Genomic DNA, 72,089 nt, shown 5'->3' with positions numbered 1-72,089 from the left:
TAAATGTTAATATTTGAGGCAGACAAAAGCAGTGATTAGCTGGCACACTCATGAACACAGTAGTCATTACTTAGAGTAAACAGCCAGCAGCATGTTAGATAGCTAGGGAAAAACACTTAAATTATGTAGATGCCAAAAACCTGTCAAAAAAAGCCTGTGAAAACCTTACCCCTCTTGTCAGCCACCAGCCCCAATAAGCCTTTGGTGAGACTGCCAACAAGACGGAAACCATCTTTGTGCCATGCAGACGGACACCAAGAGAAAAGAAATCAAAACGCCTGATAGTTTCACACAGAATTTACAAACAGCCAGTAGATGGTAGCAACTGTCGGTCACTACTAACCGGAGCTGTATTCCTAGCTGATAGGCTAGATGTAAAAAAACCTCTGTTTCATTACCAACTACCTGAGCTACTCAGTCTCCCATGGGAAAAATATATTAGCCTTTGCGATAGCTAATCTCAATTGACAGATGAAAATGTTATCAGAAATAACACTGACCTACATATGCATTTCTTGAGCTTCACTGTCCATTTAAGTAAATTTTGAGTGGAAAAGTAACACTAGGGTGGAATTGCATCTGTGGGGTATGTGCAAATGGTGTGAACAGATGGAGAGATATGGAGAGAAATACTGTCTGTCAATAATAATACAGTGTTGGAAAAAGGAAAGCTCATRTAGTAGAATAAAAAAGAACAAAATTCTTGTTACGTGTGTGCAAAACTTCCAAAGCCAGAATTTGTAACACCTTATTTTCAAAAATCTGACAATGTCCTAAATGTTGAATATTTTAATATGGAAGAAATAAAAAATGTATTCATCACACTATGAAAGAAGAAAATATCTAACTCTCAGAAGAAATAATACAAAATTTTATTTTATTTTATTTTATTTTATTTTATTTTATTTTATTTTATTTTATTTTATTTTATTAGAGGAAAACTTTCTGGCCCATGATAACCATTGCTGGCAGAAAATTATTAACATGAAATGAAAGGATATGTCTTTAAAAAAAGAATTTGTAAATTTAATAAGATAATTTCTGCATAAATTAAAATATTTTAATAGAACGTACTTGCAAAATAGTTGGGAAAAAAATGCTAATTGAGGGAAACATCTGCTCCGAACAAGAGCATTTACCACAGGCAAAGTGCTTGTCTGTGGTGGCAGTTTGCATGAGGAAAAACAGGATGCCAAGCCTCAAACTATTTCTACTCTGACAGAGAGTGTAAGGATATGCGATGTTGAATTTGACATTCRTTGTCTCCCTGATTTCCATACCATATTTGCTTATTTTTCATGGAAAAAAAATGGAAGGCAGTGGGAGGAGGTGGGAAGGAGATATTGCAAATRGTGACATTGAAAGCCTAAACCAGGATATTTAAATAAAGCTATACACTTCTGGGGCTCTGTTTTCCTTTTTCCTCAGCACTAGTAAAGGATCTCAAGCACACCCATGCATCTCAGTTTCCCTTGGAAGTACCTATGCCATGCTCACCTACAGACCGTAAAAGAAGCTCAATCTTTCTAGTGCTCCTGCAAAAAGATTTCCATCAAAAACCTGTCACTTGGTGCAAATGCAGTAGAAAGAGCCCCCTCTGCCTTCCCAGGCTGTACTGGTCCTACAGACCTGCCAAGTGATTTTAGTTCGGTATTTTTCTTTTTCTTTTTCTTTTTTTTTTTTTTCTCTTTGCCTTTATAGAAAAGCAGCATCTCTCTCACTGAATAGATGGGCAAGCAGAGCTGCTGAGTAAGAGGGCTGAGAGCTTGTGGAGATAATAGCAAAGCTCTGCCTACCATTTTCACATCCCTGCTAAGCTGTCTTTAATAAGCATTACAATTAGCTCCTGATAGCTGCTCAGAGGCCTATGTGAAATGAGCCAGTTGTCTGAGTATGGGCCTTATTAGAGCGTTGTCTCATCACAAAACTCCCTTCACAAGTGACACTCTCTTAGCGGTCCCTGCGGAAGCCAAGGGTTGAACCCATTCAGGCACTGAACAGCTCAGAAAGCCCATTCCCTAAARGACACAATAACAAGAAAATAATATAAAGGAGACTTGAAGGAGCAAGGACAGGACAGCATATGAGAACCTACACAGATGCTAAAAGGAACATATTTGTCATAGTGTTTTTCAGCCTCTGAGCTATCAACCTGATCATTTTCTCCAGAGCTAAATATACTTAGAGCGAGTTTTGGTGACAAGCAATTCTTGTGCCAACATCTGCAGCTTTTAGATACAAAAAAGAACCTCTTTGTAAAACTTTGATTTATTCTCTGCAATAAAATAAAATTATGGTGTAGCTCAAAATAACAGCAGCCTACAGTTTTCAAATATCCAATAGAAATAATCTGACTGGCTGACCCCTCGCCTGCGTTTCATGATTATAGTGTCACCAAAATCTAGTTATAATGATATTTTCTTTATTAAATTACATGCTCCTGGCAGGTACGCTGTCTTTAGTAAAGGACAAAGAGTATAATACACGATCTGGATGCAGTTAAACATCTAAGTTGCCTTTAAAATACAGTTTGTGTAAAACAGAACAACAGAGCAGAAAAACGTACATGCATGGAATCAACTACATTTTAATCAGAGTTTGKTTTTTTTTGCTTTCTTTTTTCATTATTATGTTATGCTTTATATTATGTTATTGCAGACATCATCAAGGACTTTTCCTCAAAAAATCTGTATTTATGCTATCATTTTTTCTACCCTCCAGCTGAGAAAATATYTTTTCCTCTGGTTTAAATCTGATTATTATTTTCCCTCCCATTCTGCRGTTTTACTCCCTGACACAAAGTCAGGGAAGTGTATAGGAAATTGCAGAGTTTTGTTGTAAAYTTATGGTAAAAAAATCAAGTTTTAATTCTGTTAAAAGTCGTAACTGACCGTTTTCTGTACTTTATCTAAGAAATCAAACTTATTCTCAGTGTATATTTGCTATCATAAAAGCACCAAACTGAATATAAGACAGATTTTTTTTTTCCCTAGGAACATCATGTATTTAATAAAAATTWTATGCATAAATTTAGATATATAGATATATTAGTGTATCCAGATCTTTATCTATGGCAAATGTTTATCACAGCAACACTGTTTTCAGCAAAGTTATGTTGCATCATCTGAGATCCTGACCTGTGTAATACAAATTCAATATTCTGATATTGTAGTGATGTAGGCACTTCTAATAGGAAATAATTACGTCGGCAAGCCCTCTCTGAATAGTAATGTAATAACGGCCTCATTGCAAGCTCTGGTGTAAAGTAAGAACAGTCCTCAGGGGAAGATCAAGGATTCACAGCAGCATAGACAAAATCAAATTTTACTGTCCCAAGAACAAGAGTAAATTCTTTCATAGGCAAGGTGGGAGAAGGACAGGCATTTTTGCAGTAGCTCTCTGACACTCCACTCTGAGGGTGCCTAGACCCTTCAAAGCTGCAGTGATGGGCAGCACATGCACACGCAGCTTCTGCTCAGGGACAGGCTCTAGGTCATGGCACCAGCAGGGAAGCTGATGCAAGAGGAGCGGAGCTGCCTCCCAAACCCCTTCCCCAGAGCTCTCCCCAGCATTTCTGCCTCTGGTTCCTGGCAGCACTTGCCTGCCTCTCCTCCCAGCAGTAAAGGGAGCTGGCATGGTGCTGGGCTTAAAGGAATCATTGAATCTTKATGGTTGGAAAAGGCATTTTAGATTCATCAACTCCAGGGATGGTCATGGAGACCACGGCTGGTGACTGGTGAGAACACAGGGGTCAGATAGTCATTGCAATCCCAGCTGCTCAAGAATGAATGCAACTACAGGAGCATTTTTCCTGCCTTAGTTAAGCCAGCATGAGCCAAATTCAGAAGCATGGTAACAACTGGAGCACCAGGAACATCCCTCTCACTTCCTTTCCAATGTTTCYCTGGAGTGATTTTGCTACTGCCATGCCTGTTCTGGACATGGCTGGTTATGCTGAAGCATTCCCCAGAGCAGATCTGTGGACCTGCTCTCTAGCAAGCTGAAGCATCAAGATTGAAATAAGCATGCTCCAATTCAAACGAGCACAAAATGGATAAGCATGGAGCTTTAACACCCAAATAGGACAATATCATCTGACAGAAGTGCCCAAAACCAGAGTACACACTAACCCTGGCGATATTTGCTTCTGCAGTGAATCATCTCACTTTCCCATCTCCAACAATGACAAAAGACAAAACTGCAAAAACAAACATTCTCGAACCTTCTGAAATGCTTGGTTTTGAGGATTTCAGTTCTAATGGACCCTCAGTGAAATMTTGACATCTGCAAATCCAGGCTTTTCATATGCAAAGAGAGGGGCATAGACAGGAGCACAAGTGTTTTGGAAAAGCTGTCATTAAGCCCTCAGACCGGTTCTTAATTTGATCACTTTTTTTCTCTTTAGTTAAGAAATGTTGAGATATAAGGGAACTTCCCTTTGCTACCTGTGCCCTAAAGATTTAGATAAAAATGTATTGAAAATATTCCTTTACAGACTTTGCAAACTTAAAAATTTTGAAGTCAGTGTCAAAGAATGCTGTGATGGCACTGGTACTCGGTTCAGGTCTTTTCACAACACAAGTCATCTAAGCAGTGAGTCTGTGAAAAAAACAATGAGCAGTGAAATGTGGACATCCCTGATGTCATCTTAAGGCATCAGCACTTGCATCATATGCTGGRAAAGGAGGTTTAAGCTTTCCAGTGGGGATAAAGAGATTTGCTGTGCATGCAGCACATTCAAAGACTGTGTATCTGCAATGAAAACTTCCCTTCTTGCCCAGTTAGTGCAGATTTCYAGTGCCAAAAATTCTCTGCCAGGGTGAAAGCTGGGCTGATCATACCGCACTCCCTCTCAAGATGATAACCTGAGCTATTGCATATCTGCAGGGTCTATATATGTTACCCTTTGCCACTGTAAAACCAAAATTCTCGGGGAACAGGTTCCTGACACTTTCTGATGCATTTCTAAAWTCTTTTTCACAATTGCGGTTAGTCCAAATCACCTAGGTCTGATTTCAAAGGCTTCTCTTTGGACCATTGATTTTAATTCATCACACCTTCATTTGACCTCCTGAGTGAATATACAGATCCTGTTCTTCAGTAACACCATGCGATTAACTGAATATTATTGAAATGATTTTTTTTTTTTAGCACAGAAATAACATGGAATCTGATTTCTAACTTCCTATTTTATGGAACTCATAGGAAGTACTATTTTCAACAGCTGAAGATCCTTGGGCAGGTCAGTTTATTTTTGTGCTTTTGGTATTATCAGATTTATAGTCAGGTCAGTAAGGACTTAAATGACTACAAGGTCTTCTCTGGGGAAAATTTATCAGTAAGAAAGATATTCTTGGAAGATTTTTAACCTTTCCTAACCACAAAAGCATTGTAACATTCCATCTTAAGGCAATATGGGGCTGACAATTTTTCCATTTTACTGCAATAATCTTGCAATCCTGCTTTACTATACATCTTAATCTTCCACTTTCCTCTGTASTATTGGATTGAGATCACCAGCATCAATAAAGAAGCAACAACAGCATCTACTTACATTTATCAAGAGAAAAGAATTTAAGTTGACAGCAATGAAGAAAGATTAAGCTCTTGTTCACACTCAGCCTAGTTCCTAGGGATTTTCTGGTGTATTTTAATCCTATGGATTTTCTAGGACTTATAAGCAAACTAAATAAAAAAAAAACWAGAAAACAAAAAGTCAAAAACAAACAAAAAAGGTAAACAAACAGAAACAATTTAGCAAAGTTTTTCCTTCAATTCACTGTGTAATCTTCCTCGTATGTTTTCCYCTAGTTTCTCTTATTTCTAGCTTAAAAAAGAAACAGTGCTTGCATTCTAGAATCCACTGTGTTTAAGCAGTATCGTAAARTATGGAAGTGCCTTGGACACTTATTTCATACAGGTAGCAATAAGTGATCTAATCTTTTWTTACTGCTTAAGTTGGCAGAGAAAGTTGTAACATATCCATGGCTTTGATTTATCAAGGGAAGAAGGAATTTTTACAGTCATGCTTGTAATTCTGTGWAAATAGTAAATAGTTAAAACCTAGTTTATTCTCACCAGGCAAACAGGTCATGGATCTGAAGAAGTACCAGGCCATGACAGTCAGAGTTCTTTACGAACAAGCCATGTATATGTTTCAGCAAATATGTGCAACAATTTGGCATGTCCTGGCCCTCTCTTCCTCCTGCCAACAATACTGTGACTTTGTACAGCTGGTCAAAACACAGGCAGATTTTGATAACATCCATGTTGCACAGATTTCATGAAGAATTCTGGCAAACATTTTGATTGCTTGTTTTCCTTTCTTTCTCCATTTGTCCTCCTTAATGTTTTCAATGAAAAGTTTATTTTTTTCATTACATTTTTCTTTTCTTTTCTTTTTTTTTTTCTCTTCTTTATTTACAAAGATAATCAGCTATCCTGACAAACTTGGGACATATTCTCAGAGGTACACTAGTTCTCTGGTACACATAACTGGTCCCAAAAGGGTGGACTAGTGTGCTGATTTTATTTTCTTATGTTTCAGAGTCTTTACCATTCAGGAGAGAGGACAAAGTATGAGAGAAGTGAAATTTTGCTMTTCTAATTTTACAAAATGGAATTTAGGCAACTATTAAAGGCTATCTAGAACACTGTACTCTCAAATAGCCTGGAGATAWATGTAATATCTGGTTTCATAGCCAAGCCCTAACAGATAACAGTACTTTTGTTTCTTTCACTGGTGCATTAAGAAATAACCTGACTGAAATCAGTGGACAGAGACAGGGAAAGCACAGTCTGGAGTCTCATTGAAAAACAGGAGCTTGGCTCATCATCATTTTCTATATCATGTAATCATTTTCATTTCCCAGAGATGTTGTTTAAATATGAACATACCGGAGTAGAATAGTCTGATATGGAAACAATCTGCACTCACATTATTTAAGTRCCAAACAGAAAATGCRGTTCCCTCACAGGCCAAGCTTGTATCTGGGGCTAAGGAGCTCTCTGCACAAGCACTGTGGATCGCAAAATGTATTCTTTGGACTTTAGTAATTAGTACAAAAGAGCTGGCAATCACTCTAAACATATTTCCCAGTAAGTGGAGAAGAGCACACTACTAAAAGACTTTCAGTATCAGAGCCTTCAACTACACCCTTCCAGAAAGGCTTAGGTTCTCACTGGGTTAAATAGACATTTTGTGGTTCATTTGCAGAAGGACGGTGTCTGACATACCTGACATATGCCAATGGTATGTTATGCTAATGTTAGTCCATAATGGCTGTCAAACATACAACTCCCTGAGTGATATTAATTGCACGTTATTGTACATGCATTCATTTGTCTAACTCCATCTTGTGTTGCACTTGACTCAGAACCCAAGGTTCTCTCAATTATCTCCACTTCCTCCCCCTGTATTTATTGTTTCAGCCCCCAGCATAATTAGATTCCTTGTTGGGAATAGCTGTTTTGGTCAGAGATTGCTCAAAGCAACATGACCCAGCAGTGGCCGTTTCTTCAGGAAAAAATATTTTGGGGTAAGCTTGGCTCTGCACTAGCCAGTTTGTTTGTTTGTTTTCCAGTTTGGATAACCTCATAGCAGTGAGAAGAAAAGCATCTGTTCCACAGAATATTTCCAGGTTATTGTACTATATGTCATTTGCTGTTGTTCTAACTTAGTAACCAATATACACAGCCAAGAGTCATTAGGGTTGTATTAATCATTTCCAATGAAATCTGACAATGTCCACAGTTCTAGCTATTTTTTTTTCCTGCAACTTGATAAACAGTAGCTTTTTCATGAAACTCTCCCGTTCTTTTTTTTTTTAATATTTCTTTGTTCTATACACAGGGTGATTTCTATAGTAATATAAAGATGCAGCTCAAACAGAAAAAAATGGCTTGGAAAGTTCTGAGCATCTGAAATCAGAGGATTAGAAGAGAAACCATTCTGCAGACTTAATTAAAGCTTTTGCTAGCAGCAAAAGCTATAATGCAACATGACACAGTTATTTGAATGATTTTTCTTAAGATGACTATTGCTTTTCATTATCTAATTTGACATTAAGGTTGGTGCTGTGTGTCTAGCCTGCAAAACAAAAATAAAAGTTAATAAAACACATGCTAGAAATAGAATATAAGTTTAGAGGGAATGCTGTGGGGGATAGGCCTTTCTCACGCTTTAGGGAGAAATATACTACCATACCCTTGTCCTAATTTTTTCACTGTAGTTTAGAAAAGGCCTTATGGCTAATATGTCACATCCAATATAATTTGCTATTTCTGCCTTGCATCTTATTGAACCTTAGTTTTTCATATTATAACAACTCCACTAAAATACTGTAGATAAATTTGTGTCAGCATTCCATTATTAACCCTGTTTTTGCAGTGTTTTTCAAGTTAGACTTTAAAACAATACTCATCCCTCATTTTATATTGGTACATATTTTCRCTTTGTGAGTGAATCATTTGGTGTATCTTTTAAAGAAATGACTTGAGACATCTTTTTATCTGAAGATCAGATTTTACTCCAGGGCAGGGAAAAGAAGTAGGAGTTTAACTGAGAACTCAGGCTTAACCCGAAGCTCAAGCAGTCTCTCCTGGTGCTTGAAYCTTTTCCTTGTAGACATACTTCTCCAAGCCTTCCCTAAAACATACCAGAAGACTAATGAATGAGAAATTCAGACCTTTGTTAACTGATTCCACCAAGACAACTTGAAAATCCCTGGTGAATCCTTAACACCACATTGTATTTGGATAGGGAACTTGGTTTGTAAGGTCAAAATATCGGCACAAGTGCCAAGACAGCCCAAAAACTTTCAGGCCCAAAATCAGAGATTAATTTTTATGGTGCCTTTGTGGCAGTATTTTTAAGACTTGCACTTGCTCTTGAAATCGTGACAAGAAAAAACTCATATTTAACTCATCATAGGTTTTGGCTGCATAGGAAACCATGACCAGATCTCCTATGGCTTTACTTGCAAAGCAGCAAAAAATAAATAAATAAACACAGTAATTCTCCCTTGAATTATTGAACAACTGAATTGGTTAATACCCTCAATACCAGCTACAGAAAGAAAATAAATAAGGAAGAATGTTTAATGAAAAAAAAAATCTCATGTGTCGACTACATGTCCTTCTCTGGAGCAATGTAGATGCTGAATTGGAATATAGATTGATAGGTAATTAACAAAACATATCTAATTTATCTGATGATTAAACACGTAAATATATCTTTCAAGTGGATTAAAAGGAATTCAAATATAAGTATTTCACTTGTGGTACAACATTGCTTAAGTAATTCTGTATTAATTACTTGCAAATGAGWTATTTTTGTTTCATATATCTTAAACCTCAACAAATACCCTTAATGAATTAACTGATAATGAGTGTCTTTATAAAGCAGATCAGATACTAATTTAAAGTAGTTTAATAGGTTTTTACTGCTGATACTGTCATTACATATTGCAAGGATCAACAAAATAAAAGGTTTTCAGTTTTTCTTTCTTTTACTCTGTTCTTTCTTTTAATATGTTTTATCAATGCAGTAATATTAACCCTATGTAACAGAAGAAGAATTCTTTAGACCATGTCTTCCATATGAAATTTTATAACATAGTGATAGAAAAGCTTGTTATGCTCAACAGCAATTAAAAGAAATGGTGTCATTTGCTTGATATCCAAACTGAAGACAGATACAGGGTTTCCTGTATCTGAAGACAGATACAGGGTTTTTAAAATTTGGAAAAATTCAAAAAATTGCAGAACAGCTGAGGTTGGAAAACCTCTCTGGAGACATCTCATTCAGCATCCTGCTCAAAGTAGAGCCAGCCTAGTTTGATTTGCACTGATTCTTATCCAGTTGGGGTCTGAATATATCCAAGAATGGGCAGTCCTCATGATAACAGGTCAGACTTTCAGGAAACATCAAAAGGAACATCTCCCTCTCCATCTTTCTCTATTTAACCTCTCTGTCTTCCTTCCATAGTGTTCACTAGTCATTCTGAAGCAGATGCAAACAGTTTGCCCAACCAGACAGAAAAATGGAGCTACCAGTTCTAGTTAAGGCAATTGCAGTTATTGTATTTACCCATACAGAAAGTAAGATACAGTGAATTTAGGTGGGAGAATACAGAAGACTGTGATGAGAGAAAGGTGAGACTGAAGAGGATGAGCAGAAGTGTTGATGAAAGGGACATTTGAGGAATTTGGACACTGAGTACACAGGGGCAATTGTAATTAGAAATTGACATGAAATGCCTGAAATGCTATGAAGAAAATTTCAACTTTTTGGCCAAAAATTGAAATTTGAAAAATACTATCCAAAAGCCTAAATATTTTGATTAAACATGAGGACTCTGGCACACAATAGCTGAAAATTAGATACTCATATTCCAGTTTCTGATCTTAATCCACTTCCCATAAGCGAAATGTCCATTATAAGACAGTCATTAAGGTAATTTTGATAGTTATTAGACAGAGAGAATTGCTTCAGGGAGTAATTCAAGTGTCTTATGACACATGTCTCAAAATAGGATGAAAAACCTTTTGCAAGTGCTTCTCTGTCTCCAAGGTACAGGAATATCCATCCTTAAAACCAGATTGTCTCCTTCTACTGCTTGAGTATTTATAGTCATTAATATCCAAAGGCATTTAGGTATTTCTGAAATATCTTGCATCAGTAAATCTCCAGGAGCATACTGTTGGCTTTTGTTCATGGACACAGTGAATGCAATCTTTGAATCAGGCTTGGCAGAGCAAATGCCTTTGACTAACAACTGGAAACTTGTTTCGCACAGTCAGTGCAACACAGAGAAGACAGCAGCAAGGCCAAGACAGAAAAGAGAATGGTGAAAAGGCTTTAGGAGAAAAAGGAGGAAAGGTGATTCAGAGAAAAAGAATAGACTGAGCACAGGAGAAGTTGAGAGCAGACAGGTCTGAGGCATGTAAAATGACTAGACATATAGAAAGAATAAAACAAGAGTCATATGTTAATGGTTGACAAATCACAACTGGGCATGGAGGTAAAGACATGTAGTCAGCAATCTGAAGCAAATAAGCTGAATTGTTCTATACATATATTAATCATTGCTTATTATTATGTCACTCTTAAGGGTGTATTTTCTGCATATCCCAATATCTASCAATACACTCAGCTAGAAATTGCTCCCAGAGCAGATCAGCTCTGAGTGCAGTGACTCAGGAACGGAGGAATTGCTGTGAGGTCCAAAATGGGGCCATATGCTGTAGAAAACTTCCYGATGCTATGTGCCTTCACCTGTAACTGTGCTGTAATCCCCTCCCCATCCGGCTCAGTTGTGTCTCTCCGTACAGGCAGATGCCGATTTCTTTAAGCCACATCTTGGGTGATAGAGAAATTATCCAGCCAAAGGTAAATATGGATTCAACACAGTCTGAAGACATGAACCTTCTTCCACTCAACTTCAAAGGTTTAAACATAAGGTTCAAGTACTGTTTTTCAATTTACAGAATCCTAGGTGGATACCTTCCTTCCACATTAAAATGGATGTAAATCTGCTGATATTAGTCACCTTTTATAAATTTCTTTATGAGCAGGGTACAGATTTTTAGGGAACTTTAGACTCAAAACTACTGATTAGAGAGGACACCTTTATGAGGTGTTCAAAGGGCACCCTTCATSCTTCTGTAGAGAGCACCATATAGTTATGTAGTGCAAGGAGAAGAAGATAAAACACATAACTGATAATTTTTGGAGTCTCTCTTTACTCCTATATTAAACTCAGTGTGATTAGCAAGGGCATCTCCTTACTTCCATAGGTTCCATAGGGTTCATATCCCGAAATCTAGAGCTGAAAGCTGTGTCCTTATATGACTTACTGAAAACCGGGTTATATTGAAAGAATAGGAGAAAAAAACAAAGAGAGCATTTAGTTTCCCTCTCATTTAATAAAATTAGTTTAATGCGAATGTTCTCTTTGTTAAGTGTTTACTAACTGTGACTTGCATGGGAGAAGAAGATTCCTTCAAGCTTCAAATAATCTTTCCAGAAAACTATCAAGCTAAAAAATGTGATGCTTTCAAAGGGAGATTTTAACAGCACTTCTGATAAGAGCATGTATAGGAACCCCTTTGAGACTGATTGTCCTATGATTTCATTGATGTCTAGAGTATTTCAACTGAAATGCTAGACATTCCTTAAACATAACTATGAGGTTTGTTTTTTTTAGAGAGACAATCTAGGTTTTATGTTTTTAATCACCATCTGTTGTTCAATAAATGTCAAATTGTTYCTAATGCTATCTCCTAGAATAGGGGACTTAATTTGATTGTGTTTTCATTACTGGCAATTGAGGACTTGTCATAGAAGATTTCCATTTCTCATAGTGTTTTGATTCCAGTTGGAAATAAACATGCATATGTATATATACACATACACACACACAAAAAAAATAGATGTGCAAATTTTTAAAGCTGTTGAGGAAAACAGAAAACATATTAAACTGTTGCCTCAGTAGTAACAATGATTGTAGTGACCACAAAGAAAACAAAGATAATAGATCTTATAAAAATCACTAAAAGTCATTAGTATTGCCAGACTATGCATTTCAATCAGAAAGATCAGAAGATGTTTTAAGGGAAAATACCCTAAGCATATTTTCAGATCCAGGGTGACTGCCCAGGATGTCTGTCTCTGARCCACTACAGGAAATAAAACCCCTGTTGACTCAGAAGGTGGCTTGGATGGGACAGGAGATAATGGGTAATCCCCAAACCACCAAACAAATCCAGACTGCTTGGACTGAGGGAGTGCAAGTGAGAAGTTTGACATCTAAGCAGAGCAGAGAAAGCAGATGAGAAGAACCACGTGCTCTGTAAATGTGCTTCTGTAAATGTCAGCAGAGGAAGTAGAAATCCCAACCTGCTCCATGATGCTGGATGACAGATCACCCACCAGCACTACATTAAATAACAGGAACATACTATTTTCCTGAAGAGTTTGATACTTTAGGACTCCTTTTCTTTGCAGTCAGCAAGGAGAGAAGAAATATCATTCTACTGTCAGTGCACTGACAACGCAATCTAAGCTCCAAGTGATACACTTTTGATAGCTTGGTTGAATTTTGAAATATTCTCCAAAACCTTAGAAAATCATATGGTAAAGCTAATTGGGATAGATTAAATATATAAAGTGAGACATATGGAATACCAAGGTAGGCCATTGTAAAAAAACATCACAACTATTAAGGCTACTGCAGCTTAGACCTTTGAGAGAAGTAAATTGATGAAAATACAAAGGAAGATGCCTCATGCATGCATGAAAGGACACAACACAGCTAAAAATAAAATTCAGGAATATAGGTGGAGATGGATATTGTCTAATTCCAGAATTTAAAGTTACAGTTGTAAGTTAGAGTAGGTGAAACTCATTCCTCAGCCACCAAAACATGACTACAAGTAAGGTCTGAATAGGGCTAATCTTGCAATCAAACATCCAGGGTAACCCCAGCACCAGGGCATAATAAACCAAGCTTATGTCATTCTTCACAAATATTCATGCAGCCTTAAAGACCATGTTCATTTTTATCTCCCCTTAGCCTTCCCTTCCTAGCACCATATACAACTTTAACAGAAAAACACTGATAGAATTGCAGGTTATTCAATTATGCAAGTTCAGACAGGACTAGCAGGGTCACATTGAAATCAGTCAGATGGACCATTGTAAGAAAAGCTTGTTCACAGAGAATAAGGAATAAGTATGAAGAACAGAGCCAAGTTGAAACAGTGAATTAGCGAATTATAAAAATAGTGGTGCAATTTCTTAGGGAAGGCTGGAAATTCCAGCTGTCTATTTCTGGCTATACATTCAAGATGCCATCAAATCAAAAGAAAGGACAAATGACATGCCAAAAATACAGCTAACAATAATAGCCTTTGTGCATTAAAAATGTCATCAATCAGATCACAAGTACCTTGTACACACAGGGCACCCCAGAAACTACCAAGTTCTTATTCCCTTCCTATGAGAGCCCCCTTCTCTATCTTTTTAGCTGCAGCAACAAATCAGACTGGGCTCCATTTGAGTTACTGCAAGAGCCTGCCCTGAGGGCTGGTGCAGTCAGGACATTGCATTTTCCCTGCTGGTTTTGTATTTCCCTGATCTCCCTGGTTTTGTATCTCTGTACTATCAACACCCTGCAGCCACCAGCTATGGCTGACCAGTAAAGCTCAGTTGGCAGGAAGAAGTCAAGTCTTATAACATATCAGTAATACAGATATTTGAGCCTACACAGCCGTAGACAGGAAGACTGGGTAAGGCTGTGTTGAAAATTTGGCCTCAGATTCCAGCCTAACACCAATTTTACACKCAATTTACAGAAATGTTCCTGAGGTGACTAAACACAGTGATAGTTTGTGAAATGAGAGGTGATAAGAGCCCAGGTGGGTAATAACAGTTGGTAGTAATAGGGAAAAAAAAAAAAAAAAGCCTCAATTCTGGTTATACTGCACAAGAGGAAACAGAAAGATTTAAATATGACCTGCATATTGAGATTTGCAGAATGATTCAGGTGGTAAAAAGTGACTGTATGGTACCCAGTGATGGAGGAAAGGAAAACAGCTTCAGGGGGACTACTAAGAGCTCCATTTTGTCTGCATTAAACTTATGCCAATGGTTTGAAAAGTGTAATTGCTTCTAAAATGGTCAAATTATGCATTATGAATACATTATCTCAGGCATTTAGCCTTTTATATTCTGCTGACAAATAATTCTCAAAACAATCCTGATTTCTGCAAATGTATCCACTCRAAGATTAGAAATAGGCCTAAAAACAGTTCTCTACAGCACTGAGAGAAGCACCTCTGCTAAATCAGCTGCATTAGGTGGTCAGATATATCTTCCATTAGACAGTCTCTCTCTCACACACACACACATGTCTACACACACAAGTCAGTGCATACTATGCAGTCTCTATATCATGGCAGCTTCCTGAATGTTTCTCAGTTCTCAAGAGCAATTGCCATGGAAATGTTGTGACAATCCCCTTGAGGCAAATGAGTGGTCTACACAACAGCATTTCTGAGCTCAAGAGGTCCCTTTTCAGGGCTATATTGAATTGAGTAAGTCACACCATTACGGAGGCACTCTCAAGACTGGCAGTGCAAAACTATACAGTGATTTGCCAGCCTTAATTGCTTTTCAGCTCTATGCAGCAGTCCTCTGGAAGTCCTGAGACATGCTTTTCCAACACTCATACCGTATAACTGAAGTGTCCATTGTTAAGAGCCTGTTTTCAATTTTTCTTAGCAGTCCCTTTTGTAAGAGGGGCAGCTTTCTAAGGAGGGTTAACATTCCTTCTGTATCAAAAGGACCCCAGTTTCCAAGAAAAGGTCCCATAAAGTATAAAGAATCAAGCAGGTTATTTAAATAATATAATACTGTATTATCGCAGCTCACATTATTTCTGTCCTCCTCCGTCAGTAGAGCTAATCTCTTCTCCCACTTCACATAGCTTTCAGGTCTGAATCTTTTAGTGTTTCCTTTCTTGCTAATTTTTTTTTCCATTCTCTTCCCACCTTTTTTCCTCACAGGTTCACTTGCTCTTTCTCACTTATCATTTGTCCAATACATAGATTAATAAAAAAATATTGTATTTCATGACCTGCTCTATACCATCATCCTACCACTGCACTCAAACTGATATAAACTACCAGTTCCAAATATTGTCCCATATGTATATGTTTTTAATAGGAGGGACTTAAACTCTCAGGTATAGATATTAATATTCTTAGCAGACCAAGGTCCTCTTGGTTACTCAAATTGAGGTAGCAGACTTGGTGGTCAAGCCACAAGTTATAACTTCATGTTTGTTATGTTTCTACCCACCTCCCAGAATGGAGATGAGTCTGCATCGATGATTTGGTTCAGTACCATCTCTCACTATAAGGGAAATACTTATAAGAAGTGTCATAATGACACCCTGGGAATTCTGTCCTTAGGTAGAAATATGGTAGGACTTCAGTTCATGCTATGTCTTGGTGCTGCATTTGAGGGGTCATGCCTACCAGTTGTAAACATTCATTCTGCCCTGGCATCTTTGCTGATATGACCAAGAGTGCCGAGTATTATGGCAAGATGTGGGATAACTGTTCTCCTGAAAAAAAACAGGTTAAAAATAAATTCATTTTCTATAAGCTGCTTTCTTAGTGATGCCCGTTCATCTCCTTTTGCCCTGAGTCATCATAGGCCTGGTCCTGCTAAGGGCAGACCCATGAGGACAGCTTGGGTCCATTTTAAAGCAGTGATTCTGCTCAGCTGTCCCTCTTCAGAGAGCTCTAGAGCTCCACTTATGCCTTATCTAAAAAAGGCATAGGGAAAGGAAATTGGACTTGTGGGACCAGGCTTGGACCTCCACTTTTTTGGCAGTGCAAACTTGCCGAGCTGATTCCTTTTTACTCCCAAATCCAATACGCTTCTTGAGAGAATCATTGCTAATGTTATAATCTACACTGGCAAATAAATGTACATATCCCATTGATTATTAGAATAACTGCAATGGAATTGCTTTTTCTCGTTTTTCTGTCCTCTTTCTTCGCTCTGCACATGTAATTTTCCACTCTATTGTACTTGGTCTGAACTCCGCTTTGAAGAGCTTTTCCATTTACTGCAATACTAAACAGTCACAACAATTTATTTGCACTGCTATTGTGCCTGCCTCCCCTCTGAGAATATCAACACAAATTACAAACATCAGTGATTTTAGCCTCCATTCACTCCAGCAACATAATCCCCAGCCTACAGATAAAAAAAATAAAGCGTGACTTGTCCAAAGTCATATAGGAAACTCACTCCAGAAATCTTTGGTGTCTCAAAGGTGCCAGAGGCCATGGATGCTATGAGCATGTGCAGCCAAGAAACTTTCCATACATACAGTGAGACACGCATGGTCTCACTGAGCAAGGGAGAAGGATTCTCATTTTCTGAGTCTCGAGACTTGTGGAATCMCTGCCCACTAAGTCTGACTTATATGACTTATTTGGTCTGCTTTCAAAGAGAAGTCCCCAAATTAGAGCCTTGTGGTGCCATGCTTTAAGACAATACCACCAAAARTAAGAATCTGATTCCTGCACTTTACATACAGGTCTCTGCCTTGCAGAAGTTTCAAGCCACAGCAAGCAAATCACTATACACTTCAACAAAGAACTTTCATTTAAATTTCTTTTGCCTCTTCATCTCAGCAACATCCCATGGTGCAAACAGATCATTTCTGTCCTGCAAAGCTACTAATGATCCCCTGAGAAAGACTCCAGAAATGAATGCTGCCCCTCCACTGTTTTTTTTCACACCAATGACTGGGAGAAAAGGAGGGTAAATGAATTATGACAGACAGTTGCCATTTTAGGAAATGTGAATTATATCTATAATCTTTTCATCYCTAACTCTAACCAGCTGTCTAAAAATAATGCTGTTAGGCTGTCAAAACACAATCCATCTGCCTGATCCTGGCCCCTGATTTAAGCTTTAAATATTATCCTTATGATGAGGTAGTCCTTCTAAATTCTTTCAGTCCCCACATAGCAAACATGACAATGCAAAAGACTCTGCAGGAAGATTGTCTGCCCATTTCAAGTCACCAAAAGTAGGGGGACTACATTACCTTCCAGATGTTTTCAGAAACATCTACAATTCACAAATATCTACAAACAGGGAACACAGACATATATATAAAAAATAAGGTACTGATGCTAGAAGGATTGTTTTACAAGCAGCCTAAAATTTAACTTAAGGTTAAATACTTCCAATAGGAGGATAAGACCTTACCTTTATACTGTATGCCTAGTTAAGTTCATTTTGTTTCAAGCAAAACCATAGTCCCATAATCATAGCCATAATAATTTCTTTAAAAGTCAAAACTGAATTTCCATTCACTGTCTATTCAGTACAACCTCTTCAACACGAATACTAAAGGACTTAAATTTTCAGTCTTTCTGTTATGATGTTGGAGAGAATGAATTGTCAATCTTCTTATAACTGAATTCACACTGTGCTAGTTATATAAGTTGTCTGTTCACAGATCAGAAATAGAACTACCCTCCAAATATAGGTGAATAATAGCTTTGATTAGWAATGTTGTTTTCACGTAATAGAAATGATGTAAATTTGACTAGTATTCATTTGACACTTCATCTGAAAAACAGTCGTGAAACTTTAAAAATGGCAAAGCATTTCATTTCAACATTTTCAAAAGGAATATTTTGCATTTTTTATTTTGAAATGGCTCTTTCATATCAAAATTGACCTCATTTAAAAATAAGCTGATTAAACTGCATATAGAACATACGTTTTAGTTGAAAATATACATTTTATTTTTGTGAGTATGGAACAAATAATATCATCTAGGGGTTCCTACATCTCCCCCCAGAAAAGAGAGATGCTCCAGTTTGATGTGAGTTGAGCTAGTTCTTTTTCCCATTATTTTTTTATTCAACCATCAAATTGAAAAATCTATTACTTGTTTTTTGCTCATTTTGTTTTTTTTGTTTTTTTACCTTTTTACAAACAAAACCCTTGGATGAGATTTATATCATGCAGCTGAAGTCCTCCAGAATGTAATGGTAGAATTCAGATCCCTTCATTTAAATGTCTGCAATGCAGTACATATGAGATAGGTTTCTGAGAGTCCAAATGAATACGGCCAGTAGAGCCTCGAGACCCACTTAGCACAAGCTACAGTAAATGCATACTTTTGATCAGCTAAAGAAATTGTTAGTTTCTTTGATTAGGAAGACTGAGAGATGGGTATACATGGATCCTGTTGTCCTCACATAAGCACCTGGTTCTCTTTGAGATGCCCTACGACTCACACATATAACACAGGAGCTAAAAAACTCATGCATGCAAAATCCACTAGACCAGGTAGAGGTAAATCAGAATATGCAAATGTACATTAAAAGGCTGCATGCATATAAGTATCTGCAACAGATTCAAGACCCATGTACCTAAACTAAGCCATTTATGCAGCACAAACTCCAGGGTGTTATCCAGACTAACAACTTTGATTATTTCATCTTTTTTTCTTTAAGCATAGCATGAATCGTTGTTGGAACATGTCTAACTCTTTCTATAAAGAGCACGTCCACAACTAGCTTAGACTAGATGGATCTTTTAGACCAGTAAGGATCTATAAGATAAATCCCATTTCACATAGTTTTGCAATATAGTGAAGTACAAATATTCACAGCAAACACAGCATTTTGAAAAAACCATGAAAAACAAAAAACACAGCCAGTCACAACAAGTATTTCATAAGCTATTTGATAATGTTTTATGAAAGGAAAAGTGGACTTAGTTCTATATTTAAAACATCCATGCAGATTATTTGCTCTGCTAAAATAAAACTACTTATTATAGTGTTATATATAGCACTTAGTTTTATTCATGTGAGCCTACAGAAATAGTATTCTAACTGGTACTGGGCAGAGGGTTCGTGTGGCCACAAGGAAGGGCTTAAACTGAGAAGGAAATTTCTCTGGGCCCGTTATATAATCCACAGGAAGCCATCTGCCTCAATCCCACCTAAATCTCAGGCAAGCCCTTCTGCAGATTTTGTAACCCCACTAGCCCTAGTGCTTGAATTCTTTGGGAACTCACTTGCATTGCTCAGAATTTTGGGATTTTGGGCCATGCAACAACCTACAGACAGTCAAGTGTAGGAAACCCACACCCTTCTGGAAAGGTAGCTGAGAGGCTGGCAAAGTACCTCTAGCATCTCAAATGGTTCCATATCTAAACTACATAGGTCCAAGTGACTTGATACTTTCCTCAAAATTCCCAGAGGTTTATCTTTTATTGTCCACGTACACTGTAATGGACCCCTATTTACAGATAGACATTCATTCACTGCATAAAGCTCTACTGCAATCCAAGATTAGGCAGAAGGTGAGGTTTAGGAGACTAAGTCCCTTGGAAAAGCCCTATTTATCCTGGTCTGGCAGAAATTCCTTGAGAAGCCTAACACCCTTTTTTTTTTTTTTTTTTTTTTTTTTTTTTGTTCACTTTGAAACTCAAAGAGTACTCTAACTTGCTTTTCTGAAAGCATTTAAGTAGATTTTATGCTCAGCTCAGCTTCTCCTTTTTTTCCTTTTTTTTTTTTTTTTTTTTTTTTTGGACTTGTTCACCCCACAGTTGCCTCCCCCTGTCTAGAGTGAACAATCCCCCTGATGTAACTATGAAGGTCCTTCAGATGTGCACCATGTTTGGGATAAAATAATGCTATTATCATACAAATGATGCTGAAGAGCTGCCTCTCTTGTGCAGGCTACATTAAAAAATGAATGAAAAAAAAAAGGTTCTGTGAGATCCTTCCTTGCAGGAACAATGTATTGTAAAGCAGATTTGCTTCATTTCCTTCAAAATCCCCCAGATAATGCAGGACAACGCTTTTCAATGGTTCCCACTACATGCACTGCGTGTCTAAGTAAATGGGAACATGGTACACTTCAGAAATCGTTGTAAAGAATTACTGTTTATCTGGATAAGGAAGGGTAGTCTTCAGACCTGATTATGCCTACTGATCCAAATGCATTGAAAACTCTGTTCTCATTTTCACATTCTTGGAGTAGCAAAACTTGACATGTGTGCAAAAACTGTCCCACTGAACAAAAAATATGGCTGCTAGTGCAGCTAAAAGGGCTAGAGTGTGTTGCTAATGAAACCTTCACCACATTTTATCTGCCCTTCAGAGGAGTTTGCGGTTATTGTTTTTTTAAGGTTCCCACAGGAAATCTCAGCGGTTTTATCTGCACTTTAAGGGTCATGTAAAAGGTTGAGGCATGTTTGAATGCTGAAGAAATTATTCAGAATGCAGATTTGTAAACGAGAGCGAATATTTGCTCAGAACAATTGACCACRGGCACAAAAGCCAGGAAGCACGTATAGAGGGAGAGGGCTACTTGCCAGCTCTACGTGCTCACCCTCTATCTACATTTCCGAGCATCCTTATCCCTTGAGCAGTGACACTAATGAGATGAGGATCATTGGCATCTCACAGGCTGCTGGGCTGCTCGCACGGGCCATCCTGAGGTTTGCATGCTTGCTATAGCTCATGCAAACATGACAGTGGGGTTATATCATCTTGCACCTAGACCTCTGCTCCAGCCTTAATTATTTGGTCCTAGTTCTGACCAGTGTTATTTATTTCTTTTGCACTAGAACTGTCACAGTTTCAGTTATCCTCCATGACTTGACAGTATCCTGGCAACAATCTTCATTAAGGCGCATCAACACTGATTTTTCCTAAACAGTTTTCCCATCCTGTACAACCTCACACACACGCACTCAGCACAGCTGCTATCTTCCTGGAAGACTTTTATCTGTTCCGTGTAAAGAGGATGTTGAAGCCAACCACCCAGTCATTTGTGCTGCAAAATCAGTTGTCTGCTGCAGCACGGAGCAGTCTGCAAACCACACCGCTAAAGTTATGCACGGAGAGCAGGTACTGAAATGATGGTGCATTGAGCTCTGCCACCTAGAGAGCCCCCACCGGCGTGACGCAGGGCACCGTAATTGTCAAGAATGGAGGGAAGCATCTTCAGAGCACTTCGCTCAGCAGTTTATTCTCCTGGCTCTGATTAAAGTTAATGGGAGTCGTGCAGCTGAAACCCCATGGATTGCACATGGTGTGATGGCACAATACAGCTGCAGACGAAGGCAGGATTGTGAGAGTCAGGTACAAAATGGCAATTTTTGCTCCATTTAGTCATCATCTCTTTTCCAGCTCTCAGCACATTAACCACTTTTCTGCTGATCATGTCTGCAGTGTCTAAATAAAAGTGGTACTCTTTAGAGAATCCTATTTCAGCAGCAAAAGTGAAAACTCATAGGTTGTCAATAGTACCTATAGTAACACCTGTCTTGTGTTTTGTTCCCTAATGTCAATGTTTTTTACAAYGCTATGTTGGCTAAAGCAGGATGGTTTTCAGCTTGTTGCAGACTTCTAATAATCCCTCAACAAGATATATGAAGGAATAGCTCATGGGAATGTGCCAGAGGTGCTACCGTGCTACCACCAAACCTTGTTCATTGCATTGTTCAATTAAAAGCATTTCTCATTATATGAAATTGCATAATTTATGGATACAAAATAATTATTGACCAAAAGTAATTTGCTAACATTTTTATAAGATGTAAACACATCCCATTTCTTTAATGTCCTAAAGGCTTGCTTAATAAAGAAGTATTCAAGTGTCTGGAAACCTTCAACACACATTATTTCTCTTAAAGGTTATGAGTCTAGAAATCCTGTAGTTGTTGACGTGGTCATTATTTGTCCTCCGCAGTCCTTTCAAAGTCAAGCACCATTCTTCCTGCTTTGGTAAAATGCCTGTATTTCCAACTTTCACTTCTATCATGTTAATATCAATCTTAAGACTGGTTTGGACCTATTATTTAGAACCGCCTGTCAGAGAATTACAGAATCAATCATAGAATTACAGAATCACAGAATGATTAAGGTTGACAGGGACCTTTGGAGATCATATAGTCTAACCCCACTRCACAAGCAGAGCTGCCGAGAACACATTGCACAAGATCATGTGCAGATGAATTTGAATATCTACAGAGGAGGAGACCCTACAACCTCTCTGGGCAACCAGCTGCAGTGCTCTGTCACTCTCACAGTCAAGAAGCTTTTCCTTAGACTCAAGTGCAAAACTGTGGAGGTCCATAGCCTCACATAGGCTGATGATGGAGTAAAGCTCTAACTCTTATTTTCCAAAWATGCTTGAATAGCACAATTAAATTGCTGATCATCTACCCACATGTCTTCTTTSTCTATTCCCTGGCTCTGCTCTGAACCACTCCGACTAGAAATCTAATTAGGCTTCTCCAGGCTCTAGCTATGATAGAGATGGAAGAGTTCTCAGCAGTATAGGCTGTGTCAGTTTGTGAAACGTGGACTAAAGCCTCTTTTCTTTGCGTGCTAGACAGAGTCAGATATTTTCTCAAGGGCTGCAAAAGTGTATTTTGTGATCTGCTTATGAATCTGCAATTGCCCTTTCAGGATGGGAATATGTGCACTTAGAAAGCCACTAGTTTATAAACCGGATTATATTGAAATGCATTTATGAAAGCTGCTTAGAAACAGAGGGAAGTTGCTTGCTGATATCTCTCCATATGGCAACACGATGAGTTAACACTGGATAAAACTAAAAAGATCAACCTTCCAAGCTCTCATGCTGTGACCTTCTCCTCAGATTCAGCTCATCATTACAGAAAATCAGAATGAAAAAAATAATTGTCACCATGCCTGAGCTTGACACTGTGCCTGCAGACACATCTCAATATCTCTGGGCCACTTCTTTTACTGCCAATACAAAAGGAAGAATAAAAAATAGTTTGAGCTAGGAAGGACTTCCTATCTCCCACAGAGAACAGACGCAGAGAACAGTTAAAGCCCCCAGGCCCTCGATAAGAAGACATCAAAGAAGCACTCCCAAACATAATCCAGTTCCCAAAGATTTGCACTAAGAAATCCCTGCAGGAGCTGACAATGCCAGAAGCAGAACCTATCCCCTATCCCAGATCCTACCCTGTGTTGTAGGGACTAGCATGAAGCTACATCAACTTCTCTCCAAAGCTTCTATGGGAGGCATATGACCCTAAGGAAAAAGTCTTCTCCAATCGGCACAGAGATGAATGCCCCAATGGATCTGCATCCTTTGAGCTGCAGAAACCTGACCTTGCCCTGATCTGCAAAGCTACAGACTAGTCAAGGGAAGAAAAGCTGAAAAAGGAATGCTTTACAGATAAAGAGATCTTTTCACAACTTTCAGCTGACTTTTTCCCCTTCCCCGTTTATAAAGGCATGGAATTTGGCATGCATATGAGGAGTATTCTCCCTTTCTTAACATTGAGGTTTTCGTGCTAAATTACTGTTATTGAAAGACTCTGTGGCCCACAGATAAAAGGTACTAAATGAATAGGTAACCATTATTATTCCCACTTAAAAGAGGAAAACGCATCTTTTCACCCTTTAAACACACCTGAAAGAGATTCAGAAAATGTTAAATCAAGGTGTATTTGATCACTCCAAACTTTCCTGAATTCCAAAGAGCTGGCATCTTTAATGTCACTGTTTCTTGGGGGTATTTTTCATCACAATAATACAATTCAGCAGAGAATGTTTCCATTCAAAATGCTTCAAATTGCTTTCCTGTCAAATGTATAAAACGTCCTGCATTATGCATAAGAAGAATTTGTACCTCAACTTTGCTAACATAAACAKTATTTCCAGCATAAGCAACTAATAGAACAGGTTAATGCTCTGGGGTCTGTTCATAATACAGATGGTAATGATTTGTACTGCTTATGCATGCACTTCCTACATAAACATCAGGACTTGAGTTCTTTTATGCCAGTCTTTCAAATACCGATCTCTCATCTCACAGGCAGTGGCAGTTACCTTACATTGCCTCAGTCTTTCCATCACCTTGTTTTGGTCCATCCTGATTACAAATCAGGCGTTGATTAACTGAGTCACACAGATGCATGCAAAATTAGCCAAGAACAACAAAGTCTACTAGGTAGAGCACACTAACGTGCGAAAGGCAACATCAACCCCAACTCCAGACCCAGAGTTTCCAGAATACATACACTTATATGTCATTATACCATTGCCACCCTGCCCAGTGCCATGGAGGATTTTCTTGGGTATTTTCAATCAAATTGGGTTATTTATGTGGCTTGTGCTCTGGAAGTAGGTTAGTCATAGCCTGTTAGCCAAGCACTTGTGTTAGCATCATGCTAACACAGTTATCCTGTTTTTCAGCTTAACAGAGCTGTCTGTATTGCCTGTGAAAGAGGACAAAGGAGAGATCTCTCTCCAGTGTCCAAGAGGCACTGTCAGCTTTACTCTGCTTACAGCTAGTCCTCAAGGGTCACTGTGTAGAGTTGCATCAAATGGCACATGCATGACCTTAGGCATGCAACCTCATTAGAAAACTGATTTCTAACAGTAGGATGCAAAATAACTAACAGAGCCAGAAAAAAATCAAAGATTGAAAACCACTTGTTATTTGTCATTGTAATACTGTGGGTCACATTCAAAGCCTGTATATGTCACTCAGCTCCCAAGAAAGTACCAGACTGAAGCCAGGCAGGAAATGATACAGGGTCTGGAGTGTGGGCTCTCCCTCTCTGCTATGAAAACTGTATCTCTGTGCAAGCAGGAATGCAATATCCTTGGAGCCTCAGAGAGTGGGTGAGAGACCAGGCAGTTCAGCAGCCCAGTTCCCTCCATGAGGAAGAGAATCCCAGATCTGGCTTTGACACCAGAGAMAATTTATGCCCCTTCCATATTAAAGTATATCTTTATCTATCCATAAAGATATTTAGAGCCAATATGGGGACAAGTGCTTGCTCAATGACATTACCTGGGCTAGGGCATGAGGCTCCCTGTGCCTTCTCAGTCACTTCATGCTTTCCTCTCAAACTCGGTGAGGGCCCTGCTTAATCAGCAATATAAAAGATAGCTTCAGCCGAAAGAATTTCCTGTGAAATTTGCAGGTAATTGTTTGTCTTTTCTTGCTGCTGWTGATGATGAAAAGAGGTGCAGGTAGACTGAGAGATCAATACAAATATTATAAGTAAACATGGTCTATGAGGAAGGGGCGGGAAACTCGGCTTTTTCATCTGCTTTCATCCACTATGCAAATGATGAAAGCTGGCAACTGTGCTTTTGATTTGTCATGGACAGATCAAGAAAAAGCATTGCCAGAATTCAAGCTAGGAAACTGTACAGGAGGGATTATCACTGCATCCTTGCCCTACTCCTATGCTCTTTTCTGGAGGCTCTGCTACTGGCCACTGGTACATCCAGGATGCTGCAACCGCTGAGTCTTTGGTCTAACCAACACAGTCATCATGCTTATCTTCTTAAATCCGCTTAATTTGCAGCAGAGATTTACCAAAAAAAAAAAAAAAAAAGTCCTAGTTTTGAGAAGTTAAGTGCCCAAAGAGGTCACCTCAGGAGACTGTCAAAATTACCATCATTAGAGATTTTGAAGAACAGATTACTCAAACAGCTGTCAGATTTATCTGATGCTGCCTCCAAGCAGGGAGGTGGACAAGGACATCTCCTGGGATCTTTTTTAGGACATTATGCAGCACACAGCTGTGATATACAGAGCCAGCCAATTGTGGAGCAGCCAGGAGTCTAGCACAAGTTATACCTTCTGTCATCTAGAGATCTRCTAGCTGGTTATCTCTTTCCCTCTCCAGTATCACAGATGTTGCAAAGGCAAAGAGATATTTGTGAAATGAGATGGTGTGCCACTTCTGCCTGGAAAACACCAGCAGCACACAAAAGAAAAAGAAGTCTGAGGACCCTTGTGCCAGGGTCCAGACTAACACTCTCCAGATCCACTGACGGGAAGGAGCTATGGTTTAAAGCCGGGTTTTCCCCCACCCATGGCCTCATGCTAATTACAGCCCAATTGGCCCAGAAAATGTAGGCCAATGGCAAGAGCCATTCCCTGAGGAGCTCTCAAGAATGGTTGCCCATGCAGCTTCTCTCACTTCGTTTGCTCCMTGGTACATGGCTAACAGCTTGCAACCTGGCAGCAGCCCAGCAAGCAGAGGGGAAGGCASGATTCCTGCTAGACACACTCATTTACCCTCACAGGCTCTCACTTTTACAAACTGCAGTGTTACGAGTCTTTAATTACGATCTTCTCAAACCTGGCTTGGCTGCAAACATGCATTTTGTCCTATTGGAAGGAGATCTTCTCATCCTGCAAAACTACAGGTTATTCCACCATCTGGAAAAGACCATGACTACAAGCTCTGTGCATGGTTCGTCCTTGTGCCACAGGTCTAGCTTTTGGAGAGCAATTATTATATGGTCTCAGAAAATGCAAAGAAAAGAAAGCAATCTAATATTTACAGGAAAGTGATCCTACCTCACAGGGTACAAATTTAGGGATGAATTGTAGCTACACTATGTGCACATAGCGACTGAAACACTGTTTCCAGCAGAATGTTTACTCAGTTGTCTGGAAGCATATTGTTTGCCTACTTTTCAAAGTCAATTTATATTCAGCACACGTAGCAGCATGCATGAAAATTCAGACAAAAACACAGATGCATGCAATAGTCCCTGCCCAGCTATGGCTGTTTTTTATTGTTTATTGCTCGGAAGTATCTAGGAGAGAGGAGGAAGGTAGCAACTGCCTGTGCTAGGCACTGTACTACCTGAAACAAAAAGACAGGTCTTTCTCTTGAGGCATATTCAGTCTCGTTTAAGGCGAGATACAAGCAGTGAATGTAGCGGACAGTGAGGGAGTGACATATGGGAATGAATAATAAGAGAGTTTGAATGTGCCAGCTCTGTGCTGTCATGTGCCAGCTAATTGAATATATGATGCAAATAAATATCAGTCGCATACTGAAGGCAACAAGTTGTCTGTAATCAGTTGGCAATTTATGAGTAGCTTCACAGCAGAAGTTGGCCTTGATGAGAGATTCAGAGTCCAGGGGAGGTGACAGATAGATCTGTTTGGAAAGGGTGTCCCAGAGAGAAGTGTCAGTGTGGGAGACAAAGGAGGTCCGTGACAAGGGGACAAGTGAACACAGGAGGTTGGCATCAATCATGTAGCAGTAGGGAGGATTGGTTAAGGGGGTGGCTAGGAGGCAAGGCTGAGAAATTCCTGGAAGAGCTTCCATCTAACCTGCTAAAAGGGAGGGTGGAGCCATCAAGAAAGACTTCAATATGAAAAAAAAAAAGAAAAAAAAAGAAAGAAGAAAAAGGAAAGAAGGGTGAAAGAACAAAGAATGATTTTGTGGCTCCAGACCAAAGGAAAAAGAGGAGGAGCTCAATAGGTGTCAGGAAAGCTGAAACTTTTGTCACTGAGGGCAATAGCTATGTTTAAGAAATGATGTTATGAAGACACTAAACAAGGAACAGCTAGTGCTGGGGTGCTTCTGGGTGAATATTTCTGTRTGTCCAAGGAAGAAGAGGAGGAGGAAACATACCCCAAGCAAAGCAAAGGTAGCACTGCCTACAGGAGAAGGGCAGCAGGGAGAGTGAGTGAAGACTGCCTGAGGTTGTATTTCATGGCCAGTTCAAGAAAACAAATCGATTTTAATAGCCAGTTCTGCTGAACCACCATCATCCTRTGCCTGAGAGGACAACTCTAAGGGGAAGAAGTAAAAAGATGTATTACTCTCTCTTCTTAAAGTGCTCTGATTAAAATGTAAACGGTACCTCTTTCCTTCTATGTGATTTTTGCTTGGATCACAGACCATTCTCCTAGCTTAGGTTCCTGGAGTTAGACAGTGTGAAAACCCCTCATCAATGAAATTACATTGAAGTCCCTGTACTATATTTCTCTGTGACACCGTACAAACTGATGTCCTGTTCTGCAAGCTCTGTGGCAGGTACTATTTATGTTCAATATTGTTTATATTCCCTAAAACCTCTGCAGGGAATGTCAAGTCAATAGGGCAACAGCTGGGCTGTAGTAATTTCATGCTTCTATTTTTCTGTTTCTAAAATGGCAGTGGTATTTCTACATATCCCTAARGCACCTTAAAACATTAATAAAGGCATTGCCAGCTGTCAGAGCCTGGTCCAGCCTCAGCCCACTCCTGTCCCCAAAGCAGTGTTCATGCCCATGGGGCTGGGGCTGCTCTGATGTCTCTCTCATGCCTTTCTCCCACCATGAGATGGACCCCCCTTGCCCCACTAAAAGCTCCTGCTAGTACTGAACCCAGGCACAAAGAGCCATTAGCCCATGCAACGCCTCTACTCCAGGTACCTGGGTACCTTCCTRGAGGGCAAAGTCAAAGCCTTTGCTTTGCCTTGCTTGCCAAGTCTGAGACATCCTGACCAAGCCTCTGTCCCACAAAAGGCACTTTAAGGTTTTATATTCTGTTTTCTCTCTGAGCTAATGGAATCTGACCATCTTTTAAATATCTTCTTTGTAGCAATGTTGACTTAGAAAAGATCACTGTCACCCCAGTCTTCTGGGTCACCCTTAATGGTCTTCCACTGAAGACCAGTGTCAGACCACATCAATCTGGGTCCCAAAGCAATAGAGTTGTGATGGGCAGCTCCTACATCCCCACCTCCACTGCCCATCCAGGCTGATCATCACTTGAGGAAAAGACTATCCTGTAATGACCTGTCTCCAGAAATTACTTTGGGAATCACAGTTAATTCACCAGAATCAGTCACACTCATGTTAACATCAGCTCACACCTTAAAACATGGTGTGCTAAGGTACTCCAAGGCCTCTGCCTAAAGCAGTTCTGGATAATAAGTGGAAATTTATTTACCTGACATGACATGGACAAACATGGAGAAAAAAATATGTACTTTGCAGTATTTTCTTCTTTTTTTACAGMCAAATCCTTATTTGGGCTGTTATGATTTATTTACATGCAAGCTGTGCCTGTGCCGACTGATCAGATTACTGCACCAGTACTTCCATGGCTTTCAAATTCATTTTGTATGTTTCCAAGAAACAGATGCTGATACCTGGTAAGTGGCAGGACCTGGCTTCAAAATGTGTCATCGGTTCATCAGCCTCCGACGTCTCAAATAACATCTCACCTAGGTGGAGAAATGTTATCCTATCCAGCTAGTATATTTCAAGGTGATGAAATAAAGCTCCTTTTATATATTTGTTGACGTATCGATTCACACTCTCATGTTATTCTCAGAGCTATTTAAGTACACCCAGCCCAAGTGAGTGCAATGATCCTGTTTCAAACATTTGGTCAGRCTGACTTCCTGTAGAATCCCAGAAGTTACCAAGTTGTCACAAGCAGCTTTAAATGGCTCTCGAGTACAGCTTAGATTCTTTTAAAGATTTTTTTTATTAAGCAGCAAGTAACCATTTGCATGCACATTGCTTTTGATTATGAGAAGACACAAACRTGATTGCAGAGGTAACAGAATAAAACGAACAATGAAAACTGCCTTTTTCATCATTGTGTAACTCAGAATTACATTATTTCAGTTTGCTTTCTGACATGATGAAGGTAACACACTGATACAGGACACACATTCAGAAGCAATTATACATTAGTCATTTAAAAAACAAACACATATCCAGCTCGTTTGAGCAGACTTCTGCTTTCTGCAAGACCATTTGCTTTACCATAAGATGAAATTAGACAAGCATCACTTACATGAACAAGGCTCTCAGAAATCTAATTACAGAATGTCAAAAGTGCTGAATAGAAGCATGTTAAATAACACAACTGTCATTCTATGGCAGTGCATGATTTACACCTAAGAGCTAACTATGACCGCAGCAGTCAATGGAAGGATTTAGATCAGTTTACAGGGGCATAAAGGAAAGGAAAACAATGTTTCCTGCATTGTACTGCCAGGAGAATAGAGCCCTGGTGACTACAAAACATGGCCAGATTGCAGTAGGACCAAGTATAAGGCCAGGTCCAGGCAGAAGGAATTGCCAAGGGCAGCAGAGCGGGACAGAGAGGAAGATAATGAAAGTCCCACTGGCAGCTCTGCTTCTCTCARGAGACAACTAAGCCACGGGGAGGCAGCTGCAGGTGAGGAAGGGCTACCAGGGGCAGTTGTCCCACTGCGATTAGCTTGGGCAGTGAAATGCATGCTGAAGGCTCTGTGCTTTGTTGCTGCTCCAGTGATTTCTCTTTCTGCTGCACAGTAGAACTTCAGAAAACAAACTGCATTTCTAGACCCTCTCTTGAAGCCTTAGTTAGCTAGTACTGTTCTAACCTAACAAATGGTCTGCTTTCTTCAGACCAAGTCCGACTTCCTATACGATTATAATCCCTCTATTAATTTCTCTAAGGCCTCAGTTTACTCTAATGAAGATCAGTGGGAATTCATTCTCTGTTTCTGTGTGCCTGTATAACACTGACAAATGCATATTGGTGGATAATTAGCTTCTCGGTCAATGGGCAATCTGTGCTCATCAATTTCTGTGAAGAAAATGCATTAAATCTATGCAGTAAATCTACTCTTAGGCAAGATACTTACCATGCACCAAGCACCAAGAGACACCAATCAAAACCTGAAGAATCCAGAACTGCCAAACTATTGCTAGCAACAGCACTGGCAAGAGCAAGCCATTCCCTTAAGGAGACTAATCAAAGTAATATATATAACATCCAGTAGATACTGTTTATCAGACCAAATGAACTCTAAACTGGTATTAACTTTGAGAAAAGGCATTTCGGATCTCTCGTTTTAGTTGCTGCCCAATTTTACCACCTGGTTGTATCCCTGAGATACTAAGGTTGAAAGGTCAGATCATACCTTAGAAGATAACCATCGTTGTAAACATACAGTCTTTGATCTATGGGGTTATAATTTATACTCTGGATTGTATCTAATTTTTTATCCATAATAATACTAATAGTACTTTCGTGGCCAGTACTTGTGTCATACATGTAGAAGATTTCCTCTTTCCTAGTACTGAGTGTCCTTGTGGCGTACAGAACACCACATATCATGAAAGCATTGGAAACAGATGGCTTGTACTGTCTTGTCTGCCAAGTATTCAGCACATCAAGTGTGGTCTCATTGAGTTTGCTAATCACGATGTTACCCATGCTATTTTCTGTTGAATACACTACCCATAATCCACCTTCATCCACGGCAAAGTCTATGTCTTGCCATGATACACCTGCGTAAGAGAAGCGGCTACCAATAACAGCATCTGGAAGGGCCTTACTCAAATCTATGGAGTTTGTTTTTACATTGTGCTTCACCATATTTCTTGTATTGTAAGCATGATAGTAGAAAAAATTATTATAAAGAGCAGCACCACTGCCTTCCCCATATTTTATTCTATTTTCATACGTTGGTGCAAACAGCAACAAATTATCAAAGGAATTATAAATTCTATAATATTCCAGATATCTCCCRTCTGTATTCAATGGTGCAACCCAATAGACTTCTTCCTCCAGATTAGAAGGAGAGTAATCTCTACCCCAGGAACCATATTTGTAGGAAAATCCTCTCCAGTTCAGCTTTACAACATAGGGCTGGCTAATATTCATCGGTCCACGGTGAATGCAGCTACCTGCAATCAAAGAGAAGAAACAGATTTTCCAAAAGTGTTTTTCAGAAAGAGATTTTGCATAGCATAACCTCTACAGGGTGGTTAATAGGGCTTTGTGACAAAGCACAGACATAAATGATTAACTTCAAGTGTAAAAATGTTTATTTTGGACCAAGTTCAGCAGCTGGATATTGCTAAGTATTTCAGATTGCCTTAGAAATCTTGTGGTCAAAGAGTACATATCAYTTAAAACTGTATTTTAGGGGAGGAAAAATGATAAGGACATTCATCCTCAGTCAGGATTCACTTGCAGAAAATAAGTGTTCACTGAGCTGTTCCAGACACGAAGCAGATTTCTGCTTCTACCTAGTTGATGCCTGCCAGCCTGATGCACAAGGAAATCCCTTGGAAAATACAATTTCAGAAGCATTTTGAGTTATTTTCTCCCTCAGTGGAACTGAGAACATGGAAGAGAGGAAAAAAAAAAATAAAAAGGAACCTCTCATTTCTGTTTATATCACTGAAGTGTGGAAGCTAGAAGTAGCAGAAGTAATTCYAGAGTCATATTTCAGATCAGCATTCTGCTGTCAGAATCACAGCTTTACAACAGCGCGTCACAGCCGCATGATGCCTTCCACCTCAGGCCCCCAAAGAATTCTGCAGACAGTAACAAGAACAAACTAGGCAATGTAGATRGATATTATTCTGAGTTTGCATGTGAGGCAGAATATAACCTCAAGATGAACCACAACAGTTCTGTTTCCCATATATTAACCATGAAATAATTTGCAAGACCATTGAAATAGCCTTTTCTTTTTTTTTAATCAAAATGTTTGGCTTCTTTAACCCATAGAACATTTCTAAAGATGCATTGCTGGGCCAAATAGAATTTATTCCACATTTACTAGGAAAAAACAACCAAGAGGAATAAGCGTTCAATGATGATGAATAGTGTTTGGAACAAAAAAAAAGAAAAAAAAAGAATTTTGGTGCAGAGAAGGGATATTCCTATTTCCTGAAAAACTTAGGACATCCTAAGTTACCAATGTAAAAATCTTGCCCTCAGAAAAATGTGTGTGCATCTGATGAGTCCAAGGCAGCCAGTAGCAAAACTATCAAGCTTTTTTTTCTTTTTTTCCAAGTGTAAGTTTTAGCTATTCACTTGACTGTCACGATAATGTCCCAGATTTTTTGCTTTAAGAGCATATCACCAAAGATAACAGAGACAGAAATTKCATGTGACTGGCACCTGCTCACAAGCTTGGAAGTATTCGAAGCTTTCCCATTTCAGAGGGGTGCTCCGACCATTCTTTCTTAAAGATGATATATTATCTGTATAGACCCAAGTCTCATGTTTCAATTAATTGATAAATTAAGGGCAACAATAATTTCATATTAATAATACACCTCTCAGAACAAGAACTTCATGCACCACTAGCTATGTCAATGGAAGTTATATGTGTCCTTTATGATTATAGCATTTAGAGTGGGTATGTGATTGCTTACAGCTCTGTAAAAAGACTGACCACAAGCTCAGTTTTGATGAAAAAAATGTCTATCATACAAATAACTCTTTTGATCCTTTTTCTTAGCACAGAGGAGAAAGAGAAATAACAGAAAATTTACTTTCTGCCCTCAACGCTGTCTATCCTTAAGAAAGGTTGGACAGTACTTATGGTGCTGAATTGAAAACTCATCAAACCACTGCCAGGAAAAGCCTAGGACATATCTTGTGCTCAGGGACATCCAGTTATTATCTCATAGACACAGAAAAAAATGCAGAGACAGACTAATTTGAGATGTTCTTTTTGGGAAAAGACTGGGATAAGATTTTTTTCTGATCTGCGTTGCCACAGGGAAGGTGACCTATCTCAGGAGCAAGAAATTTTGTGGTTTTCATGTTAGAACTGTCCATGTAATTTGCTAGAGGGTAATTTTTGTGCCATTGTCTAAAGTTGTTTTGGGTAGTGTTTCTCCAGAGTTTCTCCACTTCTTCTCCTTACTCAAGTTGCAGAGTTTCTCTGCTTCCAAAAAAAATTGTCACCCCTCGGAGTCCCCTGCTCTCTTGCATTAACTTCTTAGACATGAGATGCAACTTCAGCCTCCTCAGTACCCATGAGGAAGGTGGATAGCAGTTTTAGACTACACAGAGCCCCAGCTGCGGGACRGCCACTGGTGAATCACTGTGTCCCCAGGTCATGTTGGCAAGTTCCCCAAGGTCAGAATTCGCCATGGGGCAGCCCTGCATGATCGAATGCTCAGCTTATTGCACAGAGATGATGCCAAGCTCAAGCAACACCATCTCCCCCTGTGCCCGAGGATTCTCATTGTGGAAAGGCAGGTCAACCCAGGCAAACGCTGCTTTCTTCAGCACCACCACAAATCACAGCAAGGCAACATTCCTGTTTTTTGTCACGGAGGGACTGTTGAGACCCTGGAGCAGAAACCTCATTTCCAAATATAGCGCTCAAGGAAGGCACTGCTGCATGGCTAGCCAGGATGCATCTCTGGAAATCACAGGGCTAGTAACATGGCCTCAGTACTTGGCTCAGGTTCCAGCGTTTGGAGGTGCTCACACCTCAGCTCATGCAGAGGAAGAAAGCTAATGCAGGCAGTGCTAAATGTTTGCAGCCTGCCAGCTCCATAAATCAATGCGTTTTTTTTTCCCTTATATCTCTATTGTGTATTTCTATTGTGTATTGTTACCCCTGCCATAAGAACTTCTTTTAACTGGTGACATATTGAATATATTATTGTGCTTAAATCACAATATACTTATCTCAGAATTAAATGGTTATTAAATGTTCTAAAACGCTTGATTTGTTTAGAAAAGCATAGCACCAAAGCTTGCAGGTAGTGAAGAACTGCTAAGCTCATCTATATGCGACCTCAAATAATTTTTCATGTCATTAAACAGAACACAATTCCAGCTTTATTTTAATAATTCATACATTGTTTCATAAATAAAAAACAAACGTGTGTTCAGCAGAGAGACCTTTTTTACAAAAGAAATAATAAATTATTATTTCTTCCCTTAAAGAGATCTCTCTGCTGAACACTTGTTTGGTTTTTATTTATGAAACAATGAATTATTAAAATAAAGTTAGAAGCGTGCTCCGTTTTAATGACATCAAAAATTATCTGAGGTTTCTGTATAGTATATGCTTGATTTTGATTTCCTTGAAAAACTCTTCCTTTTTTTTTAACCAAAAAATTCTGTGGTAGTCAGGGGGTGATCTGTCTTCTGCACAGGTTCAGAAGAATTCATTGTTGTTTATTTTATCTAAACTTGCCTTCCTGTCTGCATCTTGTGGGGAAAAATGCACAAAGGAAACAAAGTGTCATGTAATTTTGTAAATATTAGAAGGTACTTGAAATAAATCCATATGCATTATTAGAACTTTCATGCTTTTAACTTCTTTGTTCCACTATTTCAGGCCACTGGTAAAGTCCTGATCTTTTCACCTTCTCGTCTCATATTCAGGCAGTGAACAGGAGAGAGGAGGACTAACAGATACATACGTACAGACCTCCTCTCTCTACGAAAGACACCAGGATCTCAGCCCCCTTATTTACTAATCCTCTTCTGACTGATCAGAAAAGGAGCTGGTGCATAGAGGTCACCACTGCCAAGGGCCCAGCTTGCTTGACTGATGGGCTGCAGGACTGAGCATCAGGCACATCCAGCTGACCCCGCTTTCACCCACACAGCCCTGACAAGCCAAGGCTGTGTCTGATGCACTCACTGAGCAGCACATCAGCTTCTCACTCCACAATGTAAGTGCCAAAATATTCCAGCAGCCTGATCCACCGAGCAGCTGCATCTGATCACAGAAGAGTGACCACAACTCATCTCTGCAGCTGATGAGTGAAAAAGTATACAAGGCTTGTACTTAAAGGGACTCCTGCAGAGATGGAGGGCCCAACAGCAGAATATTACAGGTACACCAGACATGTACCTTCTCTCCCATCAGACGACCCACTGCATCTAGATGTGAGAACTATTACCAGCCTTATCGTGGCCCGAGCCACAGTAGACAGAGCTAAATCTCTCTTACTCTCAGGGAAACTCTCGTGTCTATTTCTACCATCTCACTGACCTAGGAAGACGCACAAACACCTGAGTCTGCACCCATACAGCATCAGGCAGGAACACAGCCTGATGGCAATGAGTCAAGGAATGTGTATGTTTCAACACAGGATGAGATGGAGAACTGGAAGTCATCATACCTTCAAGCAGCTACAGATTTAGATGCTTCATCTTAGCTCCCTTCGTAGCCAGTGGAGGTACATATGTATCTTTAGGAGCAGTTCAGTCCCTCTAGGAAAATCTAGAACTCTAGAAATCTAGAATGTCCTGACCTGCACCCCTGAGATGCCTATGGGTCTCTATCTGTCTGTCTSTCTCTCTCTCTCTCTTTCTCTCTCTCTCTCTCACTGCTCTCACTGTTCAGACATACTCATTTCAGACTGCAATCCAAGTATTCACGGAAACAAACGTTTTGGGTAGACAGGAAGTAAAATTCACTATAAAAGTGAAATCACAAAATCTCTGTAATAGTCCAACAGGAATGCTTAAGTATCAGGCTACAGTAGGTCTTATCCCCAGTGACACCTATTCATATTCACGAGAGGCTAAGAATSATTATTTTCTAAATAAGCAGAAGCTAGAAAAACAGCTTTACTCTCTATGTATTTAATTTGGCAATGAGAATTTCATCTGACTCACTTAACCCCCCTGCCTCTCCCAGATCATTTTAGTGAGACATGACAAAGAATTTGCTGCAGAGTCCTCAAAGAACCATCATGGGGTCTTTTTCTCTTTGCAACTGCCCTGATGCAGCCAGATGAGATCATGACAAAAGGAAAAAAAGACAAATAGGAAAACATTCCTTCCCACTTCAGAAATGCAGTGGGAGATGCTGGGATTTTCTACAGRTATGAAACTTGATGATTTAGTCTACACATACTGAGTCCCATTTCAGTCACTTAGACCCTCACCTCTCCCATTAAAGGATAAGACAAATGGAGACTCTTGATTTTTTTTTTCTAATAGGTTGTTTAAAAACAGATCTGCTCACTCTGAGAAATACAGCAGCAAAAGCCTTGGGGAACAGAGTCAGAGGGGCTGCATGCTACAGCACTGTGAAGCAAGAAGCTTTAATTAAACTTGCCTTTAGACTCATGGTCTTAGACAGCTTGGGGATTAGCCAAGCTCTCTCAAGTTCATGTTGCCTATCCAAAATATGCAGAGGAGAGGAGGAAGGGGGAAATAAAACCCCGTTTGAAAACAGGACAAAGAGTCAGTTTAATACAAACATTATAAATATAATATGAACTAAAAACAGGGCAAGGCCAAATGGTTTGGCAGGAATTCAGGGCATCCAGGCTTGCAGAGAAAACGTATGGAAATTGCGTTCAAGCACATAAATGAGTGCTAGAGAGTTTCAGAGGCCTATGTGAGCATCCATGCAAAGGCTTCAAAATGACCACCTGGAAAAAACAGCTTGCTCCCCAAGCAATAACATCTTCCTCCTACTACWTGTCTTCAGATACAGAATTGGCCTGTGCTACATATAATTGCTACACACCATTTCAGAAACTACAGTAAGAAATATTGTCACCTCTACCCAGAGAACTATTTTTAGTCCCCACCAGGCATACAAAATGAGGATATGCCACACCTGTGTAGATTAGCAGGAATCTAAACATACATATCCAAGTTATCTGTATAGCTGGCAACTCTGAACAGAGCAAATTTGCCAGTCTTCCACAGCTGCTCAGGTAGTCCTTCCTGAGACTCCCTCACCTCAGAGACCACCTGCACCCTGAAGGTGACAATACCTATGCACACGTCCTCCAAGTGGGAGCCCCTCTCAGGGGTTCCTATTTCTGGGGGTATCACATGAACCCACAGGCAATACCATAGTAGGTCCTCAGTTGATATCAGTGGTGATAATTCTCTGGAAGTCAGTGAATCAGTCATCATCCTTTCCACCTGGGGTTGTAGCCTTTGAGCTCTGCGATTCCCACACAGAGCAATGACATGTAGCAGTGCCTGAGCTAGCTGACAACCAAGAAAAAGGCAGTGCTAAAAAAGATATCATTATTTTGGTCCCAGAGAGTCTATATCCATCTCACCACTTTGCCTTGAATGCTAAATAATTCTAATATGGTCACTATCCAGTGAAATTTATCTTATCCCAGAGTTATTATCTAGATATSACTTGCGTATACCTGCATGAAGCTGCACTGTGCAGAGTAGATCTCCATCCCACCCTGAAAGCTTCTACATCCCACAGACATTCACAGCAACCACCAAGGAGTCAAGAGACTCCCTCCTCCATCAGTCATGGAAGGACACAGCATTCTTGTTCCACAGCTCAATAAGGTTTGCTGTAGGCTTAAAGAGAGTGAGGCTGTTTCTTTCCACACACTATCATCCTCAATAAATCAATGAGAAACCCTTCAAATACTTTTAAAACACTTTTTTTTTCCACTGAAACATTTTAAGCCTTTCTAAAGAAGCAGGGAAAGGCCTTGAAATTTTATGAGTGCTGGATTTCATTTCAGCTTTTTCTTATGTCTAGCTCCCAGACAAGGTGTTACTCGTGCGTGCTGTCAAAGTCCAGTGACAGCCTGCATCGCCCTGAAGCCCTGAGGAGCTCACCATAGCAAAGACTGCTGAWCTTAAGGAAAGCTTGTTTCTCTACCTCTCATCTTTCCAATGAGATGTTTGAACTAGCCAACCCAAATTTGAAACCCTGGTAGGTACAATCCCTGCTCCCTGCCCACAGGAGAGCATTCCTCATTTACACTTTCCTCTTTACTTAGTTTAGCTGATTGCCAGTCAGTTTATCTAGTATATGTGAAAAAGCAGGATTCTTCCTGTGGTTATTTTATACAATAAAGCACTTTCTCTTATATTTTTTTCTCCCTTTATTTTCTCTGTGAAAAGGAATCATATGTATACAAAATACTCAGGGTATCAACATAGTTTGAGAAATCCTACAGTCTGTTAGTAAGAAAGAATCTTGGCCTAGCATATCTATATTAGTGTTCCCAAAGTGTGCTCCAGTAAAGCAGTTTTGACTCAAATTTCTCTCTGATTGTTCAGTCCTAGCCTAGTCATAGACTACTACGCAGTCATAATGTTATTTTTCAAATGGAATGCACCATCAAGACAACAATTATTCCAATTGTGAGCTGATAACCACAACCCCTGAGACAGCTTCTATTTTTATATGAATCGCCCTCTGGAAATCACTTATCTTGGCTCCAAAACCGTAASCTTTCCTATTCTTTCCTGTTAAAAATAGTAAAAATCTAGTTCCATTGGAATCAGTAACAAAGCTTCTGCATATTTCCCATATTTCCATGAGATCAAAGTTTCCCCCTGCATTTCTTGTCCTTCACATTTAGAAGAATCGTTTATCTGTGAAACAAGAGTAATCTACAGTCCATGCTGCCTTTCTGAGTTTGCATACCAATACCTTTAACATATCAACTGTTGCACATACATTTCCCAAATAGCCTTAGAACAAAGTCATCATGACATAGGTCACTTTAACAGCAACTATTGAAAATCACCGCTGGTCGGAAAAATATATATTTTTTCTCACCCCCTCCAAAAAAAGAACAGGGTAGGGTGGGTAGGAGGGAATTGTTTGGACAAATTAGAGARATTCATTTTCACACTTCAGGTGGGAGAACATTTACAATCTTTTGCAGCTGAAAACAGAAAACATGTCTGGAAGAGTTTGTCTCCTACCACCACCTTCCTTTTGAATCTGTTGAAGAAAAAATAGTAGCTGTCTGCTCAGTTTTTCAAGAGTTATGTAGTATTGTATTTAATTGCATTTAATATTAATAATGTGAAATCTCTGTATTTACTCTTCTGCCCACACACTGYATTCTTTCCCAACTGATATACAAGAGAATGGTTACCTGGTGGGATATAGGGAGGAACTGTAGTTTGGTTTCTGCTCTCCTCACACTCTTTCAATCGATTCTGCAGAGATGTAATTTGTCGTCGAATTGCAAGGATATTGTTTTTGTCCAATGATTCCAATTCATTTACCAGGATAGTCAGATTTGTGATCTAAAGAAAAAGAAAAAAAAAAAAAAAAGCAGAGCAAGATTAAATTCCTGTCAACTTTATTTACAGATATTTGCAGGCAGAATTGATCTTAACAGAGATGCTGCTGAACATGTTTTAAAAAGAATTCCTAAGTATATGCCTTATTCTGCTAGCATGTACCTTACATTTCTAGCAGATGTATGTGACCATAAGGACATGCTTTAGCACTCCGTTGTATACCATACTACTATAGACATATAATAAGATATATATAAATATCCAATAGGTCTTAAGCAAGCACTAGCTATTATTTATAAGATGTATTCATTGAACTTTACAAAAGTATCTTGAATTTCTATTTGCAGATAAATGTTCTCAGTCACCTATTTGATGATCTAGAGGACAATGAGGCAACTAATGATATTCTACCTTCCATCCAAAGCAATTATTCTCTCTACGTGAGTGATTAATTACAACTTTTAAAATGTGATTTATAGTCTGCTTGGAAGGTGATAGTCTTTCCTAGTTCCTGATTTCATATTGATTGGGCCACTGCCCTAGCAACCAGAAGCTAATTTTTTAATTACCTCAGTTAAAGCACAAAGCCTTTCAAGCATGGGGGCCTATAAATTAATATTTATTATAATAATTTAACCAGCTAATATGTATTATACTAAGTAGAATTTCAGGCAAATAGCAGGTAAAAATACAGTACCTCCTTTTTTCTTTTTTTTTTTTATGTTCTCTATGGCAAAGAAAAACGTGTTAATATACTTAAAGTCAATCTTTCCTTTAATTTATGCTAATGAAATCCTAAAGTAATTCCACTGGCTGCAATATAGATAGTTTACATTTCTCCATCTAAACACTAGAGAAAGAACAGACCATCTGTATATTTCAACCCTCTTTAGATAATTAACATTTTGGCATACCTCCAGATATATTTGTTCAACAATAACATTGCTTCCAACAACACTGGATTTCAGCTGAGTGACCAGTCTCTCCAGTTCAATGATTTCCACTTTCAGTAACTCGAAGTCCAGCTCTGTGTAAGATATGCTGTTCTTCTCCATATATTCTACTCTGATGGTTAGATTAACGATTTTCTGTTGATATATTTCAATCACTTTCGTGTACTCCTTCACCTTAAAGAGAAGGGAAGAAAAGGTATATTTTCAAGTTCAGGTTAACAAATAAACACATCTTTTTAAGATGTCARTTTTTATTATATTTCTGAGTACCCCATCCATAACTTTCACATATTTAATACGCACCCTCTTCACAGAAACTACATAGTGAAATTCTCATCACRTGGAGAAAAAATATAAAATTTAACCATTGTTTATTGCTGGAAGCTCCAAAAAGTSCCCTTGAGAATGCCTGAGGATTACTGCAAACAGATTTTWRKTKKWRKYYTYYWWTTTTTTTTTTTTAATGCTTTGCCAATGTTACCTCTGTGGGCTAACTTTATCCTAAGTATAAGATAGTAGAAGTTGTGCTGGTGACATTTTTATCCTGCAGTCTGCAGTGGACTGTCTGGCAAAGCAATGCAAAGAAGAATTTAGAGAGTAAAGAAGCTGAAAGGGCAATAGCAGACTCCTAACTTTTGCAACTAGGATTTTATCCTGGGTATATTTGAATTTTGTCAAAAGATGGCAGGCCAGATTTGCATCTGTGGTTGATCTGTTTGCAGAGGATATTAACACCCTCTTAAATAATCAAAGCTAGTTTAAGTGGAGGTTAAAAAGTTATTGCAGCCTTTAGATAAAGTAATTTACATAGCAATCTTTTCAGCCTTGGAACCATTAGACAGTTGTCTGGATAAATATATTTTCACATATGTAACTGCTAAAGTAAAGGTCACAGCACAAGCATTGTGATGTAGAATGTCAAGAATATCAGATGTATTTGGAACTTTCTTTAGAAAATTTAGTTCCATGAAAATTAACACTTCAGAAAAAATAATTTCCCAGCTATATGCTTCATATTATTTGAAAAGGTATCTATTTTCTCTTAAATCAATGTAATTATATCACCAAAAGTAATAAGAACAAATATAATTAATTTCCTGCACCAGCAACTCCATGTTTATACTCTGAGAATATATTTGTATTATAAGTCCATCTTCTGTTAACATTATTATTTCTATAAATATTAACTCCTGGAGTGAAATATTTTTAGCCTATATACACATGGACATTCTTGCATTATCTTAACATAAAATCAAAGCCAGCATTTTTCTCCATTGGCTCTGTAATGGCCTCTAAAATCCTACTATATTATGAAAACCACACATTCCCTATTCTCTTGTTCTGCCAACAGCCTCTGGGATTGAGACTGCAGAGAACACACACATCAAATAATTAATTCTTTTTTTTTCTGTTGAATTCATTGTGTGCTGAGTAACAAGAATGAGAGTTTTCACTGTGGAAATTCATGAAGGGCAAAAAAAAAATGATCCCTTACTATCGTAATGACATCATTTGGTTGAAGAATGACAAATTTAAGTAATAGAACCTCAAAAGTATAGTGGCACAACTAAATTTTAAATCTGTGAGAAGCCAGTACCAAAGCTTTATGTACATGTACATAACATATACCAAAAGTAGGTTGCTCCATTCCATTCATTTAAGTCATTTGAAACATATCTTGCATTCTATATATATGCAGGCCACACTTTGAGTTGACATAATTTGGCACATCTCCATAAACTGCCGTAGAAGTATCCTGACTCACAACAGCAAATGTCCTAGATCTCCTAAGCCAAACTTGAGTAAATGTAAAATAATAAATAGCTAAGCTATTTATTAAAGTAATTGAAAAACAAAGAAAGGGAAAAAAAATACCTCAGAAAAATAGACTTACATCTGTCTCCCTATATCTTGCTAACTGCAGACCCACTTGGGATCCCTTGTCCTAGCTGTCTTATGGTCCATAAGAGACCAGAAGGAAGAACTCACAGTGTTCCTGGAACAGCCTGAGATTAGATGGACCCTACACTTTCACTAATCATCAAAATCAATTTGGATTTGGCAGGTGTATTCCAAAAAAATCTTCTCTGTGAGAAAAAATCTTCAAAGTTTTCTAAACTGTACCTTCTGCAGTGTTTGTGTATAAATCCGTTGCATTCTTAGAAGAAGAAAGMATATGTCATTACAATCTGAGAAATACAAAGCAGGTACAAGTCTGAATAAAATTATTCTGCTATGTGAAATTGCACATATCACAGAATTTTGGGGAAATCTGTGTAGGTATTAATAATTATTCTTATCATAATAGTAATAATAATAAATTCCCAATAGAGACAAAAATTACAATCCACCAAAATACACAGACTGTTGTTATTATGAAGGCTACTCATTGGTGAAAAAAATTAGGACCAAACATGAGAATCTGGAGTTTCATGCAGGATTTTGAGATTCTGAAAAAACTGATAAGGCCTGGGACAAGGTGCACATAGTTACTTCAGCCCTGCATAGAGTCCCGCAGGACCTAGATCTGAAGTCCTCCTCCCATATCAGACTGTTTTCACTCAGTCAACTGAGTCATCTAGGTCGTTTAAGGACATGTCAACATCATCCAGTGGAGCATAGCTGAGAGATAACCATACAAGTTGAGGCTAAACTAGCCCCAGCGGTGCAGCTTCAGAGCCACAGCAGCAGAGCAGCTAATAGTTCCCTGGGTGACTATTAGACACACATAATTATCTCAGACACAATGCTGCTCTAATAGGTCCGTACTGCTCTCAGAGACGGAGCCAGCACCTATGCCAAGCATTGCAGTGCACTGTGTGGACATCCCTGCCTGCTCAGATCTGGCTCAGGAGCTTCTCTAGTTTATACATGTCAGTTTAGAAAGGAACATGATGTTGCTCTGTTGCTTGGCAGACAGATTTAAGCAGTTTGTAATCCCTGCTTTTCTACTGTATCTACCTGCCAGGGATTGGCTGTTTTCTCTTTATAGACCAACACATCACCACAGAAATTCTGTCTATGGCACATATTTAGTCTGATACTGAGTATGTATCTGTACTGATTCATATTCATCATAAAAGCCTTAAGTGACATATAATAAATGCATGAGGCTAGTATTAGTCCTTTTGGGGGAAGAGAATGGTGCCAAATGAGGCATATGTAGGGAAAAAAAATCCTCTCTTTTGTTTTTTCCTCCTTTCCAAGCATTGTCATATACATGGATGAAAAGGGCAGGAAAAATCTGCTATGTTCATTTGTTGTGTCATTTACCTGCAACTGGTATTTATCAACACCATTTTCTCAGCATGCAAGCAGACACTTCTCCAGCATGCACTTGGAGAGCACAGAAGGGGAAACAAGAGTGCAAGAGGAAAATGTAAAAGAAAAATGTGGTAAGATGTGACAAAACCAGCAATTCTATAAAGTCACTTGAAGCCGGATAACAGCTTCAGGTAGACCTAGCCTCTACAGACCTCATAAGGAGTGTGGTSAGAGAACAGCCAGGCAGGTGACACAGAGAACTCCCCTACACGTTAATCTGCACTGAAAATAGTCACTACTGATGGAGGACAAGCAAGCTTTTTTTTTTTTTTTTTATCCCATTTTTGTTAGGTGAGGATGTTTTAGCTCTTGTGAGCAAAGTTCTGAAATGTGTTTTCTTTCCTTGGGATGGAGTGCTGATCCATTCCAGCTACTGAGGTGTCCTCTCTTCCTCTCTTTTGAAAGGAGCAACCAATTCCCACTTTGCTTTGAAAGGTTAATTTTCTTCTGTAATCATAATTATGCTAGGAAAGGTTGATGTGACAGAGGAAAAATTAGTCCGATATTTTCAGTCTACAGTGTGTACTCATTCAGTACATGAGAGCATCTCTTTATCTATGAGCTTCCTTGCCTGCTGATTCTATAAAAGGACCCCCTTGCTTTTTGAATTAGCCTACAATCAGGCAAAAGGTTAACGATTCAATCAGGTTGTTTATCTGGGGCTTCTAGCACATGGAAAGCATCCTTAAAAGGGTTCAATCCTGCAGCTCTTATCCATGAGCTTCAAAGCTCTGTTTTAAAAGGGTAAATGAAGTATGGGTTCTCAGAGTCAAAAAATGCAGCATCCAGTAGAAACTCTCATCCCAGTGGTGATGCTAAATCACATCTGAACTGAAAAGTCAAACATGGATCTAAATTTCCCTTTAAACTGTATCAAGAGTGAAATGGCTCCATGATTTGGCATAGAATAGTTTTTAATAATGATCAGTAATGAGAACAGGCTCTGTTCATTATTTCATAGAATCACAGGAGGGTTGAGGTTGGAAGGGGCCTCTGGAGATCATCTAGTCCAACCCCCCTGCTCAAGCAGGGACATCTAGAGCACATTGGACAGAATCACATACAGTCAGGTTTTGAATACATCCAAAGAAGGAGACTGCACAGCCTTTCTGGGCAGCCTGTTCCACTGCTGTGTCACYCTGACAGTCAAGAAGTTCTTCCTCATGTTCAGATGAATCTTCCTTTGCTATTTCCCTCTTTCTGTAACTATTATCGTGACTAAAGTAGTCCATGAGATTGTTAGTGAAATTATTTTTTTCACAATTTGAGAGATGAAGAACTCACCTTAAAAGTCTGTAGAATATATAYATAGCATGAACATGAATATGCATGGTAACATCTGCATTGTGAGATTTCACACTGTCTCAGTTCATACATGAGTAGGTCAGTGCTTGAGAGCTTTCTCCTTTCCACAGGAAAAYGACATCATAACTAACAAATTTTTCAAACACAGAGCTACCTCAAAATACAACTTGTCCATTTTCATTTTTGATTCTGGGTGTCACTTTGCCTGGATCACACTGAAACATTTGTCTTCTAGCTAGAGTCATTGTAAGAATTTGGCTGATTGGCCTCAGGAGGATGAAATCTGGTGGATTCTGGGTAAGGTTGAAAATTTTCTCTTCCAGCAGCTAGAATTAAGAACCAAGGGTCACTGTCTACAGTGTTGTGCACTGGTAGGGAAGGATTATACCTTCCGATACAGTTATACCAGTTGACACCATCTGGCAACCTAGTGCAGAGTGAGGATACAGCTTACCCAGACTTTAGAGATGAGATTCAGCTATAAATGTACATATAATTTTACATGTTTGCAGTATCTGTGTCTTTACATCAGCCAGATATCTGAATTCCCATTAGAGTCAGTGGAGATTTGAGGTTGTTCACATAAAGAAGTTTAGTAGCAATTGAGGTACTCTGAATGTCTGTAGGGATCTATGAGATATGTCACGTATTTTATTACAGATATGCACTGTTCTGAGGAGAGGTAGGATGCACCAGGACAAGTTACTGGGAAAGGTGGTACTCGATCAGGAAATGACTTGCAGAATCAGGCCAAGTTTCTGGCTGGGAAGCAGGGCCCTCATCCTGCCCTAGTGAAATAAGCTTAAAACTCTGGCACTCACCAGAGTGTGGGGATCTGAAAATAATTATTTTCAAGTTTTTCATGGATCGCTAATTCTGAGATATGCCTCCTTCCTGCAAGGGACCAGGTAACTCCTGTGCTTGGAGGCACTGGGATTTGTGTCAGCCTGCCCTTCATATGCCCATTGAAAGCCAAATCTGTGTCATCGTTAGCTCCAGTTCCTTCAAAGGAAATRATTTTAACTGAAAGATCTTTCCATAGGATACTCTGCCTGTTGTTGTGTTTTTATGCATAACTTCTTATCTGTTCTTGATTATACCAGAGGAGGGTTATGAATATTTATGGTTGGAATTTATAATTTAATGCTCTGCCTTTTCTGCTGATTAATTCAAGGACACTTCACTTCTTAATACATCAGGCTCCTGGAGAAAACATTTTCTCCTGGACACCTAATTTGAATCTTGAATATTTATCCACAACCAAGAGTCAAAGTCAGATTCCTGTCCTCACAGGCAGCTTCACCCAGGGTGCAGCAGCATGTACAGGATTGCCTGAGTTCCTCAAAGACARGCAATCTGAGTCCATGTAACAACAATAACCGAAGTAGTGTAAGGTGTGTTTGTCTTCAAGAAGAATGCATAATTCAGTAGTGTCATTGCCATAACGTCAGATGATGACAAGGAAGACATTTGCCTTTTTTTTCCTTTTTTTTTTTTTTTAATCTTTGAGAGTAAAAGAGGTGAAGAGACAAATATTCACCTACTTCTTCACTCTGKGCTATAGTGACCTTTCTCCTGTTTCCCTTCATTTCCCTTTTATAATCTGGTTGGCTTCATACAAATAATAACACATGAAAGAGCAGAGACTTGGCTTCCAAAGATTGCTATGCTGCAATCACAAGCTAATAAAACTGAGCCAAAAAAGAATAAATATAATAATTCTTCCAAAAAATGCCATATGCCTCTGTCTTAAAAGGTTTAGAAAATAACCTATGGATATTGAAATGTATGACATGCTACAATGCCAAATATTTTATATTTAATCACTTTTCTTGTTGTCCAAAAATCATTCTTCCTATTGTTTGAAGGACTGGTCACAGAAACCAGGTACACCTATCTGCTGCACAGGCAGCCTGCTGCCTTTCACAGGCAAATATTTTTAACTTAAAATACAATGGATATACTTATAATATTTGAAAGATCCCACTTACTTGAGAAAGCTCACGTTCAAATTTCTCCGTAAGTGTTGTAGCTATCTTTTCGAGTACTTCAACCTTCTGCACCGGAAAGGTGGTATCTGGCAAGTACACAGAGCACTGACAAGTTCCATGGTCATCCAGAGAGCCAGACACATTGGCAAATAGCTGCAAAAAGAAGTTGATAGGGATAAAAATAAAAGTTAATATTCTTAAATATTCTTGGAATCAGTGGCTAATGTGCATAAGAATTGGAGCTGTTACAATCCCAAGATCAACAACTTTGCTACCTGAGTTTTTTACTTCTTTTTTTTAACCTTTCTTTTCCCAAGGAATTCAAAATATCTTACAGTTTTTATGATTGAGCCTTACAAGGTTTTCTGGAAATAGTTAAATATTGTCGTATAGATTAGCAAAACAGAAACATATATACTCCTTACTTTCCCAATCTTACAAATAGTGTTCCTGAAATGATGATATAAATTTCACCCCAAATGGAAAAACATAAATATCAGGAAAAAAACAACATAGTTACTTGGATCTTATAGTTACTGTTATGTTGAACTGATCAGCTAGTCATCTCCATCCATAGAGAAAGGTACCTTAAAGAAATTCACCAAAATATATCTACTAGTAGGAGTGAAAAGTCTTAAAAAGAAGAATTCTTTTTTTGAAACTTTTCAACTAGCCCTAGTAAATAATTGTATGAATTTAGTTATAAAGCATGGAAGTTATATGACAAGTCAAAGAATTAAATATATGTGCTCAGCCTAAGATAGGTAGAGATGATTCTCTTGCTGTAGAATATTGCTTACAGCAGCCACCCATCACAGCTTGCACAGCCAAGCTTGCGGACGCTTTGCAGATCTATTGACCATGCCATTAACATGAACCATCTTGTCCAGGCTATACTGAAAGCATCATCTTTAGAGCAATGTCTTATGTACAGAAAGGTCAGGSCTGGCAGTTCAGATATTCAGATTCATGATCTTGCCATAATTTACAGCCAAATCACATCATTCCCTATACACTGGGCTGACTGCAGAGTGTGTTGGGGGCACTGAAGTAGTTCACTTCTGTTTGTACATATGAAGTTCACCCAGTTCAGAAACCTGTCAGGAATTTATTAATAAAGATATTTGTTTGATGTTACTTTAAAATATTCCACACATACTTCAATGCAGCTCTGTTTTTTAAAGCTACAGAACTGCTCTTTAGATACAATCCTTTCTACAACCTCTCCTCCCGCCTTGCATAAATCTCACTGTTATTCATGTGTTTTTTCCTCTCCAAACTAACTAAGCAAGCACTAAAACTATCTATTGAAAGCAGAAATATCTTGCTTTTCTTCTCTTGCTTTTTCACAGCAATTTCAGCTGACTTCCTGACCATCAAACCAGCCCAGAGCACACAGTCGGGGCTGGCCTCAAAGCCTGCAAGGAGAAGAGCAGCAAGCAGGAATGATCCAAGCTTGCCCTTCTGGCAATCTCTTCGGTAGAGCCACAGCAAACAGCACACATCCACTTCTGAGCAAAACACAAGTGAACTCATGCAAGGAAGTTTTATTTGTGTTATTCAGGCACCATCAGCCTTAAAACTTTACTCAAGGCCAGATTCCTATAGATACTTAGTATGAAGGAAAGCAGAGCGATATCCACTGGGACTGCAGAGCGTCCCAGCACACAGCTTCCATTGATTTCTCTGGCAGTTGAGTTACCAAGGCACTTCTGAATATTCCACTGAGAATATACTGTATACTATTTCTAAGTTCCTAAGTGCCTTTAAAGATCTGCCTGTTTGTACCAAGATTACTATGAGAGACTCCCGAGTAATTTAGGTGTTGCTGCATAATCAGTTCTCTGAGTAGGGGCATTGCAGGGCATGGCATGTGGCACGGCAATAAGGATACCAGAAAAATAAACATGGCTTAGAGAGTATACATAACCTCTGTAAGGCATTTATTTGTACTGACATGCCGTTTTGTGTGGAAATGTTGTTTGATATTCTATCCCTTCCATGCAGAGCACATACAATATATGTCTCTGCGAAGAGGTAGTACACTATACATAGCATAGTGCAGTATATGTTATACATATGTGCATGGTTGCATGTATAGTATGAATTATTGTTTGTGTTGTGTGCTCTAGTATAAACTAGTTTTGACTATGTCATCTAGCCATCGTTGTACCTAGGGATATCATGTTTATTCCACATGTTAAAAAAGACATTCATATATGTATGAAAACGGTCACCTAAAAAGTTCTCCACCACAAAATAATTACACTTAAGCATTTAAATTCCTTTTTTTTTTTTTTTTAAAAAAAAAAGTAAAAAAAAAAAAAAAGTAATAATTCAACATTTCTGTTACAACAGAGCCTGGAGTTGAAGGCAGGGCTTCACTGCAGCAAGTGCTGTATATATCCAAACCAAGAGATGCTCCTTCCACAAAGGAGCATCTGCTCCTGGCAGGCAGAATGGCTTCCACTCTCCCATTGACATTACAAACACTGGGATCATGGTGTTGATGGAGTCAAGAAGCACTTTTTAATTAAGAGTCCCTTGGGCCAGTAAGTCCTCCAGTCAAAATATAACACCAGTTAAAAGACTACAATGCAATCAAAATGTCTTTCCTCATTCCATATAAAAATGCACAAAATGGGCTACTTTTTATTGTTGTTGGAGTTATATTTTTTTAAGTTTAATAAGATACACTCAAAGTTTAAAAGACAGCAAACTGTCCTAGCCTATAGCAAGAACTTGACAGCAGCATTTCCCTCTCTAATATTAAACTGTCACAAATAAGTATTTCTGAGACTATGAGAAATATTCCTTTTCCACATCCTCTCAATTTAAGAAGTGAGAAAGGGCCACCGTCTTCTGAAGACTGGGGCATTTATTCAGCTGTCTAAATAGGTACTTAGGGTTAAATCCTCAAAACAGCCTAGTCATTTCAGTGCTTTAATTTCCAGTCACCATTCACCCCAGTGGCATTCACAGCTCAGACTAGCTGTTCACTTTTCCTAAATCAAAGAATGGGATTCACAGAAAATCACAGCAGAGAGGGGAGCCACCTCAGCTGGACAAGGAGAAAGACGAAGTTTTGATCCCACTGCTGAGACCCACAGAGGACTCAACTCCTTTTAACTTCCCAAGCACTCCAATAGAAGCAGACATTAACCAAGACTTCTGTCTCACACACGAGGTGCCTCCATGTAACCCAGGTGCTACATTGGGCTAGTCTGGAAGATGAAGATCTGCTGCCAAGCTGCCCAGCCCTTCAGATGTGATTTGGAGCTGTGCATTGGGCAAATTCTGCTCCTGACACTGGCTTGGAGGGCTACTCAGATTAAGTGTGTCCTGTTGAATTTACTCCAAAACGGAAATGTTATTAATCAGTTTTTGGCAGTGAGAAGGGAAGAAAATCCATACTGAATTCCACAATCCCTGGGCTTGAGCACTGTCCCCAAAGGCATGGAAATCAGATTCAAGTCCCTCTATCAGCAGTTTAATAATATTTGAGCTCAGTGGAACATGGGGATCCCATGAATCTCTCACCCCAGCCGGCAGGACTCCAGTGGAAACTTCTCAGAAGTGACAAAATATGTTTTTAAGGTCCTCCTCCAGTCCACATGAGAGGATGAGAAGATGGGGTCCAAAATACATCTCCCACTTTCTCCAGAAAGGCTATAAATCCTGAGCTTTTTGGTGCATTGCTGTCAAATTCCCACGGTCCCAGCTGTTTCATGTCTGAGATCCAATGCTATAGTCATGAAGGCAACAAAAGAGCTTTGGATGTGACAYGAGAGCAGCAGTGATGATTCTGAGAATTCACTACCACCTAAATCCTGGATTCACAACAACTAAGTGCTTTTCTTGCCTCAGGATTAAATCTCTAAGGGACTGTGTAGAAACACAGGCTGGGTCTCTAAGGGACTGCATAGAAAAAAAAAAATAAAAAAGAAACACAGAACACATCTTCCCAATTTTCTGAACCTAACAACAGTATGTAATGGCCATACCTTTGGAGTAGTATACAAGTGGCTAGTCGTCTTGCTAGGCTGAGTCAGATGCTGAAGTGATGTACTGAGAAGAGGGATCTGAAAATTAAATGAAAGTCTCCTTCAGCGTGAACTCCCACATGCAGCACTAACCCTTCCCCAAGAGTAAGCCCTCATCATGCAATGCTGAACAGCTTTGATTTTATTATGGGAGTCATCCCCAGGAACTCTACTGATAATGTATTGTTTCTTCAGGCATAATGTGACTTCTTAGGCACCTTTTCCCCAAGGAAAGCTTCATGTAATCAGTGGATGTCTGGCATTGCTCTGCCTGCCCAAGAGATGTGAGCTGGAGCTCTCATTGATAATCAAGGACAGATGTCATTTTCTCCTAGATTGACCTAGGAGATTTTATGTAATAAAAATATGTATATACCCTTTAGAGGTCAAATATGGCTGGCTTCTGCCTTCCTACCACGGAGACAAGAGCAGCTGTCACCCCAATGTTGTGCTGTGTGTCCCCAAAAGGGATACACTCTGTTCCCCTCAGCATGTAGAGGATGGTATGATGCAGCCCAGGGGACCCACAGTGGGGATCCATCAAAATTTGTAGGAAAAAGCAACTTTGGCAAGTGAGAGTGGTGTGAGAAACCAACCATGAAGCTGGCTTCCTCCACACCAGGGTCCCCATCCCACACTGGTCCTTCTGCATTCTGCAAGTTCCAGCTCCCACAGCCAGAGCTGCATTGCTGAGGAGCTCCTAACAGAGCCAGGGCCAGCAGGGAGCTCCAAATGGCCAGCAAGGGAGCTGCTCAGCTAAAGGACGTGGAGTAAATAAGCTTTTGTGTGACAGCTTGCCAAACACTGCCATTTGAACAACCATTTGTGCTTTCGAATGATTACACTGCGCGGGTGGGGTTAATGGCAATTAGCAGCAGCGGRGCAGAGAGCATCACAAATCGCATAAATTACACAGGCCAGGATGTAGCTTAAAGCTGAAACCCAATTAGGAAAAAATATCTCCCATTTTAAGCTTCCTGTTCCCAGCTTATCACCACWTATTACTTACACCTCCACTTTGGCTTTTACAGATGTTTCTTGCCCCAAAAAAATACATCTTCTAGATGCTGGCTTCACTGCCTTCATTCACAGCAATCTCAAAGTCACTCAAACTTCAAAACATATTACTAAGGGAATTCTTTTTTTTTTTTTTTTTTTTCTGGCTGATGATTAAACTAGTCAAATCAGAAACCCTCCTTTGGAGTTAAATTGGGAGTTTCCCTAATTTTCAGCTAAAAAAAATATTAAAAGGCAGTCACTTTGAGTCAACTAAGGCAAAATATTTTGGTTCATTTATGAATGCTTTTAAGTTATTTGCAAACTCCTTCTTCTGACAATTTAGCACAGTTTGAATTTTTTTAAAAGTGAGGCAGTATATACAGTAAAAAAAAATCTCTTCTTAATGCCTTTAAAAAAAAGAAATTTGATTTTATCTTTTTCCCTTCTCCTCTCCTYCCTGCCTTTTTGTTTGGTTGATTCTTTTTGCTTGATAGCTTTGATTAGAACTTCTCCCTTAAAAAATCAGACACAGTTTTACCCAGAGGAAGGAGAGCACCCCACTAAATCTACCCAGCATGGCTTTAATGGACCTAGTCACAAAGTATGACAGCAGTCCTGTAACTGGGGAAGCCCCCTCCTCCTAGCTCCTTACACATCAAAGATACGGATCCTTTCCTGTTATAAGCCTTTGCTAATTAATTAGAAGCTGCACAGAGCATTTAATATCCACTCAGATCCTCAATGGGAGTTACGTTCATCTAACCAAAGGCAGAATTTGACTGATTTTAAACCTGTGCCTCATTTTTACTTTTTTTAGCCAGTCCCCATTCATTAATTGAGGGAGGATGAAGAAGTACTTTAAAGTTTCTCCATGCATAGATCTCAATATTTCCCTAATAATTCTCCAGTAATCTTAAAGTATTTTTCACTAAGTTGAATAAGAAGAAATGAAGGCACCTAGGGTAAGGCTATGAGACCCACAACTCACCTCTTGTGTTGATGCCACTGTGGTAGTAGCCTGTGCTACCATGCTTTGCATCAGGAGCAGCACAGTCACCTTCATGTTCTTYATCTTCTCAGCCAACAGATGTGACAGCAAAGAGGCAAGGGAGATCTCTTATAGTACAGTCTGGGGATTTCCCCATCCAAATATTGAGGAACTTGCCTTGTGTTTTTTCAGTCGGTTTTGGACAATTGATGTCATGAAGTCATGTATTGATAGCTAAACTATTATCGTACAAATATTATCTGCATTTTCTCACAGTCAAAAATTAACTACTATTCAGTTCCCTAACAAAAAAGCTTTTTTTGTACTGGTATAGTATCTAATCTCAATCTTGGGTATGCAGGAGATTATGTTCTTATTTGCCAGGGGAGGTAAACACACCTTTCCTCTTACTGTGACRCAATCATAAAAATTCTCATAGATTCATTCTAAAACATATAGACRATATCAGTGTGGATGAACTTTCTTCCTTCCTACAGGTGCAGAGAAGGACGGGGCAGGTTAAACTTTTCACACACCAGAAACATCCTTCCCGAATTCCCAAGGTTAAAAGGCCTTTCACTAGAAGTAAAATAGATAGGAATCTCTACAGTTTTGCAGTTTCCTCGGTTCTCATATAGCACAGATGGCATGCAAATAGATTATGTCTTCCCACTTGCCTCCTAATAAGATCATATTCTGTACCCTATCACTGTGTACCCATTAACACTTGCTCACTTGCTCACTTTCTCCCTCCTTGGACCCAAATGCTGGCTGACCAAAGTGATTTACTGCCATGTCTCTAAAGCACTGAGCCAGAGAGAGGAAAAAAAGGTTGCTGGCAATATGTAATGTGGTCCCCACACTGCCCAGCAGCAGTCCAGAGGTACAACCTCTTTCCAATCTCTTGATATAAGATGCCAAAGGCCTTCTCATGTGGCAGGCCATCATACTACCTTGGATGTCGGAAGGACACTGGAGAGATCTGTTTCACCTAAAATAATTTCAGCTACAGCAAATCTGTGCAGGATCATTGAAGGTGTTATCATTAMCTTCACCTCTTCATCTTCCTCCCTAACACTGTGTCCTACTTTGTAAGGGCAGGCAGGTAGAGATTTGCTGCAGTTCCTAAGGCATTCAGCCCTCCACACAATTTGCCAGTTTACAACAAGCTTCCAGCTTCAGCTGCAGTGAAGCCATCTGTGAGCCCCCATCCTGTGAAAGAGAGGTGAAAATCACTCTCCAGAACTCTTTGGATCACTGAAAAATTACCTTGGCAWTTGGGAAGAAGGTTCCAGCTGTGTTTAACAGGATGGTCATTTCCGAGCACTTGTAAAGGAAGCCAAGAAACTCCTGGACTAAAACAAATCCCCTATCCTTTCCCGTGCCAGTGGCTGTATAGTCAATATATTGTTTTCCATTTCCTTCTTCATCTTGTCAGGCCTCTTCTTCCTATTGGGCTAGAAGCAAATGGCTGCAGTTTTATGTAAGCAAAGAAAGAGACTTTCTTTTCATTTGGGTATTAGAGGAAAGCAGTAAAGGCAGAATTCTGAGCCTTCATGATGTTGAGTGCCCAGATCCTACTGCAGTCTTGCACAACGGTCTCCAGGAACAGAGTTGTCCCCAGCTAGCCAAGCCAGGGGACATATTGACCTCATTTAGGGATTTCCCCACCAGCAGAGAGATTTCCCCATGGGTGAGGGAAATTCCCAGTTGTTGTTTCTACAGAACATCCATTCTCTTTACTTTTAKGCCCATTGTGTGGTAGTGCTCATTGCTTGAGTGTGGCATTTCATCCAGCCTTATCTGATAGCTGCTGTAGACATCTCTAAATCTTCTGAAAAAAGAGCATCATTTGATAAGAAACCATCTTCCAGCTCTAAAGGCCTTCTTATATTACCATAGCACTATCGCTTTAACTTGGCAAATGGAAAAGCTGAGGCTTAGGACACATCCATACTAGAAAACTCTTCAGAACTGTAAAGTCTATTTGGGGTAACGTTTTTTTTACCATAGCTTTGCACAAGCATAATCCTCTCTGCAGACTCAAATGCTGGCAGCAGCAGCATTTCTGAGGAGTAGCTCATTTTGTAGGGAATGGATATAATCTGTTCTTGCAAAAACACTTTTGTGGTAGAAGCTGCATGTCCACTGGAGGATTTCATGGTACAGCTAATAATTTAATGAAAGATAGGAAAGCCTTGGAAGAAAAGTAGAGGCTAAGCTCAAAGTATCTGAGCTGTGGAGCCAAAGCAAGAAACCAAATCCAGACCTCTCCTTCCAAAGCAACTGCTCTCCTCAGATATATCGTGACACTTCGAAGGAAATGGAGAGACCAAAGATATAATTGCTATGTATTTGTAAGGGCTGTAGCCTTGAGTGCCTGCCCAAGAGGAGGACACTGGGGCACAATGGGGCAGCAAGATACATATTATCTGCTGCACCTTAAAAAAAACTACTAAGCTCTTTCCAGGAACCCTTGTGCAAAATAACGCACACGTTATTGTTATCTACATTGCRCAACAAGTTACCTCCCAGTTCATTCTCATGCTGTGACATCTTGATCATACATATTACACAAGTTCCACTTCACTCACAGACTCTCTCTTGGAGTGAACTAGCCAATTTCCTCTAAATAAAACCAAGACAAGCCCTGTAAATGAATTGCTTCCAAAAGTAGCAGTGAAGAGAATTGGTTACCTGTCAACTCTAGMTGTTTCTAGCCAGTTCTCTAATTCTATCCCACCAGGTTTTGTGCTGTCAAATATCTACCATATGTCCGCCAGACAAAACCCATCTTACACAAATATTGGTGGGCTGCAACACAAGCTTTTGGTTATTTCTGATGCTCCAAGTGAAAAAGAAAAAAAGGCACATACAGAAAAGTAATGATCATGTCTTCCAGCCAAAGAGACAAGAAAAGATCCAAGGACAAGGGCTGCAATACACGGGTACAAAGGAAACGAGGCTGCTACCCAACTCTGAGCAGCATACAAATAGCCCACTTCACACCACTTTTCCAGAAGAGCAGACATCATYCCCAGGAGAAAATGCACTTAGCAGGATAGATAGACCCTTAAGGGAGAGCCTGATATGGAGAAATATGGAAACCCGTCTGACAGTTCAKCTGCACCTGTGTGCATATAAGCCTGAAAAGAGCAGCGTGCTCMATGCCTTGTCCTCCTAGCAGCTTCTCTGCAGGCTGCAAACTGCTCAGAGGCAGCTGGCTGCTGCACACACAAGCCCGCTGGTCTGGCTAAAGCACCTGGAGCTCTGCAGGCCACAGAGGGGACAAGCCTGGCAGCCCACACAGCCACACTTGCAGGCTCCAGTGCATAGCAGGCAAGAGCAATCCTGAAAGTGGCTTTGGGCAGACAGCACAGACAAGGCTAGTGAGTTTGGAGCCTGGATCTATACACAGGAGAAAATACTGCTTTCTGAGAGCAATAGCGAGAGGCCAGTACTGCAAATTACCCACAAAGTGCAATAGCTTCTCACTATTTTTTTTATTTATTCTTAGATCTCACTTCTGAGAAAAGAAGCAAATATTAGCTGTAATAAAAATTAATCAGTTACCTTAACAATTCTTCTTGTTCTTTTGTTTGCATAGAAATCAATATCCAGAGAAATCTCATTTGTACCCTCCTGGCCTCACAGAGATGACAGGRACTTGCAATTTTCTTTCTAGTCAAGGCATAATGATTAGTAAATAGAAGTATCTTGTTTTAGATATTTGTAATCCTTTCATCTGCAAAATAAGTAAGACTTGCAGTCCTAATTTTAGGAAAATATTTTTTTTTTGTACAGGAAAGCTACACTTATTTAGGAATTTCCACTTAGGAAAAGAGAAAAATACTTCTTTTTATAGAGTGGAGAATCTGCACCTACCAGTACTTCCTTGTTGTGCATACTTAGTCCTCRACTTAGCAGGCAATTCAGGGCAAAGTTCCTTGGGGTCAGGTTTCTTTTTTTTTCAGGAGAAGTAAGATGCCTAAGAACAGTTGCAAAAAGAACATTCATCACTGTCACTGATCACTTAAACATTACATTTCTTACGGCAACAATTATTGTCCTTATTAAACAAAAAATAGGTGATTCAGGTCATCTGCCACCCAAAGCTGCTGGCTTTGGCCGAAGAATTTAGAGTCATATATAACTTGATCACACTTGGTRGTATGAATATAACCTTCTCCTCACTTTTCCATCTGCATATGGAAATGATAGCATTTCCCTGTCTCAAAGACACATTTTGAGATTAAATGCATTAGCAAGAATAAGAGGCACTCAACTATTACATGAGCAGGGACCCCATTAAACATGCAAAAATAAAGGCACATCAAAGGCTATAGCTTCTTTCAGTTGGCTTAGTAGGCCAATGACAGGATAAAGAATTGAATGTAGGTCAGATATCTTGTTTCTTTCTAATTATCAATTAATATATTTATTCCAGATGCTGTGACTTTTTTTCAGATTGTTTCTGAACTGTTCAGTGCACTAACCAGGACAGGTTTATGACTTAGAATTTCTTTTCCTTTTCTTTCTTTCTCTCTTTTTTTTTTTAAGCCTGAAACAGGATTTAATWGTGCTAACCTGACAAAATAGTTCAGACAGAAAGTATTGCACTGCAAGTTACATTTTGCAAGTCTAATGTAGAAGAGTTTCTACTCTTTGCCTGCAGATGCAATAAGACTCAGAACCTCACAGAATCCATATTCCGGCACATTTCGTCCAGCACACTGGATATTGTCAATTTAACAAAGCTTGCCTAAAGCTTATAAAGTCTCCCYTTCCCTTGAAATATGTATTTCTGAAGTAAAGCCAAAGAGACAGAGGGAATATTAATTCAAATTCATCTTATGATACAAGAACATAACAGCTAACACTCCTTTTTTAGAACACGATTGCCCAATTGTTCTTTTTGTGACTAACCAGTTCAGGCTTCTTTGGTTATAGGATCATCATATTGCAAAAKAAGGAAATTACAGTGGGCAGCTCCCTTCAGTAAGATTCTATGTAGCCATTCACATCAAATCTACATCAGATATAGACTTGTTCTGCTTTGTTAGTTCATCACATATTACATATAATTTTTCCCACCAAGTGATTCTCATGCCTATAATGTCATCTGTCATAAAGCCCATCTTTTTGGGTGTCATTATGTAAATAATGAATTTAATTTCTTTATCAATAGGAAGTCAGATTAGTGCTTTGAAAGCCATTCTTACGGGTGATGGATGAACCAAGCAAGTGTACAAGAAATATCAATATCTAGTTTTAAAAATGGTGTTAACGAGGGACAGTCTTAATTTTCCAGGACCATCAGAAAGGGGGATTTTTTGTTTTGTTTTGCTTTGTTTCCTGCAGCAGAACAAGAAACTGAGTRCTGTTTGCAGAGAGGGCAATTTCCTTTGTAGCTTTTAAATTCTGAGCTGTTTGAGCTGTTTAAAATCTGATCCATAAAACCTGAGCTGTTTGAGCTAGCAAACTGAAAAAAAAAATCCATAATGTCCAAAAAGACAGACCTTCACTAAGAAAGATGTAARAGAGAAGGACAGAAAGACAGCAGTATATGCCAAACAGAAGAATGAGCAATTTTTAGCCACAGATCCCATGGTTTGGCAGAAGAATTTGCTATCCTCAGAAACATAGCAGCTTGGAGACTCTTGGATAAATTAATTGAGCTCCACTATAATCTGCCAATGAGTTCAAAGACAAAAGAAACAAAGAAAGTAAAGAAGGGAAAGACAAGAGAAGAAGTTAGAGAGGCTGAGAAAAAAAAAAAAAGAGAGACAGAATACAGACTGGGGACTTTTGTTAAAGAATATTAAAATATTAAAAAGATATGAAAAGTAAACCATAAAGGAGGCATAAGTGCATGCATGAAACTTGCACAGCAGTACTGAAATAAAATGATATGGAGAGTGAGAATGAATTCTCACCAGAGGACACTTAAGAAGAAGAAGCAATAACTGCTTTACTAAAAGAAGAGAGTGAAAACAGCAAACAAAGCATCTTCACACAGCATGATAAAGAAAAGCAGAGAAAACATCTGGGAGAAGGTGGGTGGGAGGACACCAGAGCTAGAAAAGAGGTGTTCCTGTGTCTTCCCAATTATGAGTATGTGTGCAATTATGAAAATATCTATGCCTTCAGAAAGACTTGTCATTCATACATGCATTTTCAGTCCCAGGAAATAGAGGAAAACAGTCTGGACTGGACTGAGTCATTAACTCCAATCATAGCAATTACAGGGAGCTGTATAAGAGAAATTTAAATCAAAACGTTTCTTGAAACACTTGCTTCTTACAAAAACATGTCAGAGGCCACGAAACATCCCACTCCTCAACAAACTCTATTAAATAAATAAATAAATAAATAAATAAATAAATAAGCTGCCACAGAGGGGCTACACATGTCTCTGGTTTGTGACTATGAACAGCAGCACTTGACCAAAACAAAGGCCTCCAGCTGCTTTTATCATTCTACATGTTGCAGGCAAACTATGGCTTTGGTCAACTTAACGCAGCAATACCAGACCCATGCATGGATGGCYCCAGCTTCTTGGTAAATGAGAAATGGGCACCAACTCAGTGGTTAGTTATCATGTAACTAAACACACATATAACACACTGTGAAAAGCTAATGGATAGTAAAGAAAAAAATTGTTCATCCCCAAAATAAAGCCACAACAGAATGATGAGGCCCGCTACTTCTTATTCTCTCCACTTGTTTTGAATCTCACATGAAGGTTGTCTTAACTGTCCCAAGGCGTTGAGAAAAGTGTTTAAGTGTTTGCTTTTTCTTACTGCAGCACTGCTAATACTTACCTTCTCAGAGACAAAGGGAATCTCTTCCTACTATATCCACCAGTCCACATCAAATGTGTTACAGAAGTGTTAATCATCACTTACTCTTGAAAAGAAAAAGACTTCTGGGCTTGGCATGGCAGCTTCATCCTCAGCCAGATATTGCAATGAAGAGAAAATGGAAGACAACAGATTTGCAAAAAACAAAAAACAAAAAAAGAAAAAACAGAGAATGAGATGAGGAAAACAACAAACTGTGTTCTAGACACAGCTACAACTTCATTTAGCCATTAGTGTCATGATTTTATCTCATTAATATTAGATTAAGGAGGCCCATAGCATATATTTCAAAGGTCCCACTGGTTGCCAACAATGAGGATATTCTTGTGCCTTTCCTATGGCATTCATATCCTGTAACTCTACATCCCATAACTACTCAGTGTCCTTAGAGCATTGCACCACCAGAGCGTTAGAACATCCGGGACCAAGGTGTGGTCTTTGAGTACACAAGAGCATATCTTCAAAGAGCATTCAAACATAAAATAGGCTATGCAGGAACTTGAGCATGATTGAACAGAACAGATGAGCAGCTATTCAAACAAGTAGTTCCTTCTCTTCAGCTACATTCTTCACTCAGTSATCAYAATAGGGATTGGTGAAAAGAAAGCYGACATCCACGCAATGCATGGCACTAAGGAAAAAAAGTCATCTGATTTTACAGACTATCCACATGTTCTGTTGTGCTGTATCTGTAGACATAGACATGTGTGCCTTAGGTTTTCAAAGAGACACAATAATCCCTTTTGAGCAGTTACATATTTTGCATAATGGCAACTGCAAGCAGTGTCAAAGCAACCCTGCTCTGCTAGAAATAGATGTTCTGCAGAAGGAAATATATCCTCACCAGGAAGGAGAAGGGACATGCTCAGAGACGTTTGCTGCAGCTGATTGACCTGACTAAAACTTCAGTGACAGGGTAGATTTCTGAAAATCGGGATGAGATAGGGTCTGCATCACCTACAGCCGTTATTATGCAACTCAACTTGTTTCTTAGAATAAATTAATGAACTTCTGCGTTATCAAACTTTGAACTTTTGAGACAACCAAACAAAAGAATCTGAACAAAATGGCAGCCTGGCAGCCTTTCCACTCCCTGTCCTTGATTCTTGAGCAGGGAAAGATCTCCAGCAATAATACTCATTTTATAGAATGCACATTGGCTGCTTTCTCCACTGGTGAGGCTATTGTACGTTTTCTGTAGGTCCCTGAGTTTATTATCTAATCCATCCTTAGTTGCAGTCATCTTAATTCTGTGGWAGAGAGTGCACAGGTAATGAAGCCTGTATTAAAGCATTTACCAGGGTAAATGCTCATTTTCAAGCCTCTCTAATTTTGCCAAATGTTGAGTGTCTGAGCTCAGTGTTTGCTTGAAAACTGTTTTAAGACCCAGGAGAGCCAGGATATTTTGGATTTTTTTTTTTTTTTTTTTTTTAGGTTTTATTGCTTTGAGAACAAGGACAGCTCAAATGCTATTTTTTGTCAGAGTTCTGAATAACCTCAGTAGCTTTCAAAATTCAACATTCAAACAGACCCAGTGCAGGCACTGAAAAATATGTCTCGTTGACCTCAAGAAAAATTTGATCCAATTTTCCCAGGTTATAAATTAATCGCCTACAGAAAAATATCCAAGATGCTGCACATGTTCATCCATAAAAAGATAAGGGAAACAAGCCAAGTGCCTAGGCCTGACTGTAGGCACAGATCCTAGGCTGAGCTACTATGCCACCTCTCAGGCATCCTTGACAAAGGCACCTGGTTAATCTTGCTGCAGCAGTTTAAAAGGCTGTGCCAGCTGCTCCCTGCAAGAGGTTAGCACCCACAAAAGAAAGGGACAGAATATGCATCCCAATTCCCATTCCAGTTCACAATCCCATTTAAATCACCAGTGAAAAATGGTTTTTGCTATGGTGGTGCACCACAACTGGAAGCGGCAAAACATCAATGAGTACCTGCTTATCTGCTATCTGCTGCCACGGCGGTAACTTCTGACAGAACAGGTATGATCACGACAGACAGGGTTGAGTAAGCGATAACATCTTAAATTGCAAAAGATACATTTTTCTAGAGATATGATTTTCTCACCTGGGGAACTTGTTTTTTCCTTTACAGTTTGTGTTTCAGCTTCCTCCTGCAGATAAAAAAAAAAAATGTCATGCTATAAACTTACCTGTTACCTAATCCACCTGTACCTTTATGGTATTAAAATACTAATCCTCTTACTGTAAGACATACTCTCAGTTGCTGTTTTAGCAGAACAACAGCTAATTTCTGATAGCTTGTGCAGGTTTGCTATGGGATTTGGTATTTCCTGCCAGGGCAGTTTCTGACAGTTTGTGACAATATTTGACCTGTTTTTTTATTATGATTTCATTAGAAGTCTGAACCAACGGCAAAATGTGTTTACACAGCAATACTCTTTGATCCCATGCTAATACGTTATATGGCCATCAGAATGGTTCTTTTTATCCACAAGAAAATGATTAAGCACTTCATCGTAAATGATTCGGTTGATTTCTATATAACAATCAGATGTCAATCTGCTAGGTTTTTTCATTTACCGGCAGTTTTAAAATAACAGCATTAACATCCAAGTCAAATAGTATCTCATTCTTATAGATCTAATCCCTTCATTTGTTTCCTTAAATATGGACTTTTTAAGGGAAGTTAAAATTTAAAATTAAAGAAGAAAGTCTTCTCTTTCTTTAAAATTCAGTGAAAGCTTTTCAAGACATTGATTTTGATTTTAATTGAAGAAAAATTGCCCCCAGGGTGACCTAAAAATGGGGGTACCAGTATGGCACATGTATCCAGTATGAGTTCCCTTCTGTCAGCGTAGTGATGAGAACAGTCAGCTGGAGTAGGCTATTTCAAACAGTTGGAGAGGTGGTAGTATCTTCAGTCACAGAGCTCTGTGAGAGCTCTTCTCCATCAGYATGAATCAGAGCAAGGGCAAGGATGCATCACTGAGCCATCATAACACCACTATCTAATGGCATTTATGGATTTTTTGCACACTACAAGAGGAAAAAAAACATAGATGACAGATGCTTCTTATTTTACTTCTATACTCATGTCAAATGCTGTATAGATACTGTGCAAGCAGTTTCCCTTCTGCTGGATTTGTTCGCACCTGTTATAAACTAATTAGGAGGAAATTGTACTTTGTTTGCTCCAACCATAAACATAGGCAACAGTTGCATAAATCTTTCTCCTAAATTTCTTTTTTTTTTTTCCCTTCTGAAAAGCCAGAAGACTGTCCTGTGAACCCAATGTACAATTCTCTTTTGCATGATGTCATGAATAATGGATTAAGGTTATATCTACCACAAATGAAAATCATGCCTTTCTRAAATCCATTCACTGCTACATATACCCCAAATCCTTTAGGTGTTATATATTTCAGCTGTCATAAATCCATGTAATGTTCCCGTGCATGACACTATTCATTTAGATCACTGATTTAGTTAAAATGACAGATGTGGAAAAAAAGCACATGTAACCAAACAACTCCCCAGTGATCAYACAGCTGCTGATGCTGAGGGGACTGTATGCTTTATTCAGAGATCGTCAGTCTTAGCTTAGACACTTCCATCCACATTTACCACCTGCTGTCGATATAATGTCAGGTGGAGCTGTGTGATACTGATTCAGCTTACTTGTATTCAAGCTGTTCTCCTTAAGGCTTTTCCAAGGCAAATTAAGTAGATGGGATCCTGTAACCGGTGCCCTGGTCCATAGGGCTTTTACAGTTGTTGGATCGTGGCCCACAAGCAAGCTCTTTCAAGATGCAGGAACCTCAACAGCTGATCCTCATTTCTTCTTTTATTTACATAAAACTCTTGTGGGTATCAAGAAGAATTCTATGTAAAATCAGAGAATGTGACAACACCCTAAACAATGGTCATTAGGAATGTCTTTATAGTCTAGTCAATCGCACAATGATTCAATAATCCTTATTTCACTCCTCCTCAAAGTAATCTTGAGATCTTCTCAAACTCCGATGGACAAGGTATGGCAAATCAGGCTATTAGATCTGTCTCCAGTAATATCCTATACAAATGGTTATGCCCTATTAATGTAAGTAGCCAAGGGCTTTGATGAATTGGGTTTTTAAAYGACAAGGCAGCCATATTTCAAAGTGCCATCATATATCTCCAAAGTGAACATATGGCTCTTAATGTTATCTGAAAAGCTTTGTGCATCAATTTATTGTGCAACATCCTTTTTTTTTTTTTTTTTTTTAATAAAATGAAAGTTATCAGAAAAAGCTAAGTTGACTTTCAATTTAGAAAGCACAAAATCTCCTTACATTTCTCCTTGGCATACTACAAAGAACAACTGGAGAATTTGCTTTTTCACACAAAATTCACCATTGTCTTCATAGGAAATGGGAGCAATATATGCTTTTCTGTTCAAATCATTATAAATCAGCTTTCATGGTGGAATCTGTGAATAAAATTAGCCTGCCCAACCATGTAAACAAATAAATGAATCAATGTAGCATTGTTTTTATATGGCATATTGTCATCATTCATTAGTAATTTAATTCTGCACGTGTTCTGCAGTTTGATATACAAATTGTACACAGGAAAAAAAAAATCAGACTTTGGCACCTACAGCTAAGCTGTTAAATTCGTATTAATGCGTCAAAATAAGTAATCAGCAACTCTGAAAATCGGGTCATGCATTTTTGTCCCTAAATATAGACCTAGATGACTAACTTTAGGCATTCACAGTTGAAAATGTTCATCCAAATGTGTCATTAGGGAGAGTTGAATAGATTTCTAGAAGAAAGACTTGAGAGAAAATTTCTAAACGATAACAATTTAGATGATAAACAGTGTTGTCATTTATTATTCATATAGTTCTATTGGTGTGCTTTGCATTCTAAAGGCAAGTAAGTGAAGAAATGCAGCTAAATATGCTATTCTAAATATGTTAAGGACTTAAACTGAGGCTATAAAGATTTAGAACACAATTACTGGGGTTTGGTTGATTATAGTATTTTTCCTGACAGGAGGATTTATACATAGATTTTTCGCCTATAAAAACAAGCAGTAAGATGACCCTTCTGAATTTTGAAGCAGACAGAAACACAATCAGACAAAAATGTCCAGCTTTTTAAAGGTGTTTACATGCTTCATTTTTATGCAAGTATTCAGCTTCCCACAGATTTCAAGGGAAAACTATGGGAAGTAGAGGTGGGGTCCATCTCTAAATACAATCAATAAAGAGAAAGATAACTTCCAAAGAGTGATTTACTCTATTCCTTAGATAGATTTTGGAGAGGGAGAAAGGCAATTAGTTTTGACTGGACCTCTGATGTTTACAGATGAAATAAATCCTATTATTGGTACCTACATCAAGGTTGTATTCCCATATTTCTTTTGAACTGAGACATTGAAAGTTAGATGCTGAAGTTTAGGAGCACTCAACATCAAACAATCTCATTAACTTGTATAAAAGTGCATGACTCCTCACAACCAAGAACAAGTTATCTGGTCTGGGATATAAAGAGTCAACAAACTTTTGCAAAGGGAGCGATCATGTTCTTGCTTAAGTGAAAATTCAGTGTTCGTTTGAAGTGAGGGAAAGATATACAAGCACACAAGTCAAGATATGCTGCCTTTTGAAGGTGAGATAAGAATTCAAATTTTCTAGGTGAATTCCACTCCTGGCAGGCTGTGTAGTGAACAAACATTGACCATTTGAGTTTCATTCTGTGCCAGTTTCTGTATCTGTTTCCCCAACCAATACTACTTATTGCTCTTCCTAAGGATCTAGCAGCACTAATAAAGAGTTACTGATCAAGTTTATATAAAAATGTATATATATATAATGAGATTATGGCAAGACCTTCCAAGAAATAGGTTACTAATAACTGTCCATTTTGCAAAGAGGATGATGGACATTGTTTAACAGCATCCTGTTTAAGTAAACCACTCATTTCTATCCTTCAAGAGAAATGTATCTGTATGACAGAAATTATATATATATCTATCTTTGTGTCTAGGGAGAAAAAAAAAAGGCAGTCTAAAAATTTGCTATGAAGATAGAAATCACATCCAAAGCTGGAAAGCACTTTAAATTCTCAAACCTGTATACCACTTAAGAAAGAAATGCTTGCAGATGAGATTTCAGGTGTGATAACAATCCATGAAATGAGAATGGTGGTGACCTACCTCTGAGTGCATCTTCAACAAAGACATTTGAATCATTGTTGAGTCTTTCAACAATGGATCCTCCAACTTTTAATCTGGCCAAGACAGCGGGCGAAAGTGAAACTTATGCTCTACTAGCTATAAACAATGCAGGCATCAAATCTTCTCATAATAAGTAAAAGACCAAGATGGTTCAGAGAGAGTTAAGACCATTTATATGAAATAGATAAGATTACTGTAGAGACTCGACATTTAACTTTTAGACTCTTACATATAGGTAAGATGAATACGGGTTTAGGACAGCAAAAGCTCCTAAGTACCAAGATCTAAAAGATATGCTGAAAGGGTAAATTAATTTTGCTGAGTGGAGGCAACTGTTAGTCCCTGGCTACCTCATGTGCAGCACTGCTCTCTTGGTCCTGCTATGGCAAGCTCCTCAGCTCTAGTCCATGATAACACAGCAGCTCCCCAAAGGCTCACCAGCAGCTGTGTCATTTTCTCACAGATCTGAGGGACAGCCAGAGCAATAAATGGTTTAAGAGCCAGGTTTTGCTGAAACAGGAGTAATTCTTACACTCTTCTTACCAAAACAAAATGGATAATAAAAAAAAAAAAAAATGGAACTGCTCAGGAGTGTGGCAAATAAATATACTAAGAGAAGCACATTTAAGTAGCTTCACAATAGCAAAACCACTTGCAGAAGCCTGCATTCCCTCTAGCACAGCAGAAGCAGCAGTCCATCAGCTGGTAACCAAATTTCAAAAGCACAGGCTGTCAAGTGCTTTCCTGGAACCTCTAAACTTCTACAGGATTTCTACTATGTCAGTTGCCCTTCTTTATTCGTACACTTCATTTCCCACCAGCATGTCATACAACAGTACAACTAGGTGAAGAAGGGAGGGAAGAGTGCAATGGATGCAATACCAGTTCCCAATCATCCTATTACCAAGAAAATTGACTCCTCTTCCACTGCTCCCAAGCAGCCCTTGATGAGGGACTCCTATTGTGAGTTGTTGTTTTGACAGAAGGCATCAATGACCTGCTCTCTCCTTCTTGATGCCTCTGGCAGAAGTCACACTCTTCCTTCCATTGTCCTTGCATATCTCTAACTAGAAATATTAAAATCTCACATTCTCAGAATCCTCCCCATTGGAAAGCCTCTACTAACAAGGTGAAACAGCAATAATGATACTGTATAAATCTCTGATTTATTAAAATCAGGGTAAACACAAAAAATCTGCACCTTACAGCCTCTATCACCCCTGTGACTTGGATCCAGCTAATCCAGTTCAGAAGCAATATCGTGCCTCGCACTTGTCAAACTCTTCCTTTCACATCATCAAATCAATCAGACAAACAACCCATCTTACAAACTGGAAAGATTGTCTGAAATTGTAATTATATGTTTTTACAGTAAACCTTTAGAGGTTAGGGAGAAAAAAATCATATTTAATTACATTACAAGTTTTACAAATATTTTACTCACTTTTTTTTTTTTTTCTTTTTATGGGCTGGACAATTTCTGACCACTTAACAAAGCAAATATTCTTCTTTAACCTACTCRGGGACTGAATAGGGAAACAGAATAAAAAGGATACTTATACCTAGTTCATAAGCCAAATTGGATTTTTTCAGTTGAGTGTCATCTTCTACCAGTTAAATTCAGTCCCTAGAATTCTCACATTAAAGGGTTTGAAACTGGGCATTTTTGAATCAGGATTTTAAATTTAGCCCTTCTTGTCTTTACAGTCATCTGAAAACAAAATTCTAATTTATAACCACAATGGGTAATTTGGCTACCAAGCCACAAGATGACAAGGAAGAGGTTTTCATATTCTGCAGTCATACGGCCTTCACATAGAGCATGTAACCTTGGTGACCTGCAACATCAAATGAGAAAAGACAAGGCTCAGTCTTTCATCTTTTAACTTAAAGCACTTTGAATCTACAATGAAGTCAGTTCTGAGCATCTGGTYTTTTTTAACCCCTTACATTCAAAGGTCACTTTATCTTTCAGAGGGTCAAGATTTTTCAACATGATAAACATCATTTTCATATTTATTAAGAATGGAGACCAACTTGTGATATGGGAAGTTGTTTATAGTAGAGTTAGGGGCTTTTTTTTCAAATCTTCCTGTTATTTATAATTTCATTCAAATGATAAAAAAAAATAAAATTAATTCTAATCAGTTATATATCATATCTTTCAGCACACATGCAATATGGTGTGTCCACAGCTTACGATCACTGATGAGATTTGTCAATTTACAAGAGGTTCAATCTTTTGTCTTTCCTGTAAGCACATATTTTGGGATTTGGTTTAATTTAACTAGTCTGGTTCGGGTCACTGTTATTTTTCTCATTAAGTTACATTAAGTTGCTGAAAGCAGGTCCCTGCTACCTGAAGTCAAGAGCAGATTCCTAAGAAGATCTTCAGCTTCTATAAATAATTGAATGACAAATAGTTGTAAATCCTCATATTGATTTTTATACTAATGTTCCACCAGTCAGAATGTTATTGCAAAACTTAAATCCAAACCTCCATCTACATCACTGATCTCAGATACAGTGCATCGCTTGGACCCTATGCTTGAAGTAAACATGAGGGGGTCTCTTTGGGATCATTTCAGGCATTTCTTTAATTCTTTAACATTCAGAAAGTCCTTCTGTGGCTCTGCTCACAACATTAAATGTGTCAGTCACCTTGAACTTACTCACAAATTAACTCYTTAGTCTGTTTAAATTATCAAGTTGGTAACAATAAGGATGTACCACTCTTACAAGCATTTAGGGTTTTTTGTAACTAACCACTGAAGTCAGTAAGATTATTACAGTGCACAACTCAAAATAAGCAATTTCAGTACCTTGCTTAGAAGGATGGGAAGGAGGTGGGAAAGAAAGAACTAATTCTACCTAATTTGAAACAAATCCCCGAGGCACTAAACAGCGAAGCTAGTCATCTAAGGTGTTTTTACACAATTAATAAAGTAAAACAGGTATCTGCAGAGAGCAATTCATGTTAAATCATTCTTAACTGGTATTGTCACACATGCTCAGCCCAGTCCCAATACTTCAGTGCAGGATTCATAAATTATAACAGAATGAAGTCATCTTTTTTAGCTGCTCCTTGATTAGCATACATGCCAGAATTAACATATCAAGGTAGAAAGATATACATAAATATTTATTAGCTCTATTCCTACATGGAAGTTTAARTGATAAATTTGCAAAAACATGAGATACAGACCAACAGACAAGTATAATTTATATACTTAAGCCACTTGAGCTAAAATTCTGATGGAACAGTCATGACTTTGAAAGACTTAGAAAATTATCTCTATAAGCATATTATTTCTGTAAGAGATCCCTGAAATAATAGCAATAATTACTCTAATTGGCTGTACTGACAATGAGTGCAATTCATGGAGCCTTTGAAAATAGAATCTAAGAAACATCAGGAATAGCACAGCTGATGCTGGCTGAACAATGGCCGAGCACATGAGCCAGCCAGAAAAGCAGTGCTCAGGAAACATTTTGGCATTTAGTGGACACATGACTCCCCAGGACATTCTTCCTTTCAAATTCAAAAATTTAAGAACGGCAGAACTCCCTCCTCTACCCAGCAGCTCCTCGCTGTCACCTGGCCCTCCCTCCTACATCCATCAACACAGAGGATTGGAAGGAAGGCTCTACCCCTGGATATGCTTCCATCCACATGTTAGATGCAAGGGGTACAGTTTTCCCACAGAGGGTGTTAGGGTGGAAACYAGACTTTCAGTTCTTCCTCTCCCTTGTTCTCAGACAACCAAGCATAACCATGCACCCTGTCTCAGCATGATGTGGCCCTTCCCAGCTACTCTTGTGACATAGGAAAGTCAAGTGGTCCCAGGCTCTCTGCTGTGTATGAAACTCATCATTCATTCTCTYGAATGAAGAAAGGAAAGTACTTTGCCTATGTGGTTTTCATCCTTGCTTTCCATCCTTCCCCACTGATTAGGAGAAGTGTTTCCTTCAGGAGGCCTGAACTGCTTCTCTCTCCTCCCTAAGGGATAGACAGTAAAAACATAAGTACATCTGCCTTAGATGAGGTGAATACCATAGTCACACCATGCTTGATATTTCGCAAGGGAATGATAACTATTTTTCACATCAGTTATGATTGTCCCATCATGGAACATCCTCAGATGATTCCTGCATTTGACCCTGCATTTACCTGTGGATAGATTAAAAATAATGGTATCTATTTATCACATTGGAGTAGCCAGCCCACCTCAGACTAGGCAGTATTTGCTCTGGTGGCTATGGGGAGGCTACGGCATGGGAAGCATGAGAAAAAAAAAAAATGTTTCCTGAGAAGATAGGAAGGAAAGGGAGGGAAGATGGAGAGCAAAAGCTAGAAGAAAGCAAGCAACTCCAAAAGCAACTTTTACTGCTGCTTAAGATTAATGACTGCTCATCCACAAGCACTCAACAATCTGAAGTAAGTGGAAGAAACAGGAGATGCTACTCAGTAGCCAACATAGCCCTTTGCAGACATAAAAGCTGTACACTGATGTTCCCACTCAGACATATAAAACCAATGTGATGTATGTAGCTTTTAAGTGTTGGTGCAGTATAAAAGTTTTATTGCTGCTTTGGATTCAAGAGAGCTACAAACCTCAGTTTAGGAATTGTAACCCCCTGTAAAAATGGTTATGAAAGGCATTTTTCCTAATCACGTTAGCAAACCCTTCTCTCCATTTTCCTTCTCATTAAAAAGCTTAAATATTTTACAGCTATAGTGTGCAGGCTTATGTCCAGATTACCCTTCATTAAATGACTTTTACAGTAGCTGGATATAAGCCTTGTCTATTATTACACACCARCTAATTATGTCTCCTTTGTTTTCATTTCATCATTTTAAACAAAGCTTTTAGGGACCCAGTCACTCTGTGAGAGGTGTTGCCAAGTTGAACGCATTTCCAGCAAATCCCAGCTGGGCTGCATTCATTTCATCTGATGATCTTTGCAACATGAAGTAGCTCTATGCAAAAAAAAAAAAAGAAAAAAAAAGAGAGGAAGAAAAAAAAACAATTATGTCCAACCTATAGCACTCTTGCTGTGGTTTAATGCAAAGACTACTTCTCACTGGGGAAAAATCCAGCAAGATGTCAGTGAAGAGTGAAATATGATGCACAGTGATTCTTAACAGCATAGCTAAGCTGTGTGAATGACTAGTTCTATCAGGCATTTGCTGATTTCTGACAGTGTTGCTTTTTTCAGATTACCCTAGTAATGTCTCCAAAGTGTATTATTATATTCATGGCAAGAAGAAGAGGAGGAGGTCT

The 72,089-nt window shown here is 38.9% G+C and overlaps 1 protein-coding gene across 1 annotated transcript; it reads right to left on the bottom strand.

The window, feature by feature from the left end:
- Positions 1–31,103: 31,103 nt before the first annotated feature.
- Positions 31,104–55,055, bottom strand: OLFM4 (olfactomedin 4). The gene is made up of 7 exons (XM_026034487.1): positions 55,008–55,055; positions 53,739–53,822; positions 51,713–51,790; positions 47,709–47,861; positions 41,050–41,262; positions 39,985–40,138; positions 31,104–32,058 (listed from the first exon to the last, which is right to left on the bottom strand). Exons 1-7 carry the CDS (start codon positions 55,053–55,055, stop codon positions 31,265–31,267), a joined length of 1,524 nt encoding a protein of 507 aa, XP_025890272.1. The 3' UTR covers positions 31,104–31,264.
- Between the last annotated feature and the right edge of the window lie 17,034 nt (positions 55,056–72,089).

The sequence above is a fragment of the Nothoprocta perdicaria genome, unplaced genomic scaffold, assembly GCF_003342845.1.
Source record: "Nothoprocta perdicaria isolate Ctin4 unplaced genomic scaffold, notPer1 scaffold_145, whole genome shotgun sequence".
NCBI classification, from domain to species: domain Eukaryota; kingdom Metazoa; phylum Chordata; class Aves; order Tinamiformes; family Tinamidae; genus Nothoprocta; species Nothoprocta perdicaria.
This window is presented reverse-complemented; position numbering and strand designations above follow the sequence as displayed.